General features: G+C 34.6%; 3 protein-coding genes across 3 annotated transcripts; 1 reads left to right on the top strand and 2 right to left on the bottom strand.

The window, feature by feature from the left end:
- Window positions 1-42090: 42090 nt before the first annotated feature.
- On the bottom strand, window positions 42091-43372 carry LOC126681967 (uncharacterized). Its single transcript, XM_050377521.1, has 2 exons — window positions 42819-43372; window positions 42091-42724 (listed from the first exon to the last, which is right to left on the bottom strand). The coding sequence occupies exons 1-2, from the start codon at window positions 43370-43372 to the stop codon at window positions 42091-42093; spliced, it is 1188 nt and encodes a 395-aa protein (XP_050233478.1).
- Window positions 43373-45812: 2440 nt separating this feature from the next.
- Window positions 45813-47120, top strand: LOC126682938 (probable polyamine oxidase 5). Its single transcript, XM_050378714.2, has 2 exons — window positions 45813-46219; window positions 46326-47120. Exons 1-2 carry the CDS (start codon window positions 45904-45906, stop codon window positions 46373-46375), a joined length of 366 nt encoding a protein of 121 aa, XP_050234671.1. The 5' UTR covers window positions 45813-45903; the 3' UTR covers window positions 46376-47120.
- A 3591-nt stretch (window positions 47121-50711) lies between these two features.
- Window positions 50712-51783, bottom strand: LOC126681965 (uncharacterized). Its single transcript, XM_050377520.1, has 4 exons — window positions 51750-51783; window positions 51478-51692; window positions 50998-51356; window positions 50712-50865 (listed from the first exon to the last, which is right to left on the bottom strand). The coding sequence occupies exons 1-4, from the start codon at window positions 51781-51783 to the stop codon at window positions 50712-50714; spliced, it is 762 nt and encodes a 253-aa protein (XP_050233477.1).
- Between the last annotated feature and the right edge of the window lie 20306 nt (window positions 51784-72089).

The following is a 72089-nucleotide window of genomic DNA, read 5'->3' as shown; positions in this document are numbered from 1 at the left end:
ACATGCTTATTCAATTCTGAGTCTAAAATAGGCATAACATAAATAATCCGAAATAACTACAAAACATGCCAGAGCAATATAACCAGTCGAACGAATCCGACAAAACAACTGTAATAATAGTAAAGACGTCTAGTCAACTACTGCGGTCTAAGAATAAAATAGTTTGACAGTATATCAAAATAATGGAACCTCCGAGGAAAAGTAAATGCGGAGATCACCCGACTCTCTCAGATCATAACCCTGGGAAAATTGGGAAAACAACGGGGTCAGATATACTGAGATGAGTTCATACCACTATCTACATTTATTAAGTGGAAAACCTTTAAAACGTTTAAAACATTTAATAACGATATTACGGATAATAGTTGGAACCCTAATCCACAATTCTAAATAATAAACATAATCCAATAGGTCTGGTCCCGAGAGCTGAGCTACACCGAGTTACCACTGACCACACTTATACCAGAGTCCCGAGAGCTGAGCTACACCGAGTTACTCTACCTGGTCCCGAGAGCTATGCTCACACCGAGTTACCACATTTCCATAAATACCTTACCCAGATCAATACCGGTGCGCACGCAGTCCTAATGATGCCCATTAGGTAGCACGTTCCAACTAAGAGCCATAATATAAAAACAGTTCGAAATATACGTACAATATATATATTTAATATTAAAATAACAATTTACTTAATAAAGCGGTAAATAGTAAATATAAACTCACTGCTTGCTAATCCGCGTGAAATACCGGCAAGCAACTAACTCTGGTTCGCCTCTGAAGCACGAACAGTAGACGAGTCTAGACAAATAAAATAATTATTAAAATCAGACCCTAACTCTAGAGAGTACTAGACACCACATAAGACTAGCACAATTAACACGTAGTAAATAAACAATCCAAAATAACACCAATGTATACAAAAGGTAATAAAGCCCAAATAATATAAGTCTATTGAGTTCCCGCTTAAAATCCAATATATAAATATTATTTAAAAACTTTAAATAATAAATAATTTCCAAATAATGGGTTAGCCGAGTTATCATAAACTACCAAGCTAACCTCACTTGTCGAGTGACCCAAGTCTAACCCGACTCAAAACAATTATGAAATATAAACCCAAGTTTATATTTATAAAACAATTTATCAAAAATAATAATCCAATTTAAAAGCGGAACTCAATAACTTCAATTCTAAAAACCCAAGTTACAAATCAAAAACTTAATCATTTTAAGTTAATAAAAGTTTAGGGACTAAATCGTACTTTTGCCGAATAGGGACTAAACTGTACTTTTTCCAATTAGGGACTAAACTGTATTTTAGCCAATTTGATTTCCAAAAATCAATTTAATTACTTTTATTTATAATTAATACAAAATACAAAGTTATTAATCAAAAATCCACTTAATTAAGTTATAACTAAGTTCAGGGACTAAATTGTAATTTAGCCATTTTAAGTTTTTCGGAAACAACATAATTATAAAACATTTATTGTTTTCACTTTACTAATTAAATCGCTCGAGATTCAAAAATTATATTTAAAACAAAATCAGATTTGAAATCGGTTAATAATTAGTTTAAGGAATCAACAAGTTTTGAGTCAATTAATCTAGGGACTAGGAAAGGACTTTGGCCCAAATAAAATTCAAACCCGCCAATCCCCAAGAAACACCCACCACCTTCTTCAAAACCCAAACTTATGTTACAGACCCAAAATCAAACAAAGGATCAAGCTTCCTTCCTTGCCATTTTATCCCGCCAAAATCAATTAACACAGTAACTATCATCAACACCAAACCACAAGCAAATCTTCAACCAAGCTAACATTATACACCCTAACATTCATGAAAGAAAACATCATCAACAATCATGGAGGTTTACGGCATTGACAGGAAGGACGTCGAGCTAATACTCACGGACACGGTGAATTGAGATGACGTCAATCGAAAGCCTAAGCAAAGTTTAATCCATTAACAACTAAGGAATCAAGGTTTAATTATCAATCAAGACACACAAATCATACCCAAGGATAATATAGAATCGGCAGAAACAATAATCAAGAACAAAACATAGACAAAACAGAAACGGAAATCGTACGGCGATTGAAACGAGATCGACGGCGTACCGTTCAGCGAAATTGAGGTAGGGAAACGTAGATACGTGAGTCTAGATCGTCTGGAATCAAACGGTTCTGATTTCGATCTAGAAACGAGAGAGAACGAACCAAATTACGTAATGTCGTTCAAGAACAAAATCTGGAAATCCAAGAAATCAGAAAACTTACCGGACAGCGATCTTTGGCAGACGATAACGGCTTCGATACTCAGCGAAATGACAAGCGGAAAACGGCTAGGGTTTCAGTGATGAGTGGTGAAGATTTTCTGTTTAGAAGTCGACTTTAAATATCGAGAGGAGATGGGTCGAAAACGAGTGCGAACAGGGCCGGGCGAAGGGGTCCAAGAGGAGCAATCATTCACGAACGGGAATGGCCATATTTGGCCTGTTCCCGTTCGAGAATGGGCCTGTTCCCGAACGGGAACAGGCCAGAAAAAGGATTCCCGTTCGGGAATTCCAATTCCCGAACGGGAATGAATAATTTCTATTTATTTTTTTTGTTTTTAATTAAAAAAAAAATAATTGGTTAAACCAATAAATCACACCCAAACCAAACAACTCGAACCAAGTCACTAATATCGAGATTATTTCAAAACGACCGGGAAAAATGTCGGAATTTAAATGAAAAAAAAATATAAAATATTACGGGATATTACATAATTAAAGTTTACACTTCTCATCATTGTCACTTGCACTTTTGACTTACCGCCAAAATTCCGTGTAAGTTCCATGACAATATCTTCATCATCGAGCATTGTCTACCTCTCCGTTCGACGATCGCAACGGTTAAAACTTAGATAACCGTCTTGGGATTGTCATATCCCAATATCAAACCGATCTAACGGTTCGATCATAAGTTATTAGGGTTTTACTACGCCTTACTAGTTTCCAGACAACATCTGAAACTCACTCGTCCAATTCATTATCTCCATTTCCGTAACACCTTGACAACATTTTTATCTAATGTTGGTTCAAGGTTTGATATACTCTTTAAGTATATTATTTATTCATTTTATGATTTGTTAATCATTTTCATTAATGAATATCTGTTAACACGACTTGACAATTCCATCAGTCGTTAGCATATTCATTAATCCCCTTTGCTTATATCAGAACTAGTAGTGTATCCACTTGGTTCTGAGAATACTCATACTTCCTTTCATAATCTTTCTCTTAGATATTTCATTGTTATTTATCATTTAAGTGCTGAGGTTTACTCCTTTCAGACTTATGAATTATGGTTTATCTAACCACTCGTATGGATTTAAGAAATATGTCCATTACTGACATCTGCTCTGTCTGTAAGACTAATCTCCAATCCAATTAATCAAACACGTGTGTATGACTTTGTTCACTTATAGCTACTTGAAGTCAAACAAACCGAGTCGTGTTCAATTAGATCCTACTCTCTTTTCTTAATCGTGACAATCTTCTATGTCTACCCTCGAACTTTTATTTACCATAAAAGTTCATCACTAGACTTATATCAGTCTACACCTGAGTAAGAATATAGATTCTCACTTCCTCTAATCTTCCCATGCTTTCATTAATCTCTAATGTCTCAGTATGAAACATTAGAATTTAGGTCCTTATTATTTATTGTTATAATAAAAACCGTTATTCTTTAACCCCTTTTTCCCACCTACCTTGCAATATCACAGAGTTTTCGTTTGAACAAATACAGTTTTGTCTCGCGTACACTGACGCTCAACAATTTTAAATCAATTTGTTAAGCAAATCAAGTTGTCCCTTCTGAGACAATTATGATTTGCCCCTGCCGGCAGGCCTTTTTAAATCTCACTTTTCAACAAATTGTGAATTCTCAAATTCACGGTTCAAAACATTTTTCATACAATTGTGCTTCAGGGTGATGACATCTCTCATCCCCTAAGAGTTGCTATCTCAATTCACTTTTCTTTGATATACTGATATATCAAGATATATGATGCATGCCCTAATCAAAATCATTTTATGTAATATATATCATGTATATAAAATTCAGGTATGCTTCTTCTATAGTGATTTTCGCAACATGCACCTCTAATGCATCTGAGCACAATTATACGTTCAACTGTTAAACAAAACTTTAACAAGTTTCTTTTCAAACTACTTCTCTATGTCATTTCAAGGTTTCCTAATCCTCACATTAGGATTTATTGTTCTTTATTTAACATTTACCTTTTATGTTATTATTCATTGTCAGGTTGTTTATTAACAGTTATTGTTCATTAGTATGTGTGTTTTGTTTAAGGATATGTTTTATCTCTGTACTTTATGTTTTCTTAGTTTTAGTATCTCATACTAAAACACATAAACGTACTTAACTTAAACATAAGACACATATCTAAATATTACGTGAAGATGATTGTCGAGGCGGTAGTGCCTCTCGAATCATCGGACCTTTCCTCATCTGCGTCGGAGTTTAACTATCCCTTTCTCGATACTTCTCAAATGGTTCACTTCTCCCAAAAAGTGCTCCAGCCTGAACCCTTTATAGGCTGGTATAACAGTAGATTCAGACACTGAATCATAACTGTCGTCAATAACCTCTATGTCTCCCATTGGTCTCTCCAAATCCTCTAATCTGATAACATCAATCTAATTATCCATGTCATAAACAGAAGCAGACACTCCAGCTTCTAATGGATTAGGCAAGTCAGGCATAACTGGCCGACTAGGCAAACCATGTCAATCAGGCACAACATGCGACAAAGCTCGACTAGGCCCAGACATGCTGAAACACATATGGCCATAACGCAAATAGCCGATATAACGGTTATAGAAAACACATTTTCATATAACAGATAACACCTTATAAACACATATAAAATAAAACACATAGTAATCACACATATAGTTCAGAGAAAATCTAACTATTTTCTCGAATAAACGATTCTTCTGGAATCTTCGCCTCGTTCTGTATTCGAACAGAATCAACTTTCTTGAATACTGGTCAATTGATCTGACCATTGCGTACTACTCTAATAAAGCGTCTCGAACACAGGAACATCTCACATGTTCCCTTGTTAGTATCGTGTTTCAAACACAAGAACATCTCACATGTTCCTGATCAAACATCACATATACTCTACAGACGTATACGAGTTGCTACTTATAGCTGAATGTTTTCAACAACTGAAAACTGATCAAGACATGACTCGAATCCTATGTTGCTGCAATAGTCTACTAAGAATCCTTACCAATCCTAACACAACTTACTTATCAGTATCAGCAACAGTACTTTGGATAGTCGAGTACTTAAAACGTTGCTCTGATACCAACTTTGTCACGACCCGAATTCCACCCTAATCCAAGTCACGACCGGCGCTAGGGAATGGGAATGGTTGTTCCGAAACCCGTAGCAAGCCTAGAACCTCTAGAAATTTTTCGCAAATATTATTAAAAGATCGCACCTCGCGTACGATCCGTTTTCAGAAAATACCATTAAAACTTTTCTCTTTTAACGTAACCCGATTTCTGAAAATACACATATAAGCGAAATATGGTTTCAGAAGTACTGGTTGGATAACCTCGTTATCTCAACCCTCGCTTCCTTCTGAAAACCTGGCGTGGTAGGTACTGGAAACCAGGGACTTATCTTTCGCTTGCCTTAACACATTGGCAGCCCCGTTCCAAACCACACGCCACCGTTAATATGTTTAATAAAAATAAGCGGACACCTCTGCGTCTCGCAACGGTGGTATTAAACATATTAAAATACACAGCGGACCGGTTACACATAGCCGGCGTATATAAAACATACTGTTTTTGGCCCTCACAAAAACACACGAGGCCGACTCGGTAACTAGATACAATATGCCACTAAGCAGCCACCCAGAAGGTATACACGCGTGCACTAGATCCTATCAGAGTAACTAAACAAAGGACTAGTGGCACGGCTGCTGGCACATTACACTTATACTATTGCAGCATACTAAGAGTACAAAATCCTATGTACATTACCAAAGAAGAGCTTTTCTGAAGAAGAGATGTGGAAGCTCGACTGACCACAAAGCTCGTTTCCTGAAAAATGGGATAACAACAACGGGGTCAGAAATATAAATATTTCTGAGTGAGTAAACAGTTTACAGATAAATACCAAAATCGCATTATATATATAAAACAGTTATATATAAAATATGACCAATTACGTCGATCCATATGAAACCCTAGTTCACAAATGTCCTAACAGACACACTCATCTTACGAGTTTATGGACAACAGAATAAAGACCGTGAACTGAATCACTGCCGTCCAATTCTGTATCTCTGGTACCTGGACCGTAATCAGAAACTGCCTTCGCGGCTTATCAGCGACCGTAACTGTATTACTGCCGTCTCAGGGTTTACCCGTGAAGTCAGGGCATCTACTTTCCCAATGACTTACACGACATGCATACCTCTATACCTCGACAGAAGTACATCTAAAAATCGGTGTTGGTGATCACGCAACCCTATTGCCGCCCAATAGGTAGCTCGTTCCAATGGACCTCTCTTGGCTAGTTTATACTATTGCGATTATGGATTTAAAATAGTTGAATACTGATATTCAAAAGTAAACACGTAAACTCACAGTTCTGCTAAGTTACTACTTAGCACCGTCGTAGGTGTGACAGACTCCCCTGAGTCCTGGTCTGACTGCTGGACAGCTAGTCGGATCAAACATACAAAACACACAAGACAACATATCAATATCTATTTCTGGTATAAACATCTAGGTCCTGAAACCTAGGTCCAGACAAATCACACAAACATATAACACTTATGGTCTCTTTATTTTTAAAAACCATATAAACTGTTTTCACCTCGAGAAAACGTTTAGACTTCACTCTAGAAGTCATTTTAGGTATAACAATACCTAATTAAAATCATTTACTAGCATCGACTTGATTGCCAAAGCCATTCACAATCGACTACTAATTATTTAGCAACATCGTTTGCTAAATCTTTTAAACCGGTTAAACGTCGACTTTAACTCTTTTAAAGTCCTTTTTAAACGTTTAACTTTACTTTTAAAATCATATTTTAAAAGTCTTTAGCTTAGGTTTAAAAACTCTTTTCACTTTCTTTCAAAAGAAGTTATCGTTTTTAAACGTTTTAGTTCGACGAAATTACGTCAAACGGATAGGGCAAAAGGCCCCAAAAGAATTCCCCCCTTCGGCGTCGGCCTGGTGCACGTCCGTGCACCTTGGGTGCACGTTCGTGCACCCCTGGCTAGTGCACGATCGTGCACCATTGTGCACGGTCGTGCACCCTGGATAGTGCACGTTCGTGCACCTTGGTGCACGTTCGTGCACCTCCAGATTGGTGCACGTTCGTGCACCATATGTGCACGTCCGTGCACCAACGTGCACAGCCCCGGGGAAACTCGATTCCCGGGGCATTCCGACGTGTTTCAACCTCGTTTTTCCGCTCCCAACACATATACACAATTCAATCTATCCATATTCACTTTCGGAACGTAAAAATAATAGGTATACGTTCGATTCGATACGGTAACCGTTTATAAACGTATATATATTCGAAATATATCGAAATATATTAAAATAAATGTTTAATACGGAATTAATACCTCGATTACTTGAGTAATCGTCGAAGAAACGGAGTTAGAATCGAGAAACGGACGAATCGGGTCGAAACCCTAACTCGCCATCTCCTGGAGAGCTAAGCAGCTCATCCATTTCTTTCATTTGAAAGAAATGGCTCTGATGGCCTTAACATTTCAAAGAAATGTTATATATATAAGGTTTGGCTAATTTATCACTTTAACTCAAATTCTTAAATAGTCGTCCGTAACTTAAACGGAAACGATTTTCGAATTTCGTGAAACTTTACCCAAAAATCTAGTAAAATAAAATAAGAATAAAAATATAATTTTTATTTTCATCCGACTTATATTTTATTTTCAATAAATCTCAGAAGATTTATTAGGTCCAAATCAGTCCCATTTGATTAAACTTTTTACGTCCAAATTTCATGAAACTTTGACGATAGCTTCGTCCAATTATTTCGCGAATAATGACACCAAAATTATTCGCTCGGGACTTATAAATTATTTTATTTTAATTTGGACTAACGAACTATACTTAATTAGTTAATAATTGAAAACTAATTGAAGTAAAAGTTTAGGGATTAAAATTGCCCTTTTTCAAACTTGCCCTCCACTTCTCACCGCTCATCCTTCCTCTTATCATCTCATTTTTTTTTCTTTTTAATATATATATATATTTATATATATATATATATATATATATATCTTAACTTATATTCGTTAATAACTCGTCGAAACTTCTGAGTTTCGACATTTTAATTTCGGGGTTTTATCCGAAATATTAAACTCTCCGATAAGAGTGGTATATTGATATATTGATTATCAATATATTTTATCTTACGACTCCAGTCGTATTTCTTATTCAATTAATCCCGTTCATATCCCATTATTAAAATTTAAATCCCCAATTTAAATTTTAAACTTCTATTATTACGATATACTTTTAGGGATACTTATAAATTAAATTTACGCTTAAATTTAATTTACGTATTTCCGACTAATAAAATCCTTACACGTGGCTTATAAGAATACGGGGTATTACATTCTCTCCCCCTTATATAAATTCGTCCTCGAATTTACTTATACTTCTTCTTTTACTTATACAGTCAAATAATACTTTTATACTTCATGTTCTATGCTTCTCACCACATAAACATTACTGCTGTCATTTGTGGCACCAATGTTGTCATCTATGGCACAATTGATGTCGTCTATGGTACAATTGCACAGCTGTGCACTATTGTCAGCTCACTACCTTTCGTTTATCAACTTTTTTATCTCTACTCCATTTGTCCTTATAGACCGTATACATTTCTTTATTAGTACACAAATGCTTATATTAGCATCTTGTAGTTCTCCTCTAACTGCATCTTATATCTCTCAATAACTTCCTATTTCATCTCACTTTTCACATATAGGCTCTCATCTGATAACCTTGACTTCTGTTATCAGAATTCTGGGTACTTATTGACTTCAGATTATTCCCTTATGTTTCTTCTTTTTGAGCCTACTTTGGCTACCCGGATCGCATATTCTGAAGCGTCCGTTTACCAAATAAATTTAATATTTCTATAGTCGACAATACGTTCTACAACTTCCATTTAGACTTCGAGTTAAGATTCTTTCTCGAAGGTATCGGAAATTGACCTCAAAGTTGGCTCTTTAAGCTAATTTTAAAAGTCTACGAAACTGCCGTCATGGCTGTTATTGAAGCCAATGAACTATGCATTTAAACCATTCTTTTTCCAAATATTATTTCATATTCTTATATTTTGACATCCAATCTACAACTTTCATGAAGAGTCGAACTTAATCCGACCTCTTTTCGATTTCCAAAAACGTCCTTAAAGTTGACTACTAGCCAAACTTGTATTCTTATAGCTTTATACCCTTAATACATCTTATTACTTTCTCTCTTCGTTGTACTTCTTTATAGACAGTACAAGCTTTGAACTCATTTCTGGGATATCAGCTTATTACTAAGTCTCATGATATCACCTTTGAATTCACTTTCTTTTTATTCTTTGAACTTTCTAGTTCGCTGTTTATTATTGGTTGTACATTTTTACTGTACCTTTTATCATTAAGATTTTTAATTCTATTATAAATTTTTCATATCTTTTACTCGTTTTAGGGTAATGTTGGTTAAGTATTTTTAATCTCTAACCTTACCCTCCTCATCTGTCTAAACTCTTATTCCACAAACAGACTACTCATCATATATTTCTATCATGATTCTATATCTTGTATAGAATGTATTTTATTTCCTCATCAATCTATAGTAACTTCCTGTTACAGATTGAATTACTGGTTTCCTCTCACTAATGATGTGGTCATTTAGGTGTAGGTGTAAATTATAACCTAACTATCTCCCTGTAGAACATCTTCTAACTTGCTCCACAGTCACCGCAAAACTGTGCTTCGTCACTAGTTTTCGGTATTTCCAAGGCTAATTGTAATTCTTAACCTCTTTTCCCCATACATCTAGCTTCCTTGTTCACAGCTAACAGTTATCAAAACTGTACTATAGCTGCTACTATCGTAATTAACTAACTGACTATCAACTCTAGCTCCGTTTTCAAAACATTTCACTTTAAAAACAAAAATGTTCATTAAACATTTTCCACTTTTAGTCGGCCATACTTAACGTATTTCTGGCCCGATATTGAAAATACATGTACACTACATGTATATTCCGTTACCAGGCAGCCTAGACCTCATAGTCATAAGGCTCGGTTCTCGGAATTTTCATCGTTTGAAACTACCGTCTCATCATAGTTTTCAAATTCATTTACATACATATATGGAGTTTATGTTGATAATTCCAAGTTAGTTTGTCACGACCCATTTTCATGAATCGCGACCGGCGCTAGGGTATGGGTAATGTAGTACCGAAACCCGTAGCTAGCCTTTCATTTAACTCATAAACACATAAACCTGCAGAAAACCAATACTCGGGGGCAACCGAGACTTCAGCCTAAACTAGCAGTTATAATAATCAACAGTTAATATAACATGCTTATTCAATTCTGAGTCTAAAATAGGCATAACATAAATAATCCGAAATAACTACAAAACATGCCAGAGCAATATAACCAGTCGAACGAATCCGACAAAACAACTGTAATAATAGTAAAGACGTCTAGTCAACTACTGCGGTCTAAGAATAAAATAGTTTGACAGTATATCAAAATAATGGAACCTCCGAGGAAAAGTAAATGCGGAGATCACCCGACTCTCTCAGATCATAACCCTGGGAAAATTGGGAAAACAACGGGGTCAGATATACTGAGATGAGTTCATACCACTATCTACATTTATTAAGTGGAAAACCTTTAAAACGTTTAAAACATTTAATAACGATATTACGGATAATAGTTGGAACCCTAATCCACAATTCTAAATAATAAACATAATCCAATAGGTCTGGTCCCGAGAGCTGAGCTACACCGAGTTACCACTGACCACACTTATACCAGAGTCCCGAGAGCTGAGCTACACCGAGTTACTCTACCTGGTCCCGAGAGCTATGCTCACACCGAGTTACCACATTTCCATAAATACCTTACCCAGATCAATACCGGTGCGCACGCAGTCCTAATGATGCCCATTAGGTAGCACGTTCCAACTAAGAGCCATAATATAAAAACAGTTCGAAATATACGTACAATATATATATTTAATATTAAAATAACAATTTACTTAATAAAGCGGTAAATAGTAAATATAAACTCACTGCTTGCTAATCCGCGTGAAATACCGGCAAGCAACTAACTCTGGTTCGCCTCTGAAGCACGAACAGTAGACGAGTCTAGACAAATAAAATAATTATTAAAATCAGACCCTAACTCTAGAGAGTACTAGACACCACATAAGACTAGCACAATTAACACGTAGTAAATAAACAATCCAAAATAACACCAATGTATACAAAAGGTAATAAAGCCCAAATAATATAAGTCTATTGAGTTCCCGCTTAAAATCCAATATATAAATATTATTTAAAAACTTTAAATAATAAATAATTTCCAAATAATGGGTTAGCCGAGTTATCATAAACTACCAAGCTAACCTCACTTGTCGAGTGACCCAAGTCTAACCCGACTCAAAACAATTATGAAATATAAACCCAAGTTTATATTTATAAAACAATTTATCAAAAATAATAATCCAATTTAAAAGCGGAACTCAATAACTTCAATTCTAAAAACCCAAGTTACAAATCAAAAACTTAATCATTTTAAGTTAATAAAAGTTTAGGGACTAAATCGTACTTTTGCCGAATAGGGACTAAACTGTACTTTTTCCAATTAGGGACTAAACTGTATTTTAGCCAATTTGATTTCCAAAAATCAATTTAATTACTTTTATTTATAATTAATACAAAATACAAAGTTATTAATCAAAAATCCACTTAATTAAGTTATAACTAAGTTCAGGGACTAAATTGTAATTTAGCCATTTTAAGTTTTTCGGAAACAACATAATTATAAAACATTTATTGTTTTCACTTTACTAATTAAATCGCTCGAGATTCAAAAATTATATTTAAAACAAAATCAGATTTGAAATCGGTTAATAATTAGTTTAAGGAATCAACAAGTTTTGAGTCAATTAATCTAGGGACTAGGAAAGGACTTTGGCCCAAATAAAATTCAAACCCGCCAATCCCCAAGAAACACCCACCACCTTCTTCAAAACCCAAACTTATGTTACAGACCCAAAATCAAACAAAGGATCAAGCTTCCTTCCTTGCCATTTTATCCCGCCAAAATCAATTAACACAGTAACTATCATCAACACCAAACCACAAGCAAATCTTCAACCAAGCTAACATTATACACCCTAACATTCATGAAAGAAAACATCATCAACAATCATGGAGGTTTACGGCATTGACAGGAAGGACGTCGAGCTAATACTCACGGACACGGTGAATTGAGATGACGTCAATCGAAAGCCTAAGCAAAGTTTAATCCATTAACAACTAAGGAATCAAGGTTTAATTATCAATCAAGACACACAAATCATACCCAAGGATAATATAGAATCGGCAGAAACAATAATCAAGAACAAAACATAGACAAAACAGAAACGGAAATCGTACGGCGATTGAAACGAGATCGACGGCGTACCGTTCAGCGAAATTGAGGTAGGGAAACGTAGATACGTGAGTCTAGATCGTCTGGAATCAAACGGTTCTGATTTCGATCTAGAAACGAGAGAGAACGAACCAAATTACGTAATGTCGTTCAAGAACAAAATCTGGAAATCCAAGAAATCAGAAAACTTACCGGACAGCGATCTTTGGCAGACGATAACGGCTTCGATACTCAGCGAAATGACAAGCGGAAAACGGCTAGGGTTTCAGTGATGAGTGGTGAAGATTTTCTGTTTAGAAGTCGACTTTAAATATCGAGAGGAGATGGGTCGAAAACGAGTGCGAACAGGGCCGGGCGAAGGGGTCCAAGAGGAGCAATCATTCACGAACGGGAATGGCCATATTTGGCCTGTTCCCGTTCGAGAATGGGCCTGTTCCCGAACGGGAACAGGCCAGAAAAAGGATTCCCGTTCGGGAATTCCAATTCCCGAACGGGAATGAATAATTTCTATTTATTTTTTTTGTTTTTAATTAAAAAAAAAATAATTGGTTAAACCAATAAATCACACCCAAACCAAACAACTCGAACCAAGTCACTAATATCGAGATTATTTCAAAACGACCGGGAAAAATGTCGGAATTTAAATGAAAAAAAAATATAAAATATTACGGGATATTACATAATTAAAGTTTACACTTCTCATCATTGTCACTTGCACTTTTGACTTACCGCCAAAATTCCGTGTAAGTTCCATGACAATATCTTCATCATCGAGCATTGTCTACCTCTCCGTTCGACGATCGCAACGGTTAAAACTTAGATAACCGTCTTGGGATTGTCATATCCCAATATCAAACCGATCTAACGGTTCGATCATAAGTTATTAGGGTTTTACTACGCCTTACTAGTTTCCAGACAACATCTGAAACTCACTCGTCCAATTCATTATCTCCATTTCCGTAACACCTTGACAACATTTTTATCTAATGTTGGTTCAAGGTTTGATATACTCTTTAAGTATATTATTTATTCATTTTATGATTTGTTAATCATTTTCATTAATGAATATCTGTTAACACGACTTGACAATTCCATCAGTCGTTAGCATATTCATTAATCCCCTTTGCTTATATCAGAACTAGTAGTGTATCCACTTGGTTCTGAGAATACTCATACTTCCTTTCATAATCTTTCTCTTAGATATTTCATTGTTATTTATCATTTAAGTGCTGAGGTTTACTCCTTTCAGACTTATGAATTATGGTTTATCTAACCACTCGTATGGATTTAAGAAATATGTCCATTACTGACATCTGCTCTGTCTGTAAGACTAATCTCCAATCCAATTAATCAAACACGTGTGTATGACTTTGTTCACTTATAGCTACTTGAAGTCAAACAAACCGAGTCGTGTTCAATTAGATCCTACTCTCTTTTCTTAATCGTGACAATCTTCTATGTCTACCCTCGAACTTTTATTTACCATAAAAGTTCATCACTAGACTTATATCAGTCTACACCTGAGTAAGAATATAGATTCTCACTTCCTCTAATCTTCCCATGCTTTCATTAATCTCTAATGTCTCAGTATGAAACATTAGAATTTAGGTCCTTATTATTTATTGTTATAATAAAAACCGTTATTCTTTAACCCCTTTTTCCCACCTACCTTGCAATATCACAGAGTTTTCGTTTGAACAAATACAGTTTTGTCTCGCGTACACTGACGCTCAACAATTTTAAATCAATTTGTTAAGCAAATCAAGTTGTCCCTTCTGAGACAATTATGATTTGCCCCTGCCGGCAGGCCTTTTTAAATCTCACTTTTCAACAAATTGTGAATTCTCAAATTCACGGTTCAAAACATTTTTCATACAATTGTGCTTCAGGGTGATGACATCTCTCATCCCCTAAGAGTTGCTATCTCAATTCACTTTTCTTTGATATACTGATATATCAAGATATATGATGCATGCCCTAATCAAAATCATTTTATGTAATATATATCATGTATATAAAATTCAGGTATGCTTCTTCTATAGTGATTTTCGCAACATGCACCTCTAATGCATCTGAGCACAATTATACGTTCAACTGTTAAACAAAACTTTAACAAGTTTCTTTTCAAACTACTTCTCTATGTCATTTCAAGGTTTCCTAATCCTCACATTAGGATTTATTGTTCTTTATTTAACATTTACCTTTTATGTTATTATTCATTGTCAGGTTGTTTATTAACAGTTATTGTTCATTAGTATGTGTGTTTTGTTTAAGGATATGTTTTATCTCTGTACTTTATGTTTTCTTAGTTTTAGTATCTCATACTAAAACACATAAACGTACTTAACTTAAACATAAGACACATATCTAAATATTACGTGAAGATGATTGTCGAGGCGGTAGTGCCTCTCGAATCATCGGACCTTTCCTCATCTGCGTCGGAGTTTAACTATCCCTTTCTCGATACTTCTCAAATGGTTCACTTCTCCCAAAAAGTGCTCCAGCCTGAACCCTTTATAGGCTGGTATAACAGTAGATTCAGACACTGAATCATAACTGTCGTCAATAACCTCTATGTCTCCCATTGGTCTCTCCAAATCCTCTAATCTGATAACATCAATCTAATTATCCATGTCATAAACAGAAGCAGACACTCCAGCTTCTAATGGATTAGGCAAGTCAGGCATAACTGGCCGACTAGGCAAACCATGTCAATCAGGCACAACATGCGACAAAGCTCGACTAGGCCCAGACATGCTGAAACACATATGGCCATAACGCAAATAGCCGATATAACGGTTATAGAAAACACATTTTCATATAACAGATAACACCTTATAAACACATATAAAATAAAACACATAGTAATCACACATATAGTTCAGAGAAAATCTAACTATTTTCTCGAATAAACGATTCTTCTGGAATCTTCGCCTCGTTCTGTATTCGAACAGAATCAACTTTCTTGAATACTGGTCAATTGATCTGACCATTGCGTACTACTCTAATAAAGCGTCTCGAACACAGGAACATCTCACATGTTCCCTTGTTAGTATCGTGTTTCAAACACAAGAACATCTCACATGTTCCTGATCAAACATCACATATACTCTACAGACGTATACGAGTTGCTACTTATAGCTGAATGTTTTCAACAACTGAAAACTGATCAAGACATGACTCGAATCCTATGTTGCTGCAATAGTCTACTAAGAATCCTTACCAATCCTAACACAACTTACTTATCAGTATCAGCAACAGTACTTTGGATAGTCGAGTACTTAAAACGTTGCTCTGATACCAACTTTGTCACGACCCGAATTCCACCCTAATCCAAGTCACGACCGGCGCTAGGGAATGGGAATGGTTGTTCCGAAACCCGTAGCAAGCCTAGAACCTCTAGAAATTTTTCGCAAATATTATTAAAAGATCGCACCTCGCGTACGATCCGTTTTCAGAAAATACCATTAAAACTTTTCTCTTTTAACGTAACCCGATTTCTGAAAATACACATATAAGCGAAATATGGTTTCAGAAGTACTGGTTGGATAACCTCGTTATCTCAACCCTCGCTTCCTTCTGAAAACCTGGCGTGGTAGGTACTGGAAACCAGGGACTTATCTTTCGCTTGCCTTAACACATTGGCAGCCCCGTTCCAAACCACACGCCACCGTTAATATGTTTAATAAAAATAAGCGGACACCTCTGCGTCTCGCAACGGTGGTATTAAACATATTAAAATACACAGCGGACCGGTTACACATAGCCGGCGTATATAAAACATACTGTTTTTGGCCCTCACAAAAACACACGAGGCCGACTCGGTAACTAGATACAATATGCCACTAAGCAGCCACCCAGAAGGTATACACGCGTGCACTAGATCCTATCAGAGTAACTAAACAAAGGACTAGTGGCACGGCTGCTGGCACATTACACTTATACTATTGCAGCATACTAAGAGTACAAAATCCTATGTACATTACCAAAGAAGAGCTTTCCTGAAGAAGAGATGTGGAAGCTCGACTGACCACAAAGCTCGTTTCCTGAAAAATGGGATAACAACAACGGGGTCAGAAATATAAATATTTCTGAGTGAGTAAACAGTTTACAGATAAATACCAAAATCGCATTATATATATAAAACAGTTATATATAAAATATGACCAATTACGTCGATCCATATGAAACCCTAGTTCACAAATGTCCTAACAGACACACTCATCTTACGAGTTTATGGACAACAGAATAAAGACCGTGAACTGAATCACTGCCGTCCAATTCTGTATCTCTGGTACCTGGACCGTAATCAGAAACTGCCTTCGCGGCTTATCAGCGACCGTAACTGTATTACTGCCGTCTCAGGGTTTACCCGTGAAGTCAGGGCATCTACTTTCCCAATGACTTACACGACATGCATACCTCTATACCTCGACAGAAGTACATCTAAAAATCGGTGTTGGTGATCACGCAACCCTATTGCCGTCCAATAGGTAGCTCGTTCCAATGGACCTCTCTTGGCTAGTTTATACTATTGCGATTATGGATTTAAAATAGTTGAATACTGATATTCAAAAGTAAACACGTAAACTCACAGTTCTGCTAAGTTACTACTTAGCACCGTCGTAGGTGTGACAGACTCCCCTGAGTCCTGGTCTGACTGCTGGACAGCTAGTCGGATCAAACATACAAAACACACAAGACAACATATCAATATCTATTTCTGGTATAAACATCTAGGTCCTGAAACCTAGGTCCAGACAAATCACACAAACATATAACACTTATGGTCTCTTTATTTTTAAAAACCATATAAACCGTTTTCACCTCGAGAAAACGTTTAGACTTCACTCTAGAAGTCATTTTAGGTATAACAATACCTAATTAAAATCATTTACTAGCATCGACTTGATTGCCAAAGCCATTCACAGTCGACTACTAATTATTTAGCAACATCGTTTGCTAAATCTTTTAAACCGGTTAAACGTCGACTTTAACTCTTTTAAAGTCCTTTTTAAACGTTTAACTTTACTTTTAAAATCATATTTTAAAAGTCTTTAGCTTAGGTTTAAAAACTCTTTTCACTTTCTTTCAAAAGAAGTTATCGTTTTTAAACGTTTTAGTTCGACGAAATTACGTCAAACGGATAGGTCAAAAGGCCCCAAAAGAATTCCCCCCTTCGGCGTCGGCCTGGTGCACGTCCGTGCACCTTGGGTGCACGTTCGTGCACCCCTGGCTAGTGCACGATCGTGCACCATTGTGCACGGTCGTGCACCCTGGATAGTGCACGTTCGTGCACCTTGGTGCACGTTCGTGCACCTCCAGATTGGTGCACGTTCGTGCACCATATGTGCACGTCCGTGCACCAACGTGCACAGCCCCGGGGAAACTCGATTCCCGGGGCATTCCGACGTGTTTCAACCTCGTTTTTCCGCTCCCAACACATATACACAATCCAATCTATCCATATTCACTTTCGGAACGTAAAAATAATAGGTATACGTTCGATTCGATACGGTAACCGTTTATAAACGTATATATATTCGAAATATATCGAAATATATTAAAATAAATGTTTAATACGGAATTAATACCTCGATTACTTGAGTAATCGTCGAAGAAACAGAGTTAGAATCGAGAAACGGACGAATCGGGTCGAAACCCTAACTCGCCATCTCCTGGAGAGCTAAGCAGCTCATCCATTTCTTTCATTTGAAAGAAATGGCTCTGATGGCCTTAACATTTCAAAGAAATGTTATATATATAAGGTTTGGCTAATTTATCACTTTAACTCAAATTCTTAAATAGTCGTCCGTAACTTAAACGGAAACGACTTTCGAATTTCGTGAAACTTTACCCAAAAATCTAGTAAAATAAAATAAGAATAAAAATATAATTTTTATTTTCATCCGACTTATATTTTATTTTCAATAAATCTCAGAAGATTTATTAGGTCCGAATCAGTCCCATTTGATTAAACTTTTTACGTCCAAATTTCATGAAACTTTGACGATAGCTTCGTCCAATTATTTCGCGAATAATGACACCAAAATTATTCGCTCGGGACTTATAAATTATTTTATTTTAATTTGGACTAACGAACTATACTTAATTAATTAATAATTGAAAACTAATTGAAGTAAAAGTTTAGGGATTAAAATTGCCCTTTTTCAAACTTGCCCTCCACTTCTCACCGCTCATCCTTCCTCTTATCATCTCATTTTTTTTTCTTTTTAATATATATATATATATATATATCTTAACTTATATTCGTTAATAACTCGTCGAAACTTCTGAGTTTCGACATTTTAATTTCGGGGTTTTATCCGAAATATTAAACTCTCCGATAAGAGTGGTATATTGATATATTGATTATCAATATATTTTATCTTACGACTCCAGTCGTATTTCTTATTCAATTAATCCCGTTCATATCCCATTATTAAAATTTAAATCCCCAATTTAAATTTTAAACTTCTATTATTACGATATACTTTTAGGGATACTTATAAATTAAATTTACGCTTAAATTTAATTTACGTATTTCCGACTAATAAAATCCTTACACGTGGCTTATAAGAATACGGGGTATTACAAAGTTGCATACTCACTCAGTATTTTCCCAAATACTGACCCCTCACTCTGATGTTTGCAGGTATTAGAAGTCGGATCAGACAAACCATCTCCATTGTGCTAGAAGTCATTGGACTTGCATAAGTATGAGTTCTTAGAGCTGCAATAGTCAGTAGGTGTCAGACTAAGATTGGTGAATTGATTTCCAATAGTTGTTTTTTTGAATGTAAACTCTAACATAATATTTCAATATCTATAAGTATATTATTCAAAAGAGTTTTTCCGAAAATGTTTTATATATTATATTATGTTTTAATTGCGAAAAATTATTAGTGGTTTTAGGCTTGCTACGGGTTTCGGAGCTACCACTCCCATTCCCTAGCGCCGGTCTCGGCTCAATAATTTGGGTCGTGACAGTTAAGAATTTTTGTAAAAGTAAATATAATATATTCGGCTATTTTTTTTACATACTGAATTTATTCTTCTTTTGGTTTTATAAATAACCATAATTAAATAATTAACTTAATTATTAATAATATTTTTAAAAATAATAAGATAGAAATTTAAATAATATTATATTGACTAAATAAAGTATTTTAATTTTGTAGTTCAATCAAACTAAAAGATAGGTATTCCTATTAATTTGGAGACAATTTAGTTATTTTTTACATACTAAAAACTAAATTGGAGATAATTTATCTACCTATTCTAATTAGGACTTTAATTACACTAGTGATTAATTAAATAATTAAATAACTAGTTAGTTAATGACTATAAAACCTTTATTTAGTAGTAAACTGAAAAGGATTATTCATTAAATTTGCATGTTGCCCCATCCGGGTTTTTATATATAGTACTAGTTTTTCGCCACGCGCTACGCACGTGAGCTATATTTATATTACCCGTTGTATATGTTCAATATTAATAAAACTGTTAAATATTATAATTTAGTTTTTAAAATTATTACAATTTTTTGTATTAAATTGAAACGCGTGAGTTATAATTTTAACCCGTTAATATATTAAATATAATTTTATTTTAGCTTTCAATATGATATATATTTTAGTATTTGATCACATGAAATATACACGAGTGGCATGTATGTGACCCGTTATATATAGTATATATCAATTAAACTATAAATTTAATATTAATTTTCAATAAGTTATTATAAAATTTTTATTGGTTGATTTTTTTAAAAAGAAATCAATAAATAAGTATTATTTATTTATTATTGTAATTTATTTTATAAAATTAATTTTATTTTTGATATTGTCAATAGTGGATATGTCTTGTTGGTATGGATTAAATGAATAAAAGTCTAATTAAAATCATTAGAATTAAACTTATCCAAATTCACCGTGGTGTGCCCTATATTATTGTTATAATGTTAACTTTTTCATATAATAATTAACACATTAATTATTTATATGCTTAAAAGTAAAACCAACTCAAATTTATTTTCCTTGTATGACTGAAACACCGAAATGCGGAAACATGGATAATTATAAAACTAAACATTTTCCTTATAGTACTGAAACTTGTTTTTTAATTCAACTCAAACTCATGATTAATTTTTATTAGCTTTACATTTACATTTTTAATAGTACTAGTGTCGCTATACGTGTTTCACACGTGGCTCGTAGTGTGACTCGTAAAATAATAATAATAATAATTATATTTATTATGAATTAGAAAAATTATATTTATATTTAATTAATAATTATTTCTATAATTATCAATTGTATTTAAGTATAAAAAATCAAATAATTATTGAAATAGTCGTTAATTAGGAAAATAGTTTATCTAATTATAGATAATATGGATAGAAACTATCAAATTATAATTATATAATTAAATTAATATTTTATAAAAATAATTTATTTTAATTATAATTATAGATAATTAAATAATAATTAAAATAACAATTATTAAATATTTAAAGTCTAACCACATTTCATTTAATAAAAGATTGTCTATTTAAATGATTTGGATCAGTGCTTAATATTTTGAGTATATATTGGCTAATAATTCAAGTGTATATTTAAATGATAAGAGTTTTTATAGTTTTAATAAATATTTTATATAGCAATTTGTTTTAATTTTGAAATTTATAACTTTAATAATAATAAAGTTGCTAAATTCTCAAGTAAATGAAATGCGGCAAGACTTATGTTTTACACATAAATTATTCAAGTAAATATTTAAATGGTAAGAGTTTTAATAGTTATAATAAATAATCTTTACGTAACAATTTATTTATACTTTTAAAATTTATATTTTTCTAATGACAATAAAGATGTCAAACTGTTAGGTAAATGAAATGAAGATACACTTAGTTTTACCCATGAGTTAGTTATATAACATTATCTTTAGAAAGTTTGGTGAATGAAAGTTTTGGTTTGCGGCAATATGTCAGTAGGAGGTTTTTAAATGTAATTGGGAGTTTTGGAAAATTTGTAGGCAATATGTAATAGGAATTTGAAATTGACTTTTATCTTGATTTACGAATTGAGAGAATTTTTAGATGGATTATTAATAATTAAACAGTACGAAGGGTATTAACGTAAAAGTGCCTGTCCCCCCCCCCCCCCATCCGTGCTTTTATATATAGTATAGATAGATTAAAATTTTAACTGACCCTATGCTAATTCTAATATATTAATGACGATTAATATTATGCATTTAGTTTATTAATTAATTTAAGTAATTTTAAATAAATACATAATTGCAGCATCAAGGATTGAATTTAATCGATTTACACTTTAACAATATAAAAATTCCTTCATAAAAAATTTAAGTGTATATATACTCTTTGTATCATCTTACTGATTTTCTTTTTCGATTTCATAAATTTAAAAACTGAATTTAATCGATTTACACTTTAACAATATAAAAATTCTTTCATAAGAAGTTGAAGGGTGCATATATATTCTTTGCCATCATCTTGTTGATTTTTGTACGAAAAGGCAGTAGCTCATGTTTTGCTATAGGGCTTGCACAAAGGTCATTGAAATTTTTTTAATCCCTCCCCCTTTCCACATATAAAATAGTTATAGATAGATAGATAGATAGATATATAGATTAAGTTTACCGTAATAACTAATGAGAAAATTATAAATTATTGAGTTAGTCATGCACACATTTTCTAACCTTACTAGTAGTTTAGACTAATTCAAATTCAATATTAGGCTTTGTTATAAGATAGTGGAGTCAATTCCATGATTTTTATTATCGAATTAACCTAAAATATCCTAAATTGCAGACTGTTTGTTTGTTATTATATTTTGCAAATTTGATTAAGTCTAATGAGTTAATCTATTGGTCTATGTAATAAATCTCTTTTAAGTGAGATAGGGCGCAGACCCTGCCTGTCCTTACCTGGCCCTACCTTACCTCCATCCCTGTATAAAATCTAATGCGAGATTGTAATTTTTTTTTACTTGTATTCCTAACTAACTCGTTCACAATTCATTCACAGAAATAATGATAAAATGAAAAAAAATAGATAATTAATGTATTAATGTTATTCGGAGGCGGTTTTTTTGGATAATTTTATATTTTAAGCTTGGTAGCAAAGAATCATAGAAGATTTTTGTTTACAACAATTTGATGCCTCTAATGTTTTTTTTTTAAAAAAAAAATTTACAAAAGAATCCTAAACACGGCTAGTCTTTTTAATAATGCTAACCTTATCTCATCTTTTCACTAATGCTTATTTTTCTATTACAATTAACAGCTAAATTGATTCATTTATTATATAAAATACACTTTCTTTCTAAACCACCACCTGGAAGAGAAACACAACCAAAAATAGAAAAAAAGAAAGGCATGCAACCCAAACTTGTAACAAGTTTTTTTTTTTTGGAAAATACTTGGAACAAGTTCTTCACCGTTTTTATCTCCTTTAATTTCTTTCTATTATTTTTATTCTTTTCACTTGAAATCGAAGTCCCGCTTTGAATTTCAATTTTCCTAGGGGCTTCATGTACCTTTGATTTGAATTTTAAATTTCTTTGGGGCTTCATGGACCTTTAATTTGGTGGTGTTGTCGTTGTTGTGAGTCGGTGTCTTGTATCCCAACGTGGAGGCCGAAGCACTATTCGGCCGCCGCTGCTGTTTATTTATATACAATTTTTTTTTTTGAAGAAATATAAAACATTTATGTATAGTCTGGGCTGCGATGAAAAAAACGAGGGCTTTTTATCCAATATACTGAAAATTGGCCCAAGTTTACTTTTATACAGTCTAAAGCCAAAGTTTACATTTCATACCATCCAAAATTAAAATTGTAATCTAATTTCTTTAAATTTTTACTTTTCTACTGTTTCTTCTTTTTCTCTTGAATTTTGGCGGCTCCTTCTTCTTTTCTATGAGTCCAGCAGAGTTTCTCTACGTTCTTATTCCTTCGCTTCCGCCGTTTCACTTCCGCCATTCCGCCTCCGCCGTTCCGTTTTTGCTGTTCCATCTCCGTCGTTTCGCCTCCGTCGTTTCGCCTTTGTCGCCGCGCCATCTTTCTTTACTCTTTTTGATTTTAGATCTGAAATTTTTTGTTCTTTATGTTTTCATTTTCAGATCTGTAATTTGTTTATCTTTTACTGTTTATTCACCATTAAACATGTATAAAGAGTATTTTTAAAGAAATTCATACTTATTTCATGATATGTAGAATAATTTTGTGATTTTATGTAATAAAATTCTGTTAACTCTGCATTTTTTTGTGTTTTGTTGTATTTCTGCGTTTTTTTATTCTGCAGAACGATTTGTAGATGATGATTGATTGCTGAATTACTGTAATGTTACAGTGTTGTTGATTTTATGTTGACTTTATGTTGATATTATGTTGATATCAACTAATTTTTTTATTTTAACATTGACAAATAAGATAATATTGTCTATGAAATAAATGCCTCCTGTAAGTTTGCGGAATAGATGTTTATTTGAAAAGCAGCAGGATGGAATGTGGAGTGCACATATTTGTTTGAATGATTGATCTCTTTGTGTTTTTTTCTCGATAAACGTTCTGAAATTCCCTACATAAACATATGTTATTGGTATTCAGCCATTTTTATATAACTTTCATTTTCTAGAGTGTTATTTTATTAGAATATACTAAATTCATTTCGGCATTTTTGAAATTTGGTTGGTTTTTTTGCTCCTTATATTATGTTCTACGTACAAACTTTATTATAAAATCAATGTTGAATTTTATTGATGTACAATTATTTAAGCTATATTAATCAAAATCAACGCAAAATCAACTCGATGTCAACCTAAAATCAACCTAAAATTAACATGCACATATCCCTAAAATTAATTGAAGATCAACACAAAATCAATATAAAATCAACATGTGTATACTATTTGTCATTAAAATTAATCAAATATCAACTCAAAATCAACACAAAATCAATATAAAATCAACATGTGTACATTATTTATTGTTGACATTTTTGTCAGTTTTAATATCAACACAATATCAACATAATATCAACAACATTTAATAAACTGGATAGTATTAATTTTGTAAATCTTTTTTAACACTAATTTTTATTTTTAATATTTATTTACCTTTATTTTTGCTAATAATTAATCAAAATTTATTATTTATCATATATTTTATTTTTTATATATATCAATATAAAATCAACATATAATTAATCAAAGATTAATAAATTATTTTTTCAATCTAAAATACCAACACAAAATCAACATAATATCAACATAAATTCAAATTTGTAATATTATAATAATTCAGAATCATTATTTATATTTTTTACCTATACCAAAATCAACACCATGTCAACACTATATCAACATAAGATCAACATTGTAACATTACAATAATTTAACATCATTATTGTCTTCTTCACCGATGCTAAAATCAACAAAATATCAACCGAAAATCAACACCATATCAACATTGTAACATTACAATAATGCAACATCATCATATGTCTTCTTCCCCGATACTACCATATCATTATCTAGTCTCAATTTAATTTAATTTAATTTTTTTAGTTTATTTCACAGACAATGTTATCTTAGTTGTCAATGTAAAAATAAAAAAAAAATCAGTTGATATCAACATAAAGTCAATATAAAATCAACAAAACTGTAACATTACAATAATTCAGCAATCAATAATCATCAATAAATCGTTCTGCAGAATAAAAAAAACGCGGAAACACAAAAAAAATGCAGAAATAACAGAATTTTATTCCATAAAATCACAAAATTATTCTACATTACATGAAATGAGTATTAGATTCTTTAAAGATAATCTTTATACATGTTTAATGGTGAAAACAACAGTAAAAATAAACAAATTATAAATCTGAAAATGAAAAAAAAAAAGAATTAAAAACTTCAGATCTGAAATCAAAATGATAAAAGAAAGATGGTGGAACGGCGGAGGCAAAACGACGGAGGCGAAACGACGGAGGCAAAACGGCAAAAATGAAACGGCGGAGGCGGATTGGTGCGAAGAACAAATCTGAAATTTGTGTGAAAGATGAATTGAAAGAGAAAGGAGAGAGAAATTTGAGGAGAGAGAAAATAATTGTAATTATGAAGATTTGTGTTATTAGGGTTCTATTTATATGGATGGTATAAAAGTAATAATTTCTCCCTTGCATGGTAGTTTTGAAACGTCAAATATGTGTTGGTATAGAAGTAGAGGAAATTACACCATTTACCAAAAAAAAATGAAAATAATTACAAAACTATATGTTGACTTTTTTCATTTACAAAAATATTAATAATATTTATAAAAGTACAAAAAAATAAAAAATAATATCAAACATACGGTGTATACTGTGGGTATAATGTCAGTATACTAAAAACTAACATTATATCAACATTATATTAATATTATACCCAAATTATACCAACATTATACATACTGAAATTTTATTAATATTAAATAAAAATTTACCAAAATTACATCAAATCGTTTACTAAAAATTATATTAATAATATACCAAAATTATACCAACAGTATACCAAGAGTGTACACATCAAAATATACTGAAATTATATTATTACATCAACATTACAGCACATCACATGCTAAATATTAACCTAACAATATACTAAAATTACACCAACAATATACAAATTCTCTAGTTCACTACCAACTATAGTGAAAAGTACATATAAAAAAAATATACATGTTATCAACTAGAAAATATATATAAAAATTTATAATCGATATACCGAAAATATACTGAAATTATACCAATAATAAACGAAAAATTATTTTTAAATTATCTGATTTATAGTTTTAATATTCTAAAATTATACCATAATTATACCAATAATAAACGAAAAATTATTTTTAAATTATCCGATTTATAGTTTTAATATTCTAAAATTATACCATAATTATACCGATATTATACAAATCGTACTTTTGTAATTAATTTTTATTTTTTGGTACTTTTGTAATTAATTTTAAGTCAGTCGTATTTTTGTAAATAAAAAAAATTTACAGGTATTTTTGTAAATATTTTTAAAATTTTAGGTACTTTTGTTATCGTCACCATTTACCAAAAAAAATAAAAATAATTACAAAATTATATGTTGACTTTTTTCATTTACAAAAATATTAATAATATTTACAAAAGTACAAAAAAATAAAATATAATATCAAACATACGGTGTATAATGTGGGTATAATGTGAGTATACTAATAAACTAACATTATATTAACATTTTATCAACATTATACCAAAATTATACCGACATTATACATACTAAGATTTCATTAATATTAAATGAAAATTTACCAAAATTTCATTAAATCGTATACTAAAAATTAAATTAATAATATACTAAAATTATACCAACAGTATACCGAAAGTGTACATATCAAAATATACTGAAATTATTACTCCACATCGCATACTAAATATTAACCTAACAATATACTAAAATTATACCAACAATATACAAATTCTATAGTTCATTACCAACTATAGTAAAAAGTACATATATATTTTAATATATATATTATCAACTAGAAAATATATATAAAAATTTATAATCGATATACCGAAAATATACTGAAATTATACTAATAATAAACCAAATATTATTTTTAAATTATTTGATTTATAGTTTTAGTATTCCAAAATTATACCATAATTATACCAACATTATACAAATCGTACTTTTGTAATTAATTTTCATTTTTTGATACTTTTGTTATTAATTTTAAATCAGTCGTATTTTTGTAAATAAAAAAAGTTTACAGGTATTTTTATAAATATTTTTAAAATTTTAGGTAGTTTTGTAATACCCCAAAATATTTAAGTATTTAGTTAGACCATGTGTCCAGTTCTGATTCGCTAGGGTGGCGATATCGGAAATAAGTTCCAAGAAATTAAAGTACTTATGCGGAATTTAATATCATATTCCAATTCTAAAGTTGGAATTTTAATTAAAAGGAAAAATGTCAAGAAAAGTCCCAAACTAGAGTTTAGGGACTAAAGTGGTACTTTAACCAATTGAGTTCCAAAAAGGGAAATTATTTCTCCAAGGTCCGCGAAATGTTTCATAGTATATGTGGTAAAAGTCTCGGGTCAATCGGAGACCTTTTAAAATTTGGACGCGGATGCGTTTTGGACTAAATTGTAACTTTTTAAAAGTACAAGGACCAAAGTGCAAACTATCCAATTAAATCTTGAGAATAGTAATTAAAAGATTATGGACGGAAAAATATTAATATTGGGATTCGTATTATTTATCGGATATAAATAATACGTATAAGTTATGATTAAAGAGTTAATCGATTTAGTTATGGACTAAATTGAACGAAAGAAAAGTTTAAAAGAGAAATGGTTTAAGTTAAAGAAATGAGGAACTAAAACGGCTAATTAACCAAACAATATAAGATAACATTAAAGGAATCAGATGATTCCAGAGAAAGAAAGAAGAGCAGAAGAAGAAAAGCTTCAGTGAAGGGGAAAATTGACGATCATTTCGATCCGCCGCCGTTTCGCCGTTTCTCGTCCAAATCGTGCGTTCTTTATATCGATTTGTTCGGAATTGGAAGCTCTATCAATCTTAAGCTTCATTTCAAGGTAAGATTTCGGATTTGAGTGTTAAAATCGGAGGTTACGGGCTGTTTCGATGAAAAACGCTATGTTTAAATCGAAACGCCAAAAACACGTCGTTTTCCACTATTTCCGTATAGATTCTTGATAAGTTTTGAGCCTAGATGATTTAGGTATGCATTGGTATGAATTTTGAGGTATTTGGAGCTTCGGAAATGGTCCAGAAGCATCAAAAAACGCTGCCCCCGAAGTGCGCACGACGTGCTGCACTTCAGCACGTCGTGCTGGTGCGCGACGTGCACCAGAAGGGTGCACGACGTGCACCAGTGAAGGGCACGTCGTGCCCTTCATGAAAAATGAAGGGCACGATGTGCCAAGCTGGCACGACGTGCCCTACTTCAATCGTGACCTCCGGGGGACTTCCGGGAGCGAAAATTGGCTTCCGATGACATGATACGGGCGTAGAACTCTGACAAATGTCTTAAAATGAATATTAATAAGACATTATAGCAATGAGCATTAACATGATGAATAATCAAAATATGAATAGAGATCTATAGAGAAAGATACGTTTAGAACACGACGGTTATGTTTCGTATTTTTGTCGTGTTAGGTACCTAGTGCAGTTTTTAAGAACAGGATTCTCTAAGTATATGTTTTAACGATAGAATCCTGTGATAGATGTGATAGACTATCGATCTACGAGTATGACGAAGCAAGAAGCTCGACGAGGATTGACGGACCAGTCTCCTGGAGCTTACGTTTGGATATAAGGGATAGCAGTCACTGTGAGTGGCAAATTACTTTCGCGTATTATTATTATTATAAAAGTTATTTTCATATATTATGAATGTTGTTATCAATACATCGCATTTATATGATTTGTTTGTATGGGACTTTGTTATGTTTGATTGCTTTGATACATCAACCTTGTGGTGATGTTTATGGTCTGCATGATATATTAGATTGGTTTGTGTGAATTGAATCAGATACATCGGTTGGCTTTGCTATCGATGTCAGACATATCAGATACATCGGTTGGCTTCGCTATCGATGTCAGACGTATGAGATACATCGGTTGGCTTCGCTATCGATGTCAGGCATATAGGATACATCGGTTGGCTTCGCTATCGATGTCAGGCATGCAGGATACATCGGTTGGCTTAGCTATCGATGTCAGGAGGATGAGGTTAAGTACGATAGTTATGAAATGAAAAGCCATGAATTATATTCTGAGTATGCGATGTTATAAATTTAATAATACCGTTAATAATTTGCATACTCACTCAGTATTTTCCCAAATACTGACCCCTCACTCTGATGTTTGCAGGTAGTAGAAGTCGGATCAGACAAACCATATTCATTGTGCCAGAAGTCGTTGGACTTGCACAAGTATGAGGTCCTAGAGCTGCAGTAGTCAATAGGAGTCAATAGCAGATTTGTGAATTGACTTCAAATGATTCATTTTAATGTAAACTCTGATATGATATTTTAATATCTATAATTATATTATTTAAAAGAGTTTTCTGAAAATGTTTTATATACAGTATTATACTTTTAAATGCAAAAATTTATTAGTGGTTTTAGGCTTGCTACGGGTTTTGGAGCTACCACTCCCATTCCCTAGCGCCGGTCTCGACTCAATAATTTGGGTCGTGACAATTGTGGTATCAGAGCAGTTGGTCCAGTTACCTCTGCTAAGATGCGTTTGTCGGTCAAGTAACCTAGGAACTACTGCAGCTATAGAGTGAAGGTTTGTCTGATCCAGGTCGTTAGTGTGATTTGCTTTGTGATCTGTATGACAGATTGATTTGTGAAATATGTGTTTGCTTCTTATGACACGTGTATATGAGATACATACACGTATTTTCTTTTCGATTGGATAGGCACGCATGATATGCCTATTGGAATGAAACTTCTAGGAGATGTATTGCCTCCTATGGAAAGAATATAAATGATATGATTTTGATTTGATGTCATATATATGTGTGCTTAGCATCAGATAACGTGATAGATGCTATAGAATTTGATCGATCGAAATTTCAGAAAGAGTGAGAAGAAGGAATGCAAAGTTGTAGAAGTTGAGGAACTTTCCAGAAGCAGAGTTTAAAGGTCTAGAGAACTTACAAAACTCGAAGTTTATAACTTTTAAAAGTTATTTATTTAACGATTCTGAAAGCATAATTGTGCCTAGACCCCGATACAGAGATACATGATTGCCACGACATTGATAGAAATGCATCACTACATACATCAATACATGCATTAATAGGACATGCATCATATGCATTATGTTCAGACGAAGAGGTGAGATGTGGCAACTCTTTGGGGATGAGAGACGTCATCACCCTAGTGCACGATTTTGCTAAGATTTAAATGAAATTTTCAAATGAATCGTTTTATTTGAAAGAGTTTTCAAGAAGTTTTTTTTTATGTAAGTATACCTAGACCAGAACTCTGTGATGAAAGTGAGATGCTCGCGAGCAAGCTGTGATCTAGGCTATGAGATGAATGAATACGTATAGTTGTGAGAACATAGGATTTGTGCCTCTAGCTAATGAATTTAGCCTGGATAGTAGATATGTGTTCGGATAATAAAACATATCCGATTAATGACGTATGATATGTATGTTATATTTTAATACTCTTGATGTTTGATTAAGTCCATGTGAGCAGAATGCTCACAAGACTTAAGTTACAATACGTAATCAAGGAAATCTAGGGGACACTGATTTTCTTGAATCCGGTCAACATAGATGCTTATAGCTACGATAGTAATATGTGTGTGACATATACAACGCGAGTATATGTTTTGATAATTTGCTAAGTCTACAATGAGTCAGAACACTCATAAGACTTGCAATAAGAGACGTAACCCTAAAAGGTCTAAAGGAAGGAGACGTTCCTAACGTCCAACTTACGTGAAAAGCGATTAGTTGTGATGACTAATAAGCGTTATATTTTAAGGAATTTATCAGTATTCCTTTAAATAATCGCTATACTATGAACAAAGAACTGCGCGAACGTGTGCTGTTGCACAACAAGTATATGAGGCGCGAGAAGAAGGTCGAAGTAACCAAAGTGAATGCAATCTACTCCAATTGGCCAGTAAAGGCCAGAGATGAGATAAAGGTCAACGGGAAATTAGCAAAGTAAAGTGTGAACATACAGGCATCGAAAGTGCCGCAGTAGCTCAACGTCATTCAGAATCAGTTAGCCGTAAAAGCAACTGATAAAAAGGAACTGTGTACCAATAATAAGACGATGGATACAAAGACAATATTAGCGTGAAGAAAGAGATACCTATAAAGGTTTGGTAAAACTATGATGACTTTAAATTGAGCCGTTGGATCAAGTTGATATCGGGATATGATGTTTTTAAGACGAGTACCTAAGTATTAATCACTGCGATCGTTGAAATAGGAGCTTGAAATAGTTTAATAAGAGTATCAATGGCAATGGCAGATGTATATGGATAAAGATGACGAGCCAAGAGGGCGTGTGACAAGAATACAAAAGATAGAGCATAGAATGTGATTAACTAGGTACAGATAACGTCAGAGTTACATGAGATTGAATAGTTTGAAGTGTAAGATTTGGCTTGCTGAGTACAGCCAACACCAACCCTGTATGAGAATGAATAGTTGGAGGTACACGATAAGAAAGATCAAGAGATGGACGACAAGTGAACTAGAAGTTAGAATCCCCACCACGGGTTGTGATTATAAAGCAAATGAAAGAGTAGAATAAATATAAGTATGATAGATGTACGCGAAGCACGAAATACTAAGTTCGAGTTTAACTAATAAGGAGTAAAGTGAATAGTGCAATTGATCTAAAAGGTTAATAGTAACCCTAATGAGAAGATGTAGATATAATATATGAACGGTTAAGAGATGGTATATGACATCGAACGTGTCAGATATACGATTAAAGTTTAGTATGTTGAAATAAGTGATAGAATGTAAAGCAGAGACTCAATATTGGAATTGAGCCATACGAAAGAAAGTAATATCAGATAAATCGAACGAGAAATTAAGATGTGAAAATAAGGTATGCTAAAGGTATAAGATATACATTCGATGAGAATTAAGAAGGGATTAAGGATATTAAGAAATCATTCAAGATGATAAGCATTAAGAAAGTGTGAATAGCTTGCGTATGTCGCAAGGAACTCCATAAGAGAGATTGAGGTAAGGAAAATAGGAGTTACATGGGGAAACAGTCAAGGAGATTAGAGAAATGGAACTCTATGTAGTCGCGGACACATAGGAACAAGAAAATTAAATATGATAGAGAGATATAGGATTGGATTCACTGACAGTTAAGACGTCAATAATAGTACAATAGTAGAATAAGTAAGTGATCGAAAGCGCACTATGTCGATAATTCAGACAAAATAAAATGTGATCCATTATTTAGTTGGTGATCGACGTTAGAGTGCTGAAACAAGAAATATCAGCAGTGCAAAATGTAATAGAGATGATACCAACATATAATTGGCATTATGGACAGCCATAATGTTAGTACGAATACGATAAGACAATACATATACGATTAAGAACGTACTACATCGGGAAATTTAGACGAAAAGACCATGATTCCCTATTAATGATCGATGTTGTGGATATTAAAAGCAAGTAGTACACGATGTACAAAAGACGCTGAGGAGGAAAGCAAAGAATGCAATAGAAGATAATCAAGAAACACGATAAGAACGTGAATTAGGAACGCAAGAAGAATACCAGAGGATCATATCATTTAGACTATTGATCTTATTGGTTAACTAAGGACAAGAAATCAAAGAAAGTTACAAAGAAGTACGTCTGCAATATGGACGAAAGTAGGAATAATAAGTAGAATAGCAAGATTATGGATAGTAAGGAGAAGTAAGTTTAACGCTACATGATAGTAAAGAGGAATGAATTGGAAGTTAGGAGCCAAACTAAGATTGAGAATTGAAAGGAAGATATAGATAAGAAAGAGTTGGATTATGACGATAAATGCTAAAAGCATTTTTGAAAGTCAAAAGACGAACAATGTCTAAAAGATGACAGAGAAAAGAAAAGCGTAGACAAAATGAGAAAGGATAATGAATAAAAGATCAAGCATAGAGTGAGCCATGATGTCATCAAGGAACATTCAGATGTAAGTATATGAGTGGGAAAAGGATTAAGATCTTCACTTAAAGATTAGAAGCAAAGAAAGCTTACATGAGCATTGATCACACGTTGTCTTATTAAGATAAGATGTCAGCGACAAATATGAAATATCCAGATGCAATAAGAGAATTAAGTAAGTTTTGCAAGAAAAGTAAAGACCTTATAAGGGTACGTCCTGAGGATTCACCTCATAGATAATCATGATTAGTGATGATAGCGAAAGAATCTTCATACGAGAAGTGAAGCAACGGGATAAAAGGAGATAACAGATAGTGGGATAAAATCCTAGTACTATTATGAATAACAATGGGACGACAGCAACAGCAATATAAACGAAACTACATAAGTAAAGAAGCATGAACTAATTGAGTATTCACATTACTCAATGAGGAATGATGGTAAGATCAGACGTATTGAACAAAAGTAAGGAATCAAGAACAGAGAACCGTAAGCATAGATGAATATGACTAGTATCATCATAAAGGAAGATGTCGAATGACAAAGATTGTCATCTTTAGTGATAAGACGTCATTAAGACGAACTACCATTTGGTATCAGCAAGGAACTTAAAGTTCAAAGAGAAGAATCAAAAGTAAGGTTGTCAGTGATAACTGACATCAAAGTGCAAGAAGTACCAAAATTGGAATGACGATTCCTTGCGCTGACCAGTATAGTAAAATGAACACGGTATCCCTACTATGAATAAAATTCTAGATGTAAAGGGAATTAAAAAGTAAGAAAAGTATATGAAAATTCGAGGACGAATTTTTATAAGGGGGGAAGAATGTAATACCCCAAAATATTTAAGTATTTAGTTAGACCATGTGTCCAGTTCTGATTCGCTAGGGTGGCGATATCGGAAATAAGTTCCAAGAAATTAAAGTACTTATGCGGAATTTAATATCATATTCCAATTCTAAAGTTGGAATTTTAATTAAAAGGAAAAATGTCAAGAAAAGTCCCAAACTAGAGTTCAGGGACTAAAGTGGTACTTTAACCAGTTAAGTTCCAAAAAGGGAAATTATTTCTCCAAGGTCCGCGAAATGTTTCATAGTATATGTGGTAAAAGTCTCGGGTCAATCGGAGACCTTTTAAAATTTGGACGCGGATGCGTTTTGGACTAAATTGTAACTTTTTAAAAGTACAAGGACCAAAGTGCAAACTATCCAATTAAATCTTGAGAATAGTAATTAAAAGATTATGGACGGAAAAATATTAATATTGGGATTCGTATTATTTATCGGATATAAATAATACGTATAAGTTATGATTAAAGAGTTAATCGATTTAGTTATGGACTAAATTGAACGAAAGAAAAGTTTAAAAGAGAAATGGTTTAAGTTAAAGAAATGAGGAACTAAAACGGCTAATTAACCAAACAATATAAGATAACATTAAAGGAATCAGATGATTCCAGAGAAAGAAAGAAGAGCAGAAGAAGAAAAGTTTCAGTGAAGGGGAAAATTGACGATCATTTCGATCCGCCGCCGTTTCGCCGTTTCTCGTCCAAATCGTGCGTTCTTTATATCGATTTGTTCGGAATTGGAAGCTCTATCAATCTTAAGCTTCATTTCAAGGTAAGATTTCGGATTTGAGTGTTAAAATCGGAGGTTACGGGCTGTTTCGATGAAAAACGCTATGTTTGAATCGAAACGCCAAAAACACGTCGTTTTCCACTATTTTCGTATAGATTCTTGATAAGTTTTGAGCCTAGATGATTTAGGTATGCATTGGTATGAATTTTGAGGTATTTGGAGCTTCGGAAATGGTCCAGAAGCATCAAAAAACGCTGCCCCCGAAGTGCGCACGACGTGCTGCACTTCAGCACGTCGTGCTGGTGCGCGACGTGCACCAGAAGGGTGCACGACGTGCACCACAAGGGTGCACTTCGTGCACCAGTGAAGGGCACGTCGTGCCCTTCATGAAAAATGAAGGGCACGATGTGCCAAGCTGGCACGACGTGCCCTACTTCAATCGTGACCTCCGGGGGACTTCCGGGAGCGAAAATTGGCTTCCGATGACATGATACGGGCGTAGAACTCTGACAAATGTCTTAAAATGAATATTAATAAGACATTATAGAAATGAGCATTAACATGATGAATAATCAAAATATGAATAGAGATCTATAGAGAAAGATACGTTTAGAACACGACGGTTATGTTTCGTATTTTTGTCGTGTTAGGTACCTAGTGCAGTTTTTAAGAACAGGATTCTCTAAGTATATGTTTTAACGATAGAATCCTGTGATAGATGTGACGGACTATCGATCTACGAGTATGACGAAGCAAGAAGCTCGACGAGGATTGACGGACCAGTCTCCTGGAGCTTACGTTTGGATATAAGGGATAGCAGTCACTGTGAGTGGCAAATTACTTTCGCGTATTATTATTATTATAAAAGTTATTTTCATATATTATGAATGTTGTTATCAATACATCGCATTTATATGATTTGTTTGTATGGGACTTTGTTATGTTTGATTGCTTTGATACATCAACCTTGTGGTGATGTTTATGGTCTGCATGATATATTAGATTGGTTTGTGTGAATTGAATCAGATACATCGGTTGGCTTTGCTATCGATGTCAGACATATCAGATACATCGGTTGGCTTCGCTATCGATGTCAGACGTATGAGATACATCGGTTGGCTTCGCTATCGATGTCAGGCATATAGGATACATCGGTTGGCTTCGCTATCGATGTCAGGCATGCAGGATACATCGGTTGGCTTAGCTATCGATGTCAGGAGGATGAGGTTAAGTACGATAGTTATGAAATGAAAAGCCATGAATTATATTCTGAGTATGCGATGTTATAAATTTAATAATACCGTTAATAATTTGCATACTCACTCAGTATTTTCCCAAATACTGACCCCTCACTCTGATGTTTGCAGGTAGTAGAAGTCGGATCAGACAAACCATATTCATTGTGCCAGAAGTCGTTGGACTTGCACAAGTATGAGGTCCTAGAGCTGCAGTAGTCAATAGGAGTCAATAGCAGATTTGTGAATTGACTTCAAATGATTCATTTTAATGTAAACTCTGATATGATATTTTAATATCTATAATTATATTATTTAAAAGAGTTTTCTGAAAATGTTTTATATACAGTATTATACTTTTAAATGCAAAAATTTATTAGTGGTTTTAGGCTTGCTACGGGTTTTGGAGCTACCACTCCCATTCCCTAGCGCCGGTCTCGACTCAATAATTTGGGTCGTGACAACTACTAATAAAATAAATAAAGTTTTTAAATTAATTTAAAAAATTTATATGTTAATTTGTAAAAATTGAAAATTTTAAGCACCATTGTGCGCGGAGCGGGGTTCGGGGGACGCTCGCCCAAGACTTATGGCTGACTTCTCAAACTGGAAATATTTTGAAGAATGTAGTCGCCACCTAGTTCAACTAGGAAATGCCTTTTAACCGACTAAATAACTTTACTCGCCTCCGGTAAGATTATCGTGCATCGAATCAAAGACTAGGATTCGTGGACTTTCCCGAAACTCTTGCGTGGCTTATCTGTTACCGGCTTTATTTATTGGACGCATTCATCTCATCTCAACAGTATATACAGTTCACAGGATATGAAAGTTATAGATAAACATGTATGAAAACGTGTAAACTGGTTTGACCCGCATATGACTATCTGGACTAGCATTTGAGGCAAGTAGCAAGTACTCTTAGGTATACATCTAACCTTATAGGTTTCTAGCAAACAACATAATTATGCCTGGTCTAGATTAATTACATGCACAAAGCCTAAAACGGATGTAAACGTTTGATTGATTGATTTTATTAGGTGATCTTGAAAAAATTATACACCCGTTACTACTTTTTCGTATTTGTCCTACGATGTCTAAATGATGGGTTGAAATTGCATTATTGGGCTAATTTATGTGATTAGTCCTTTAGCCGGTTATTATTTGATTTGGAATGTTTTTGGAAAGTGGTAAATAATGTTGACATGCTCAGGGGCCGTTTCATTTTATGAAGATTTCCATAAAAATGGTGCGTTTAAGGGTAATGCCTCGCTAGCCATGACATGGCTCTTCGGCAGTCCATGTTGGCAAGAAAAGGCCAGAAATCGAACTGAGGCTACAAATTATAAAAAATATAAAGGTTAGAAATCGTTTCGAAACGTTTTAAACGTTAGAATTAAATTGCTATAAAAATGATATTATGAGATTTGTTTTACAAATACCCTATTTTTTAATTTATGTATGGTTCCAATTTTTTTAAACAAATCACGTGTTACTGTAATTAATTTAGAAATATAAGTGTTAATCCCAAAAAAAAAAGTCGTAGATTTGGTATTATTTTAACAAAATCAGATACTTTTCAACTTTTCCCTTATTTTTTATGTTATTAAATTTAATATTTTTATATCAAGGATTAATGTTACCATATATCACCATTTTTAGCATTTTTTTTCTTTCAATTTAAGCACAATTTACAAAACGTTTCATCCTGCATTTCGACTTTCCCAACTTTTTCACGCTATATTTCAATGCCGGTTTTTGGCAATTTGATTCTTACGTGGCCAAACAGAGCGCTATGTCATTGACATCATGCCCAACTCCCAAAACAACATTGAGAATGAAAAAGAAAGTGAGGACGCTAGTGAGACATTTTGTAGATTGTGCTTATATTAAAAAAATTGATAAAATGGTGATATAGGAAAACATTAACCCAAAATAATGACATTGCGTATCAATTTAGTACGGATGAGACATACGCTTAACCATTAGAATAACTAATTAGATGCAAATATTATGCTAAAAAATTTAATTAAACTTTGGCTTAATTCCTTAAAAAACCCCACCTTGTATGTTGTTTTTCATTTATATGACCTTGTAAAAACACTATTTGTACCCAATTTTGAGATTTTATGTTTCATCTCTACCCAAAAGTATTAAATTGTGCTTTTTTCATTTGAAAAAGAGTTTAAAACAATCCTTCATTTTTAACTTATATAATAAATAGATATTAATGTTATTAATAGTACAAAAATACAATCTTCTTTAAAAAGTACAAAAATAGATATTAATGTTATTAATTTTTTTTTTAATTTTTTTAAAAAATATTTCCGACAAAAAAATTAAAAATAATAATAATTTTTTTTTAATTTTTTTATTAATTTTATAAAATTAAAAAAATTAATTAATTATTTGGATGTATTTGATTATTTTTTAAGTTTAAGGATTTATTTGTATATTTTAAAATAAAAAAAAGAATGTTTTAAACTCTTTTCCAAATAAAAAGAGTACAATTTAATGTTTTTGGGTAGGGATGAAACATAAAAACCCAAAATTGGGTACAAATTGTGTTTTTACAAGGTGAGGGTATAAACGAAGAAAAAGTACAAGGTGGGGTTTTTTTAAGGAATTAAGCCTCAAACTTTTTAAGAGAAATGTAAATATCAATTTTTTTAGATGGGACATAAAAGGCATATATTTTTTTTACTTAATTTATTTTTAGGCTGCTAAGTGTATATTATAATTATATTTTTGAAATTCACAAACAAAATTATCAAAATAACACATGTCACAAATTTGTAGTTTCTTTAAAGTCGTTAAGGATTGTCTTTTTCTAATGACTCTATTGACAACCAAAATCCAAAAAATTATCTTTTCAAGGCGTCTACCACCATAGCTACCACTCCATCTGCAAACACTTCTTTATCAATTTCATTTTTTATTGGAGTGTGAGCTATTAATGATTCCCAGTATTTTTGAGCATTGCCAACCATGGTGGCTTTGCACTATTCGTAGGCACCTTCCAGAATGTGATCACCTGATTTGACTTTCAATCTAATCATAGTACTAATCCACTTATCTATTTTTTCGGACGCATATTTTTCACAATATAAGTTGAGAAATGCCGTCGGGCTAATTACCGGTCTCAAAGGGTTATCCCTAAGTACAAATTCTTCTTTTGTCATATGTGGATAATTAGATTTGTACATTGTTATTTTTGTAGAGACTAGCTCATTAAAAGTTATGTCATCTATACGCAGAGGAACTTCTTCTACCAAACTTAAGGATTCTCTCAGATCTTGTGTCAAATTATTATTATTCATGTTGGCTGCTTTAATTGACTGTAAATCTAATTATAGTAATTCACTCATCTATTTTTTCGGACGCATGTTTTTCACAATATAAGTTGAGAAATGTCACTGCGGTAATTACCGGTCTCTAAGGGTTATCTGTAGGACAAATTTTTCTTTTATCCTATCATTTGGTTTATACATAGTTCTTTTTGTAGAGACTATCTCATTAAAAGTTCTGTAATCTATATGCAGAGGAGCTTCTTCTACCAAAACTAAGGACTAAGATCTTGTGCCAAATTATTATTATTCATGTTGGCTGCTTTAGTTGCAAGATCTGCAATAAAAGGAGCAATTTTCTGTTTTCTTAATTGAAGTATTTTTTTTTCAGTTATTGGTCCTTTTACCTTTTTCAAACATTTTTCCGTTTCAATTGCATCTAATTTTCATTTATCAGTTTTCCTATTTCATTTGTTAAAGTAGATCTTTCTTCTGTCGAATCACCTCAAATTCCTTTTGCGTGAAAATGTTCAAGGAGTTGGTGTGCTTCACTTTACACGTTGTGTAGCAAAGTCAATCCAAATGGATTACTAGAGTCTGAATTCTCGGCTGGACTATCCATTAAACTAGCTTAATTAAGCCTAATTTAATTAACAGTGTTAATTATACTATTTCAGAAATTTATTTTCTTCTTAATTTACAATATGGACTATATTGAAGCGCACCATGGAAACCAACTTGCCTTTTTTTTATAATTAAAAATCTGGTTGGTAACCTGCAACCTGATGGTGGCCTGCTAAATACACAATTTCGTAACTTTTTAACAAGTTTATACACTAACTTGCAATCAAATTTTATTTAAACACTATTTTGTTATTTTTAAACAAGTTCACACACCAAAATTATAATAAACTCTTAGAATTTCAAGGGTTTGTTAAGGGTTTGATTCAAACCGGTGCTGTTTCATTTGATGAACATTTCCATCAAAACGGTGCGTTTTAGGGTAATGCCATGCTAGCCATGACATGGCTCTTCGGCAGTCCACGTTGGCATAAAAAGGTCGGAAATCGAATTGAGGCTATAAATTATAAAAAAAGTAAAGGTTAGAATTTGTTTCGTAGCGTTTTAAACGTTAGAATTAAATCGCTATAAAAGTGATATTGTGGGATCTGATTTGCAAATACTCCTTTTTAAAATTTATATATTGTCCTAATTTTTTTTAAATAAATCACGTGTTACTGTAATTAATTTAGAAATGTAAGTGTTAATCCCAAAAAAAATCAGCCGTATATTTGGTATTATTTTACATAAGTCTGATACTTTTCAACTTTTTCCTTATTTTTTTATGTTATTAAATTTAAGGCTTAATCACCAAAAAAAAACCCCACCTTTTAGCCCCTTTTCAAATGCACCCTGACGTTGCAATTTTGTCAGTTGCACCCTAATTCGCACCTTTGTTTTTCAATTTCACCCTCAAGTACTAAATTGATCTCTTTTTCATTTGAAAAAAGTTAAAATAGATCATCCATTTCAAACTTTTTATGTGGAAAAGAATTCAAACGACTACTTTATATGGTTTTTATGAATTTTTCCCGAGTGACAAAAAGTCCAATTTGATTTTCAGGGTGAAATTGAAACCCAAAGGTGCGAATTAGGGTGCAACTGATAAAATTACAACGTTAGGGTGCAACTGAAAAGGGGCTAAAAGGTGAGGATTGTTTTGGTGATTACGCCTTAAATTTAATATTTTTACATTAAGGGTTAATGTTACCATATATCACCATTTTTAGCGTTTTCTTCTTTCAATTTAAGCTCAGTTTACAAAACGTTTCACCCTGCATTTAGACTTTCCCAGCTTTTTCATGCTATATTTCAATGCCGGTTTTTGGTAATTTGATTCTTACATTGCCAAACGGAGCGCTATGTCACTAATAGCATGTCCAACTGCCAAAACAGCATTGAGAATGAAAAGTTTTAAAAAAATGAGGACGTTGGTGAAACATTTTGTAGATTGTACTTAAATTAAAAAAAGATAAAAATGATGATATACGGAAATATTAACTCAAAATAATAACATTGCATATCAATTTAGAATGGAAGAGATATACTCTTAACCATTAGAATAAATAATTACATGCAAATATTATGCTAAAAAATTTAACTATATTTTTTAAGAGAAATGTAAATGTCAACTTTTTTAGATGGGACAGAAAAGGCAAATTTTTTTTTGCTTGATTTATTTTTATATACCACTTTTTGGAAATTTGATGGTGTATTTTTGTTTGATTAGAAAATAAAATTCATTAAAAATATATAGATGATTAAGGTTTACTTAATTAATTAAATAGATATTAAAAATAATATAAATATTTTTATATTCAAGTATTTTAATTACTTAATAAAAATAATATAATTTTTTTTGCCAAAAGATCAGTAGATTAGATAGAATAAAACGAAAACCAAACAACAGTAAAATTACAAGGCCTGTATATAGCAACGCTTAACTTTAGCAGCCAAGTCGTGCGTCAAGCCATTAAACTGTCGACTAACATATTGAACTAAACATTGAGCAAACTTATTCTGTAAACACCATACATCTTGACAAATCCCCCAAGTACGATAATCAATAATTTTGCGTGAATTAATAACCTGTGAGACTTGCAGTGCGTCACCTTCCATTATAACATAATGCCATGAACGAGATGCAGCCCAATTCAGAGACTCCCTCAGTGCCAATAACTCCAAAATACCGGGATCCCATATATGTCTGAAATAAGTATGAAACCTACCAATAACCACTCCATCTGAATCCCTTGCAATAGAAGCCACAAAACCACAATGATGATCGCGAGACGTAGCTGCATCATAATTAACTTTAATGACCCCTTCCATCGGAGGAATCCAATCTGTTTGAATTGTTGCATTAGTTAAGTTTGAATGAGCAAGCATATGGTCTCGAATAATACCTGTATATTCATAATAGGCATCCAAAGCATTATGCATAATGCAACTCAGATTGATGTTTTTGTTCAAATAACAACTTATTTCTGCTCTTCCAAATAAACCAGCAAATAAAACAGCAGATTTGTAAAGATGACTTTGATGGATCCTGAGTTATCAATATAGCCGTAATCTCACGCCAAAACAGATGAAATGGCAGGATTGGTAATCTCAACGGACATAACCCCAAAGGAGAAGCAAACCATACTCTTAGAGCAAATGGACAAAGAAACAATAGATGGGTAATTGATTCCATACCTCCACAATGAACACATTTAAGAGTAATATGACACCGCGGAAATAATTGATCCCCAATTGGTAAAGCCTCATGAGGAGCTCGCCAGAGAAAAACCTTAATACGAGGATATATATTTAACAACCAGAGATTTTGCCAATCAAATTTGGAATATTGCAGTGTCACAATAGAAATGGGAGGATGAATAACTTTAGATGCCTGAAAATAACCTGATTTGGAAGTGTAATTACCAGATATATGATGCTTCCAAATTAATCTATCTGGCTGATCACAATATGGAACGGGCAATGACAATATACTCTGAACATGTGCTGGTATAAATAAATGCTTTATCAAAGCTTCATTCCAATTTGATTTAGAAAGAGTAAGAAGGCCAGAAATGAAATTTGGAACCTCTTCCTTTTGAACACCTTGATTTAACCTAGGGAGTGAATCACAAATATCAGGTAACCAAGGACTAGAAAGAGGATTTAGATGCATACCAGAATTAATTTGCCACATAACACCCGGTTTAAGCAGCTCCAAACCAAAATAAAGACTTCTCCAGCCCTATGAAGAATTATGGTGTAAAGTAGCCTCTAAAATAGTTGTAGTATGAAAATACCGACCCTGCAATAGTCAATATAATAATCCCTTAGGATTGTTCATTATTCGCCATATTTGTTTTGCAAGAAGAGATTGATTAAACAATAACAAATCCTTAAAACCTAATCCTCCACACCATTTACTGACACAAAGTTTATCCCAAGATAACCAGTGGTATTTGAAGCTATCTTTATTTGAACCCCACCAGAAATTAGCAATCAGCTAATTAATCTGTTTGCATAATGTAACCGGCAACTTGAAACAAGACATATAATAAATGGGAATTGCATAAACCACTGCCTTTAAAAGAATTTCTTTCCCACTCATCGATAGAAAATTTTCTTGCCAACCCATCAATTTTGATTTGATCTTTGCGAGTACTGAAGCAAATGTAGACGTTTTAGATCGATAAAACACCGGGCAAAGTCCTAAATACGGCTTGGATGTATCCATAGGAGCCATATGTAATAAGGATAGAATAGATTGTTGCAATAATAAATCCACATTTTTACCAAAATATACTGAAGATTTCTCATAATTAATCATTTGACCACTAGCAGTTGCATAATTATTGAGAATCTGCAGAATATTATTGGCATAACCTAATGATACCCGGTTGAAAAGGATAACATCATCAGCAAAGAACAAGTGAGAAATAATAGGGCAAAACCTGTTAATTTGTAAGCCATTTAGAGCACCACCTGCAACTGCATTGTGAAGCATGAAAGATAATCCCTGAGCACATAGAACAAATAGCAGTGGAGACAGTGGATCTCCTTGACGAATGCCTCGCGATGGTTGAATAAAGCCGTAGGAATTACCATTCAGAGTAAACGAATAAGACACAGTGGTGATGCATTCCATTACCCATTTAACAAAAACGATATCAAAACCCCAGCGATAAAGGATGGCTTCTATATATTTCCACTCAAGTCGGTCGTAAGCTTTGCTGATGTCTAATTTTAATGCCATATAAGGATTCCTTTTTGACTTCTGATGTTGCATATAATGAAACAATTCATGAACCACCAGAATATTATCCGTAATAGATCGACCCTTAATAAAGGCATTCTATGTTTCTGGAAGCAGTGTGGGTAACAACCTTTTTAGTCTATTGGTGATAATTTTGAAATTATTTTATAAAAGATAGAACATAGACTAATAGGTCGTAAATCAGAAACACAAAGAGGAGTAGGGATTTTTGGTATAAGAGTGATAGATGTATGATTGAAACTCTTTAATAACCTTCCAGAATTGAAGAAATCCTGAACTGCCGAAGTAATAGAAGGCCCAACAATATCCCAGTAACGTTGATAGAAAAATGCAGTGAAACCATCTGATCCCGGGGATTTGTATGGATGTAATGAAAAAACAACATTTTTAATTTCCAATATCTCAATAGGAGCAATCAAGGATCTATTCATATTAGAAGTAACTTGAGAAGGAAATGATGAAAGAACCTGTTCTATGTTCGAAGGAAAGGACGTCTGATAGAGATCCTCAAAATATTTGGTAATAAGCGTAGCCAGCTCCGATTCCTTTGTATGCCAATGACCTGCTGCATCTTGTAATGCTGAAATTATATTACGGCTGCGACGTTGTTTAGTTTTTGAATGGAAAAAACTTGTATTCTGATCTCCCCATGTAAGCCATGATATTCTTGATTTTTGAGCCCAGTATGCTTCCTCCTGAATCCGAGCTTGAACAAGTTTTGCTTCTAAACCCTTAATATACGGCCATTGCATATTTGTTTGAATCTGTGAATTTGCTATTTGCAGTTCCTGGAACATCCAACTTCCAAGCAGACATAACAATATCCTGAATTTCTTCCACTGAACCCCAACATTGATCAAATCTCCAGATGTGCCGATCGGTTCAACCACAAAAAGATCATCATATGCTAACCGATTTTCTTTCATTATGTCCACTACAAATTTAGCAAAGCAATTTGTCCAACTATTGTATAAGGATTTCTATATTATGATGATATTCATCAAACACGGTCTACAAAATGTCTCAGCATCCCCACTTTTTCGGTATTTTTCAATCTTTTCAAGTTTTAGTTCAGCGCTCTATTTGGCCATGTAGGAGTCGAATTGCCAGAAATCAGGGCTATTAATCACCCATGTAGGAGTATAAAATCCCCTAATAATTAAAAACGGGCACAAAAACCTCCTGATTTTGTGGCGGCGGTTTTCACGACCCTTATGAACGAAAATACCTATGGCGCCGTTTTTTTTTGGCGGCTGTCTAAAAAAATTGACAGCACCATGTATCAGTTGACACGTCATCAAAAAACAAAAATTTAAAAATACCCAGACTACCCTTAAATATAATATCTGATTAAATCAAAAAACTCAATCCAAAATCCAATTCCCGTTCAAATCCAAACCATCCCCATCCAACCACCGCCGGAAAATTTTCCAATCATCTTCTCCGATTGAAAGATGACCGGAAAATTTTCCGGTCATCCCCAAGCTATGGGTTTGTTCTTGGAACAGATCCTCGCCGACAGAATCAACACGTCGGAATTCGGCGGCGACAGAACAGAGATGGGCGCTACGTGGATCCACGGCATTGGCGACAATCCAGTTCATAAAATTGCTAATGAAATCAATTATTTAGAGTCTGACCAGCCGTGGGAGTGTATGGATGGGTTTTTAGAGGAATCAAGAACCGTAGCTGAAGGTGGGTTCGAGCTTAACCCGTCTCTTGGTGACTCCATTTTGAATCTTTTCAAGAATCTCATGGATTTTGCTCAAGGTAAATTTGTTCAATCTAGTGAAAATCATGAACTAATTGATTTCTTTAAGGTAGTAGCTTCATAGATTAATGCTAATAATAAGCTTAGTGTCGGTTCTTTTCTCAGATAAGGTCTTGAAGTTTACTGGGATTCTGTTCAGGAAGGGCAGAATGTAATTGTTCCAAGAAATTACTTGAAGAAGCTGTGTTTGCTGTTCATGAAAATATTCAAAGAACTTTCACTTCTGCAGGTGATCTCTTAACACTAGATTTTGATGCTGAGAGTGAATACAAAATGTTTCAAGAACAAACCCGCAACTTAGGGATGACCGGATAATTTTCCGGTCATCATTCATTTGGAGAAGATGACTGAAAAAAATTTCCGGCGGTGGTTGGGTTGGGATGGTGGTTGGGCTGGTTGTTGTGGTTAATCAAATGGTTTAGATTAGATTGGGTTGATTTGTTCTCATTTTGTCTTTTTTTCTAAATTAAATTAGGGATATTTTGGGTGTTTTGAATTTTTAAGGTATTTTTCTGACGTGTCAGCTGATGTGGCGCCGTCAATTTTTTTTAAAAACTAACAGCTGACTGAAAAAGACGGCGTCAGGAGTATTTTGGTCATATTTGGAGTTTAGGGAGTTTTGTGCGCGCCACACAAATATCAGAGGGTTTTGTTCCCGTTTTTAAACATCAGGGGGTTTTGTGTACACACTCTCAAAGGTTAGGGGGTCACAGGTGATTAATAGCCAGAAATCAGCTACAACATGAAAAGATTGGGAATGTGCGGATGCAGGATGAGACGTTTTATAGATTACACTTAAATTGAAAGAAAAAAACACCAAAAATATTAAACTTAATACCTCAAAACACTCCGACCTTTTAGCCCTTTTTTAATTCTACCCTGACGTTGAAAACTGGTCAATTTTACCCTATTTTGCATTTTCTCGTTTCTATTGTATCCTATTTTTTTTTAATTTTTCATAAATTTTTATTTAAATGATGAAATTATTTAATTAACTAAGTTTAAAGATAAAATTAAATTTATTTCTACTCAAATAATTACAAATAAGTCTTTTATTTTTAAAACTAACTAAAAACCATAATCAGATTAAAACTAATTTAATTTTTTAATTAATTTAACTAATTCTAAATAAATTTTCAGCATATACAATTAATGTATGCTAGACATGAAGAACGTTTTTTAATTTTTCCAAACAAAAGAAAACGTCAATTTTATATTTCGGAGTATAATTGAAACATAAAAATACAAAATAGGGTAACATTAACCAGTTTCCAACATCAGAATAGGATCGAAAAAAGATTAAAAAGTCGAATTTTTTCGAGGCATTAGACCAAAATATTAATGATATATGGTAACATTAACTCTTATATTAATATATAGCCTTTTGATTTAACAAAATATCTGTAAATTAATTTGCTTTTAAATTTTGGTAGAACATTTCTTCCATTTATAGAATCTTATAGATTGGTTTGACACATTATAAAAATATCAGAAAAACAAATCACACTAAGGAAATGAATACGGGATGAGGTGCAACTGAAATTGTTAAATTTATCACAAATATTATATCATTTTAATCCTACAGAAACAAGTTGGGCTGTAAACAACTTTATAGCATCGCATCAGGGATTTGGGATAGTAAAAGATTTTAAAGGGCACCAACTGCAGATACACTAATTTTGAGATCTTTAGATGTGCAAATATGAAAAATTGATTAAGCTTTTATACTACCGATCAAAGGATCAGTGAGAAATTGATTAAGCTTTTACAAAACCTATTCAGTAAACAAAGCATTTAAAACACAATCTTCAATAAAAAAAAAACTATGTAGTACAAGAGTGAAAAAGCCTTATGATAGTTAAAAATGCAACTCCTGCAAGTATATATAATGTAATCGTAGCAAATAAGGTCGTATCCAAAGAGATAACGAATCAACTATTATTTGTATTAATTATAACTAAGAGAATTATAAATTTGAATTGAATTTGTTTAAGCTAATTAATTAAAGTAAATAGAACGACAGAAATTAAGATGTGAAGATAAATAAATGGCGAAGAACACTAGAGTTTCGGGATTTCACTTAATCATAAGATACATTGTCATCTATGGAATTGATGTGATTCAATGACGATATTCAAAAGTGCTTTAGTATTCTCTCAAATCAAGAAAGCCTATTCAATTAAAGTGAGTTCAATTTCTCAATCCAAACTCTAATTTAATCGAATGATGAAGGATTACAACCTATATGTCATACACAAATCCGTAGGTATATCTCTATCCTACGATAGTTATGCGAATTAATTCTAGATCAGAATTGATGTTTCATCTCTCAATACTTCACATAAATTCTAGATAAACTTCAATTGATGGCCAAACAATCAAACAACGATGAACACGAGAATTAATTACTAAAACACGATATGAAACAATCTCTTGCTAATATAAAACTTCAATCCATAAAATAACAATGAATCCCACAATTAAACTACATCCCTAACTTTAATGTAAAAGTTTAGCTACACATAATCTGAGATTGAAAAGTAAAAACAGAATTAAAAGAGTTCATTGAGAAGAGAATAAGGAAAAACTCTTTAAATTTCAGGTTAGATCAATTGTCAGTTGATTTCTTCCTTCAATCTTCAAGAATCCTTGTTTCAATCTTCAATTCGGTCTTTTCCTCCTTGTAGCTGCTGAAAGGTCTCTGAGTTGTGTAAAAATCGAACCCTCGGTCAGCTCTTCTTATTACCTTTTATAGTTCCCAAGTTTAAAGGAAAAAAACTTTAAAAAACGGACTGATTTTCGCTCTTGACCGGACCTACTGACTGGTTCTACTGGGTAGGTAAAGCCGGAGGTCCGGTTGACTAAAAAATGCTGGCAGAAGGTGGACCTTACCTCCAGCCTTTTCTACTGGGCAGGTCCGGCCAGAGGTAAGGTCGTTGACCTTACCTCCAACCTTTTCTACTGGGCAGGTCCGGCTGAAGATAAGGTCGACTCCGAAATAGCAAATTTTGTTGCAATCTTCGGTCCATTCGGCTCTTTATTACGCATTTGCTTAATCCTAAAGAAAGTTAGCAAATTCCACGAATCAGGGCAATAATCAAACCATAATTTACATAATCTCATAACAATTAAATCACAATATTCTCAACAAAATACGTAAAACTATGGTTTATCAAATTCCCCCACACTTGAGCTTTTGCTTGTCTTCAAGCAAACTGAATTCAGCCCGTATTATAATGCATCAATACACCCATGAATCATATCAAGAGATTTAGTAATCAAAAATCACTTAAAGAAAAGTTAATCAACACCAACCAAATTTTGAACGAAAATCATTCACTACATACGATGATTATATGACCCAAGAAACTCAAGTCCAATCTCAAACCTTCATTTATTCAAATGATTAAACTAAGCAAATCTAATGGACTAAAATACGAACCAAAATCGAATAATTATAAGTAGGAGCATGAAGAAAGTTGATTGCTTTATTTTTTTCTTTGAGTGCGTTTTACGCTCCATCTCTTTAGTGGGTGCGTTTTGGGTGCGTTTTACGCTCCATCCCACTCTTATTTTCTTTTGAATTGAACACTCCATCTACTTGAAATGTCATCTAGCTTTTTCCACCAAAAGTAAACCATGTAAAAAACTCAAATATCATTTGTGAACTTTGCTAAATCACAATTTCAAGTGGCTAATAGCCCTATTCATAACTTTGACCAATAAAAGTCTAAACATTTATGTTCCTAGGTCAAAATCAGCGGAATAGCAATTCCTTTTATGTCCGAGTGATTCAAAATCAATGGTTTTCTGGTGAGTGCGTTTTACGCTCCATCTCACCTTTTTGAAGCAACTAAATTCATACCAACACTCATTCTCATCTATTTTCGATTCAGATTAGAGTCTAAGAGATTTACAAAGGTTCGTTAGTTAAATAAAGTTTTAGAAATCAACCAATTTCAATAAAAACAACAATTTCAAGTCATTAAACCATCGCACTAGCTATTAATCAAAGATAACCTAAGTTGGTAATTGCAAAACAATTCAATAAGTGATAATTGATCACTTGACTCTAGTGATAATTTAAGGGTAATCGACTCATCAAAGAACGTACAACTAAAAACAATTTGAAGGACAAGCTAAAAACTATCTTAAAAATCAAACAAAAGCATAATGCCAAATTGACTCTTCCCCCACAATTAATTCACAGATTGCCCTCAAGATGCAGAATAAATGAAAATAAATGCAAGCAATTAGAAAACATAAAACTCCCCTGACTTGTGACGTATTAACTGCGAGAGTTCCTTTATGCTACTGATGTATTGCTGCCACTAAATAAAAGGAGAAAGAGTATTGTAACCCGCTACGACACTGCAAAAAAAATAACTAAACAACGACAATCATTAAACAAAAGATAAAGAAAATAAAATTGCAAAAGAAAATATTGGGTTGCCTCCCAATTAGCGTTTTGTTTAACGTCTTTAGCTAGACTCATTGATATGCTTCTAATGGCTCCTTGAACGATTCCTGTTCAACAATATGTGAAACAACATGGTCAATAATATCGACATTAAAACAAGAATCATCAAATGATGGGTGTTTCATGGCTTTAAGAATATTAAATTCTTCTTTTTCACTCCCCATCCTAAAGGTAAGCTTACCATTAACAGCATCAATCAACACACCTCATGTAGCTAAAAATGGTCTACCTAAAATCATAAATAAATCATTTTCATCCTCTATTTCTAAGACAAGAAAATATGCAGGAAAATAAAACTTCCCCACTTGCACAAATAAGTCTTCTACAATGCCTAAATGGTATTTAATTAATCGATCAACCAATTGTAGAGACACAGTCGTGGGTTTCATTTCTTTTATACCAAGTTTCTTATAAAGGGATGCAGGCATAATATTCACACTAGCACCAAGATCACACAAACATTTAGAGATAGTAGTATCACTAATAACACAAGGGATAGAAAAACTCCATGGGTCCTTAAGTTTATGTGGTAGCTTCTTTTGAAGTATGGCACTACATTCTTCGGTTAAAGCTACAGTGGCGTACTCCTCTAGCTTGCTCTTGTTGGAAACTAGTTCTTTTAAGAACTTGGCATAGGAAGGCATCTTAGCAAGGGCCTGTAAAATAGGAATGTTAAGCTCAATCTTTTTAAAGGCATTAAGAAAGTGCTGAAAATTATTGTTAGTAGTTTTCTTCTTAAGACTTTGTGGATATGGAATAGGTGGAACATAAGGTGACTGAAGGATCAGCCACCACTTCCTTATCAAGATCATTCCCTTGCTTTGCATTGTGCTCACTCTCTTCCTTGTTGTCTCCGTCGTCGACAATCTCAATTACTTTCCTGCCTTTGCTTCCATCTCCCACCTGAGTTCCGCTCCTTAGACTAATGGCCATAACCCCCTCTCTTGGATTATTCTCAGTATTACTAGGGAGTTTGCCTTGTTCACGTTCAGCTGCAGTTCGTGCCAATTAGCCCAGCTGCAACTCTAATTTGTGAATTGATGCTTGACTTGACTGTGCCAACTGGTCAATTTTCGCATCCATCTTCTTAATAGTGGTATCTTGAGTCGCTAAAAACTGAGATAACATCTCTTCCGCCGAAGGTTTCCTGTCTGGATTATTCTGCTATTGAAATCTCGGAGGTGGTGCTTGCTTATTCGCTCCTTGATCCCTCCATGACAAATTTGGGTGGTTGCGCCATCCAGGATTATAAGTGTTTGAGAAAGGATCATTCTTGACTTGTCTCCCCTGGAAGGCTCCCATAAAATTTGCTTCCTCACAGTTTGGTGGTGTAGATCCAACGTTTGCGCACACATTTGCATTGTGTCCAAACATCCCACAAAAGGCACATGACTCTTGATTAGAAGTATCTCTGTCCACAAGCATCTTGACTTGCTTGGTTAAATCAACCATTTGTGCTGACAGATCAGAATGAGAATTGATTTCATATACTTCTGCCATTTTTCCTCTGATTGCCTTCTGCCTTGAATTCATTGCTAACTTCTCATAGATTTTCATGAGATCTGCATCTGTAGTATCTCCATAATAACCTCCAGAAGCTGTGTCAACTAGCGTTTGACAAGTAACGTTTAGGCCATCATAGAAAAACTGAGTCAGCAAATTTTCTGGCACTTGGTGATTAGGGCATTGAGTCAAGAGCAGCTTAAACCTTTCCCATGCTTCATGAAACAATTCTGGATCTCGTTGCACAAAGTTGCAAATTTTTGCCCTCAGATCCATGGTCTTTTGAGGTGAGTAGAACCTCAGCATAAATTCATTATACACATCCTCCCATGTGCGAAAAACGCCTTATGGATGGTTCAATAGCCACTATCTCGCATCTCCTTTCAAACAATGAGGGAAACACCTCGTCCTTAGCTCATCCTCATTGAGATTGTTCAGCGGTAAAGTTTGCACAATACCATAGAAATCTCTGATAAAGGCGACTGAGTCTTCAGTAGCCGTTCCATTAAACTGAGGCAGCATATTGAGATGGAAAGTTTTGAACTCAAAGTTCCTTGCTGCTTCACTCAAACGGATACATGACGGGTTTGCGGTAACCGTTGGCCGTTGAATATCAGGTAGCCTTTGCGCTTGATTGGGATTAACTAGTCTGTTCATGTTTTCAGCTGTTTCTTGTCTTCTTCCTGCTTTATTTGCACGGCACGTTCGTTCAATCTCTGGGTTCAGCTCAAGTATTTCTTCGTTATTTAGACTTTTTTATCGTCTCAATAGCATTCAAATCCTGAAGATGACTGATAGGAGTAAAATACTCCTATATCTAGAGTCGTTTCCATTACGTTTTGACATATTTTAGCACGTTTTTTAAGGAATTTTGGCGTCTTATCGCATGAGTATGCATTTCGGGAGGATTAGAGCATAATGGAGACTATTTGGCCTAAAAAGCGGAAAGAACCGGCAAATAATCGATTTGGCAAAGTCTTGGAGCAAGAAAGCGGCGAAGAGGCTTTTTAAAGGAGGTCACGATCTGGACCTTGAGGGTCACGATCTAAACCAGGCATGAAAAATGTACCGAGAGAAATGCTCTAAGGAAGGTCACGATCTGGACCTGAGGGTCACGATCTGGACCAGTTCCCTATTTGGCCAAACACTCTTGTATTAGGTGTCTTTTTATTTCCTTTTTGAGATGTACTATATAAACATCTTTATCTCTCTTTTAGGTTATCAATCATTCTCTACAACAATTTGAGGAAGTTAGTTTTTATGATTCTCTCTGTCTAGCATTTTTAGGGCTTTGAGCCATCTTCTTTATAGTTCATTACTCCATTGTTGACATTAAATTGAATCTTTTTAATTGAAGATTTGAGTTTTATTTTATTACCATTGAAGTGTTATCTTTATATTGAATGTTATTTACTTGGGTTACTACAAAGGTAACTAATTCTCTACACTTAATGTTTGATTGTTTTTATTTAATGCTTGTGGTTATTGCTTTAGTTATGAGTAGCTAAAACCCCTTGTTTGGGGGTTGACATGAATCCTATTTAATGAATGATTGGGTTAGGGTTTGGGTGTGTATTGATGTTCTAATTAATGCTTCTAAGGCTTACTTAAACTAGCTACCTAAGTATTGTTATTAGATTAAGATTCATCTTGAGAGAGAGTTTGTTAATTGGAAAGAGTTAATTTGATGCTTAATTAGTGACACCATGAGAGTGAGTTAGTAATTAAGGGGCCTTTGAATTGTGTTTATTGCAATTGCTCTAATTGTGTTTAGTGCTACGAGAGTAGGTTAAGCTTAAAATTGTTGCAGTTTTGTAGCTCTTTGAGACTCAAGAGAGCGGGAGTTGCGATTTAGAAACACTCGGTCCTCGTTTTATGACCCTAGACCCGAATCCCGAGATTGCATGACCTAGGTGGATTGTCGACCTTCAAACCCCTTTTATCATTTGAATTCCCGTTAATTGGTGATCGTTTAGTCTTTTATAATTGTTAAATTAGTTGTTAGTTAATTAGTGTTGTGATCTAAATAATTTGATTCCTAAAAAAACTCTCTTTTATCGCTTTCCAAATTAAAAATCAAGACCATATCTCATTCACTTTAAACCTTTTGTCCTCGTGGTACGACATCCGACTTCCGGATTTACTACGAGTTGGCGAGTAAAATTGCCAACAATGACAAAGAGAATTGAAAGAATAAGACTAAAATTAAAGACTAGAATTAATAAAATAATAGTTAAAAACAACGTTGTCCCCGGCAACGGCGCCAAAAACTTGATAGCTAAAAATGCAACTCCTGCAAGTATACAGAATGTAATCGTAGCAAACAAGGTCGTATCCACAGAGACAACAAATAAACGATTATTTGTATTAATTATAGCTAAGAGAATTATAAATTTGAATTGAATTTGTTTAAGCTAATTAACTAAAGTAAATAGAACGACATAAATTAAGATGTAAAGATAAATTAATGGCGAAGAACACTAGAGTTTCGGGATTTCACTTAATCATAAGATACATTGTCATCTATGGAATTGATGTGATTCAATGACGGTATTCAAAAGTGCTTTAGTATTCTCTCGAATCAAGAAAGCCTATTCAATTAAAGTGAGTTTAATTTCTCAATCCAAACCCTAATTTAATCGAATGATGAAGGATTACAACCTATATGTCATACACAAATCCGTAGGTATATCTCTATCCTACTATAGTTATGCGCATTAATTCTAGATCAGAATTGATGTTTCATCTCTCAATACTTCAAATAAATTCTAGATCGAGTTCAATTGATGTCCAAACAATCAAACAACGATGAACATGAGAATTAATTACTGAAACACAATATTAAACAATCTCTTGCTAATATAAAACTCCAATCCATAAAATAACAATGAATCCCACAATTAAACTACATCCCTAGCTCTAATGTAAAAGTTTAGCTACACATAATCTGAGATTGAAAAGCAAAAACGGAATTAAAAGAGTTCATTGAGAAGAGAATAAGGAAAAACTCTTTAGATTCCAGATTAGATCAATTGTCAGTTGATTTCTTCCTTCAATCTTCAAGAATCCTTGATTCAATCCTCAATTCGGTCTTTTTCCTCCTTGTAGCTTCTCAAAGGTCTTTGAGTTGTGTAAAAATCGAACCCTCAGTCAGCTCTTCTTATTACCTTTTACAGTCCTCAAGTTTAAAGGAAAAAACCCTAACAAAATGGACCGATTTTCGCTCTTGACCGGACCTACTGACCGGTTCTACTGGGTAGGTAAAGCAGCAGGTCCGGTTGGCTAAAAAATGCTGGCAGAAGGTGGACCTTACCTCCAGTCTTTTCTAATGGGCAGGTCCGGTCAGAGGTAAGGTTGTTGACCTTACCTCCAGCCTTTTCTATTGGGCAGGTCCGACTGAATATAAGGTCGACTCCGAAATAGCGAATTTTGTTGCAAGTTTCGGTCCATTCGGCTCTTTATTACGCATTTGCTTAATCCTAAAGAAAGTTAGCAAATTCCACGAATCAGGGCAATAATCAAACCATAATTTACATAATCTCATAACAATTAAATCATAATATTCTCAACAAAAGACGTAAAATTATGGTTTATCACCTTAGTTGGAAGCATGATACTATGAGCGAGATAGCAGAATATAAAATTGACATAAACACATAAATACCTTTCACACAAAACTTAAACCAAAAAACTACTACTAAACAGTCTTAAATCTCATAATTATTATGCAATTCTAAATGCCAGAACAGTTAGCATGAAGTTTTTTAAGTAAAACTTGTCGAACCCTACTCTTTGAATTTTTTCAGCCAAACCTTGAAAGCAAAGCAGATGAGCATCAACAAAACAAATCATAATTTATAGCATATATATTAAGATCACGCACAACAAACTTGTTAACCGCGTGCATAGGTCGAAGAGCTCAATACGTATTTACATTTAAAAAAACGAGCATAGACCGACTCTAAAGCAACCGACTATAAATGTTGTATCAGAATTTATGGCTAACCTTTTAAGGCGAGATAGTAGACAGGAATGAAGCAAAGGTGACGCACCATTCCACTTTCAATATATCAAAAGTTGTTCTGCAGGCAGGGATGGATGTAAGGTAGGGCCAGGCAGGGCATGGGCCCTACCTCACATAATTAAATTTTTTTTAATCTAAACTAATGCCCCAATTCTTAGGTTAGTTTAAATCTTTTCGAATAGAATTAACCATGTATAATTTCGCCTGATTAAAAATATTATGACGTAAATTTTGTTTTATAGCAAAGCTTAATGTACTATTTGGTCGAAACTTTGCACAAAACAGTCTTGAAAATACTGTTAGTCTCTTTCAGTGCAGTCAAAGGCACTCGCCTGGTGTGCCTAAGCGCTTAGGCAAGGCGCCAAAGACTGATGGCGCCTTTAGACCATACAGTCGAGGCGCCTTCCATCAGGCGTTCTTTACCTTTATTTTTGCAATCGGAAATTAACAGACTAAAAATCAGATGAAGAGGAAGAAGAGCGGCGATGTTGTGTTAGGAGGGCTTCCCGTGATGTCTTAATGGGCCTCCTTTAGCCAGCCCAGGATAAATCTTATACATTTATAATGGTTTAATCTATTCATAAATATTTTTTTTTATTTTAAAATATTTTTTTTTATATTATAACTTATGAAAAAGTTCAATTATACCATATTTTGAGTTTTTATATTTCATCTCTACCCTAAAAAATTAAATTGACATCTTTTTATTAAAAAAAATTAAAATAATTCTTTATTTTTAATTTATATTCTAATTCAATGTTAATGTTATTTATAGTACAAAAACACCTTTTTAAACTGAACGATGCTTTTGTGATAATGACAACAACGGTACATCTGTTTCAGGTTCTTCTTTTAGAAATTTGCTATTTTTTAAATTAAAGCTTAATTATCATCACTTTTGCATATTTGTGTAATTGTTAATTTACCTTAGTGAAACCGAAAACTGTTGTATGAATTCATCATCAAATTTCAGCGGAATTAATAATTATATAAATTGAATATGGGTAAAGAATTTTGATTTGAATATGAAATTCATTATGAAAAAAAATTGTTTTATATGCTAATTTTTCTGTAAACGGTAAACCCAATGTTTTTTTTTGTGAAAGATACTTTTTGTAATGAAGGAATTAGCAAAATTGCTTTGAAGAACTTCTCACTTATTTGAATGAGTGTATTCACTTCAAATAAAAGTTGCTCTCGAAATATAATTTTGTTTGGAGTTACTTATTTGAGTTAAAATATTCAAAATAAAATGATGTGTTCTGATGATGTTGTAATTTCCTTTTAAATCAATCACTAAAAGATCTTCTCTTTTATTCTTCTATTTTCATTAAAATGGAGATACCAAATGATAAACATGAACAAACCGTCACCGTATTGTCAACTTTTGCATGTTGGTGAATTTGATAATTTTATCAAAATTAATCCATTTTCCCAAAGTCACAATCAGCTTTTCTTAATTAAAGTTAATGTTTATTTAATTTTTAATTCATAAAATATGATTTTTATAGTCACTGCTGACTTTCACTAATAAGGTAACATTTTTTTCCATTAATTACGGTCATATTTTTCAAAATATGTTTTACAAGATATGACAGTAATGATTATGAATGTTTTACCTACATATTAGTCTAAATTATAATTTTCAATTCTAAGTTAGAAGTATCCAATTTAGTGTTATTTTTCTTCCAATGAAAATAACAATTTATTCTAAAACTCAACGCATTTCGGGGAGAACCAGCTAGCTCTGGTAGAAACTCCAGCTATGTATCAAACTCCTGTGCGAGATGAAAATCTCATGCACGGTTTTGAATGAGAGAAAGAAGTGAGGAATCCTCTTTTCGACTCTGACTCTCCCACTCCAGTCGTTGCTTTTCTTTCTGTTACTTCGAAAATAGCTGCTTCAGCTTCAGCCACTCGAATTTTTGACTTTATTATCAAACAAAACCTTACTATATACTATATTTAATATATATAAATTTCCCACTATTTTGAAGATTAACCGTAATTTGTTTTATCATCCGATTGATTTTTATTTTTATTATTTTATTTCTAGGATTCGTGTAGTATTTTATGCGCATATTACATCGCTAAATCAAAAATATATTTCTATTTTTCACATGCAAACACTTTTCTTGATTTTGATTAATTTCACAAATATATTGTATTTGCATTTTATTTTCTTTAGTTTTGGTGGTCAAATTCTAAAAATATGCAATGGCATTACAAAGATTTTGTTTTTTTATTTTATTTTTTCACTCGTTGAATTCTTTTCAATTACTCAAGATTTAGTCGACCTTAATCAAACCAAAAAAGATTTAAAAATCAAAACTTATTTATATTTATTCTGTGTTAATTTTAGTTTTTGTCCATCAAACTCTATATATTTTAACTATTGGTTTTAGTTTTCTCACTCTATTATATATAACATCTAAAACCAAAAGATTTTTATGATAAATTTCAAAAATAATAAAACTGAACCTTTTAAAATATATTTGTTTGGCGTGATTTTATATCACAAATCTTGGCGTGATCTTGTATCACAAGTCTGGCGTGATCTTGTCTCACAAATTTGGCGTGATCTTATATCACAAATCTTGGCGTGGTCTTATATCATAATTTTCAGTGTTTCTTATGATTATTATAAATTTAACTATTATATTATATATATTTTTAAAGTGGCTAAACATTCCGAGCTATTGATAATGATAAGTTCGAGTACTTTTGTCTTATAATATATAGATTTAACGTGTTTGATCTGTATGGATAATTTGAAAATATTTTCTTTAAATGAAATTTTTAATGTTGTTTAGATGGTTAAATAAAAAATTAATGTTTTATCAATAAAAATAGTGAAAATATTCGTTGATGCCTTATTAATAGAGATAGTGATTCTTTTGTAATAATAAAATATGTTATTAATAGTTGTATATAAATTATGGAGATAATAGGTTATGATTAAGTAATATGTACTAATGTTAATTGTGTTGCAAATTCTAGAAAAATTAATATATCTAGTGTTATTATTTTATAGTACAATGACGTTAACCGTAAGAAGTAGTTGTTATATTTTTTGATATATATATTTATTTATTAATTTGGCGATAGTAAATTTTTGGGTTAATTACATATAAAATCACCACTTTTACATGAATTTTCAAAAATAACACGACCTTTAAAACGTGTCAATTCAGGGCATCACCTTTCATTTTTTATCAAAAACAACATGGGCACGTTTTTAGATATAACGTTGCTGACTTGGACAGCCAATGGGAGCGCCACGTGTCATGCCACGTCAGCAAAAACGCCACTATGAATGTGCTCATGTTGTTTTTAAAAAGAAATAAAAGGTGGTGCCCTGAATTTCCACGTTTTAAAATTCGTGTTATTTTTGCAATTTCGTGTAAAGTTGGTGATTTCATTTTACCATTATATGAAATTATTTCATCTAATGGTGAACAATGGATAAAATGAAGGGGATATGTCATAAAAATTCACAAACTTTACATGTTTTCTCAATTTATTCACATTTTTAAAAAAACTTCTCAGAAAAATACACCAACTTTTATTTATTTTTTTCCCAAATTCATACATGGTGCTGACGTGACACTCATTCATTGGTGCAATTTGTTGAGATGTTAGTCATTTTTAACCAATGAACGAGTGACACATCAGCACCGTGTATGAATTTGGAAAAAAATAAATAAAAGTTGGCGTATTTTTATGAGAAGTTTAAAAGAATGTGATCAAATTGAAAAAACGTGTAAAGTTTGTGAATTTTTATGACATTAACCCTAAAATAAATCTATTTTGTTAAAATTTATAAAGTAAATATAGAAAATATATACATTTGATGGCAACATAATTCAATTTTGGCTAAAATTTGGCGTTTCTTTTAAATGTGATTGTCGTACTATGACGTTGGGCGTTGATGAAAGAGTTATTATTCACAAGACTATCATCATTTGACTATGCAGGAATTTATTCTTTTAGTGATGACTAAATTATTTACAACAATTATATTGTTAACTTATTTAGGTGGCTCATTGGTAGTCGAATAAATCCTCCTAAATTACTACTTTTTGCAGTATCATCATTTACTTTTAGAATGACTCACTCGGGTTTTTTGAAGAGTCATTTATTCTTATACATTTGATTACTCTATAAATGATATTAACCTTTGTTAAAGAAAAATTAAAAATAATAATAAACCTTTATTTAATTTCTAAAATTATTATTTTTCCGAAAAAATAAAAGTCGGGATCGGAACAGCTCCTTCTCCAACGGCTTCTCCGGAGAAGGGGCGAGCTGCTGCAACTTGCTCTTTTTCTAATGGTTATGTTTAGATTTTAAAGTAAGAGTTTTAGATTTATATTTTATGACTTTTTATGAAATACACATATAAATATTAATATTTTTTAGATATACGCACTTTACTTCGCTCGGGTGAGTGCTTTTTTGCGCTTTTCCCCTCGAGCGATATTTGACAACTTGCTCTTTCTCTAGTGGAGTAGAATACGTAACAATAGCATCAAGGGCTGATTTTCTTTTAAAAAAAAAACAGCCATAGAACGTATGACACTTTGTTGAAAACTACCAGAGGTTGCAGAACCTTCTATTTGTCGGCATCATGAGAATAATAGAATACATTAAACTAACCTATATACGCACAAAAAAATAAAGCAAATCAAAAGAATAAGCCATTAAGTTGCTTTACATGCTCATTACAATCAATCTTTGTCCAAAAAAAATGATAAAATAAAGGAACTAAAATGCATTTGAATTCTAAAGCAAGGCTGCAACCTTTCTTGCAGTTCTAATGGAAGTGAATGAATTGTTACATTGCAATCATGTATCTATACATCCTAAACTTTCGGAGATGCAAAAGCCGCGAGTCAATCATAGAGGCATACAACGAAATTGACATTGACAGTGCAATGCCAAGGAGAAACAGCTTGTCCTTCAACCTGGGTTTCAAACTCCTCTTTCCCCCTTTTTAGCGGAGTGGGGTTCGGCGGCCGCTCGCCTCAGTCTAACTGCGTTTTAATCCTCCAATTTAGCAATTGTGCATAGATTACGCCTGCTTAAATTCCTATAAGCAAATTGATAGCTCGTCACCTGGACAGATTTCTCTGGAAATCATCATTGGACGTTTTAATCACTTATCACTTTTTACTTGTCCAAAAAGCAGGTGTCTACACCCCCTTTCTTGTTCTTCTCCTCCTTGAGCTTTTTCCTTTTCGCCTGGTAGGCTTGTAGTACCTTCCTTTTGCCAACATTGGCAACAACGTTTGGCTTGTACTCGAGAAAATTAATCAAAATATGTAAAAAAAATTAATCAGAATATGTAAAGAAAATTTAATTTTATCAATCAAAATAAAGAAAATTTCAAAACAAATTACCAGCATTCTTCTTCTGCACCACAACAACAAATCCAATCAGCAAATTGTCCATGGCAGCAATAGTTACTTTATTCCTGAAGAACAAGAAAAAAAAAATCATTAAACCTAATCTTAACCCTAACTCTTAAAATTAAACAAATAATCAATATATTATCTGCAATTTCAACATGATTCTATCTTGATAAAACCCTAATCAAACCTGATCGTTTTCTTGATTTTTTCTTTTCTCTTTTGGGTTTTATGAAATCTATGTTTTAAAAACAATTATATACGTGTAACAAAAACGACATAGAATATAAACGAAAAAACAATAGGGCAAACCACATTTGATTGAGTATAAAACGATTGGTTAAAGGGAAAAAAATTAAAACAACACAAAACAACAATATTAACTATTAAGGTATGCTATTGCCAATAAAGTCAAAATAAGATTAAAAGCCTACTCTTAAGCCCTAAAATGCCCTTTCAGCTGTTTGTAAGAATATGGCGTGAGATGGCTCTCCTTTTCTTTTTTTCCTTACAAGGAGAGGCCAAGGCCAAGAACTAAAAATCTCTACACATTCTAGGAAGAGAGACACCTATAATATCATCCAAAATGAGACGACAGATACTATCTTGCATATGTTCATAAATAGTCAAACCGAGAGGATCGGAGAAGCCGTGGTTAGCATCCAATCCGCATAACGATTACCTTCTCTATAAGTATGTCGAACACAAACGTTCCAATTCCTCTTCAAGACATTCCTGATACCATTATAAAGGCTAGCGTTTGCATTGATCCCAAAATCGTTTTTAAGGAGAGCCTCAATCGCAATTTTACTATCCATCTCGAGAATCACATTCTTGTAGCCTTTGTTCCAAGCAACTTCGAGACCATCGAGAGCACCCCAAAGCTCCGCTTGCAAAACTGAACATCTTTCTAAGTGTCTACTGTATCTGAAAATCCAGCCACCATTGTTATTTCTGCCAACGCCGCTAGAAGCTGCATTGTTCATCGGCGAGCAAACAGCGCCATCCGAGTTAACCTTGATCCAGTTTGCCGGAGGATGGTCCCATCCAATGAGGGAAACCGTTTTGGGCCTGAGACCGGGGTTAGAAAGCTTGAGGAATAGATGGCTCTCCTTTTTTTTTATATATAACTTCAGCATTATTCATTATATTTTCATTTTTATATTGTTTTTACTGTTTTTTTCAATTTTATATGAGAAAAAAATATTATTACCAAAATAAACTTAAATTATATTATCATGCCCTTTTCAGACACAATCAATAATATTTTACATATAATTACATGTACAAAATCTAATGCGAAATTTTTCTTTTACTTGCACTTCTAACTAACTCGTTCACAATCACCACCACATAAGTCACTTTCAGCAACACCGGATAAGTGTTGTTGTATGTATAAAAACCATTGCCTTAGGCTTATTGCAACGCTTTTCAATCAGCTACATTTGCGGCCGTTGTAGTAGGCTTTAATAGCTATTACAACAGTTTTTTTATACTATTGTAATAGAAATAAAACTGTTGCAATTAGTAGCAAAAACAACGGTTTCAAACATCTACTATAACGATTTTATAATGTATTTTAGGCAACATCTATTTTTATTAGGCAACGATTTTTATAGTACTTTACGCAACATTTATTTTTATAAAGGCAACATTTATTTTTATGAGGCAACGATTTGGATAGTACTTTAGGCAACGTTTTTTTTCGTAAGGCAAGGATTTGGATAGTACTATATGCAATGGTTTATAGAAAACGCAACAATTTATATTTGAGGAACAAAAATTAAAAGCAGAAATTAGAATTATTCGCAAAATTTAGAAACGGAAAACATTCACTAAATTGGAATAACATAAAATATTCACCAAAATTAGAAAATGGAAATTATTCATAAAATCCATATTCCATCCATCCATTACATTACAAACAGAAAATGTTCACCAAAGTATTCATCAAAAATAACTAAACGTTGAACGCCTTCTGCTACGGAACCATTTTCCACAAATATTTTCCTGAAATCCTGTAAAACCACAAACAATAATGATAAAATAAAAAAAATGGATAACTAATGAATTAATGTTATTTTGAGGCTGTTTTGTTTAAATAATTTTATATTTTAAGCATGGAATAGTAAAACAAATATGAAATATTTTTGTTTACAACAATTTGATGCCTCTAATTTTTATTTTTATTTTTGAGAATTCATCAAACTTCATTAATCGAATATAAAACAGTTACATTTGTAAGAAATTTGAAAGAATTCAAAAACTAAACCCGGTGACCTTACATGAAACAGAAAATATGCTGGCTAATTTGCAGAACTACTTACAAAAATAAAAAATAAATTATCTAACTGTTTCGCTAATAAAGTGTCGTCTTCGCTCAATCTTCACCATCACCCACAAATTGATTTATGAAATCAGAAACTACAACTGTGACATCGGATACAACCAACACATGAAAACCCTTCATAAAAAAGGGACAACAACATTTCACATAGAAATGACATCAAACCTTTCTTATGGAAGGGATAAAATTAAATTCTCAAAAAAAACCAAACAAAATACAATATTAAGAAAAATAAAAAAACTAATATAGTCCATGAACGATTTCATTTTTATTATTGAAAGATCTCTAATCTATCTTCGATTCTTGATTTATGAAAATTTTAATTGGATTTGCGCTTTATCGATAAATGTTAATCCATCAAGAAAAAATGAAAAAAAATTGGCTACTTAATATACTATATGAAATTAAAAAATGATGGATAAAGGACCAGAACAAGGGACAAGACTCACTACAACGGCCCTGAATATGGACCCAGAGACTGATCTATTCAGGTCCCTGACCCAGTACGCAGCTATAACAGCTGAAGATATCAAGATAACACCGAAATCCCTTAAGATCAGGGATAGAGGCGAATCTCAAAGAGATAACTGAGATAAATAGAGAAACAATCCTATTACGATACAAAGACTATACAATATATATATAGACGAAGCCTAAGCCAGGTAACTGATATATTCACTTCTCATCATTACTTTCACTGATACCTCACCAGAGACTGACTTAGGCATCGGAGGGTGTTCGAGCCAACACCGGCTCGAATCCTTCTAACCTGTTGATCTTAGCAGGTGGGAGCTCAGCGACAATAGTGACAAAGACGATCATCAAAACCATCATTTGGCGCCGTCTGTGGGAACGACATTCGTTTCTAATATAAGTTTTAATCTTGGTTTTGAAGACGGAATGGAGGGAAGAGAAGAACCACCACCGCCGGGAGTGGTCGTGACAACAACAGGCTTACCAGCAAGCAGTGGTCCGATCATCCCACCCCTGATACCCGAAGGAGGAATCAGAATTAGCGTTCCGATCTCCAGTGGGACCATACCAGCAACCACGGGGGTCGCGTACGACATCACACCACCACCCATGATGAGAAACGTTCAGGGCATACACCCACTGAGGAACACAACCTCGCCGTGGGGATATTATACTCCGCAATACCAGCCACCTATGACCTATCAGCAACAGGCAGGAGGATGGTATCCAGGTTACTATCCGTGGAGTCAACCTAACCAACCAGGGTATCCGCGACCCGTCCAGCCTATTCCTTTCCCGTCTCTGGACACAGAAGGGACAGTGACGTCAGCGGCGCAGATACCCCCATACGTACCCCAGGGGGTGCCTATGCCACCCCTCTATCATGAGGCAGTAATGAAGAGCATCAACGACTTCCAGGACCACCTGATAGGACTAGCAAGAGATCAGGAGAAATTCGCAGAAAAGCAGTCCCAGGGAGTTGACGTAGGGACCAGACGTGGAAAGGACCCCCCAGTCACCAAGGAAAAAGAAAGAGGAAGCGCACCGAGAAGAGGACAATCGGAGCCCATACTACAAAAGGAGAAGGAGCAGCTAGACAAGGGACCAGGAGCAGTCCCACTCCTGGGAGATAAGACGGACCAGGAGAAGGTCGCAGAAGCAGCGGTGCGGAATAGCGGTCGAATTCATGTAATCGAAGACGACAAATCAAAAGGAACCAAGATGCCAGGGAAGCACAGCAAAGACGCAGAAAGCCATTCATCCAACAAGAGGAGGGGAGCAGACGAAAGGAGCAACATTGACGAGAAAATTAAGAACGCCATGAAGAAATATCAGAAAGAAGGCAAGGGAGCAGAGGAAGAGCGAGAGGACGAAGATTCCCCACTTAACTCAGAGATACAGTCGGTAAGGTTCCCTTCGAGGTTTAAACTGCCAATTTTTGAGCCCTTTGATGGAACAGGAGATCCGAAAAGCCACATCTCGAAGTTCAAAACGATCATGATGCTACAAGATGTGACTGATCCCATGCTCTGTAGAGTGTTCCCTGCGACGTTAAAAGCATCGGCGCAAAAATGGTACTCATGTCTTAAGGCAGGGTCAATAAGTTCCTTCTCCGACTTAGCATCGGCATTCAAAGCAAGGTTCAGGACAAATATCCCCATGCAGAAGAGTTCCAGCGACTTGAGGAAGTGCAAGCAAGGAGAGCAGGAGACCCTCAAAAATTTCGTAGAAAGATTCAACAAGGAAGCAGTGCAAATCGAAAACCTGAACCATGACACAGCCATCGAAGCAATGAAGATGGGAACAAAGTTTGAAGAACTCCGTGACAAGATCCTGATGAAAAAGCCAACCACTTTTCAAGACTTAATGTTGATCGCTCATAAATATGTGGAACTAGACGAAGCCAGACGAACCCTCACAAAACAACATGAGCACACCAAGCAGGATAGTTCCAGATATCGAGGGAAGAAGGAGGAAGAACGGCCACGGACTCAGCGATACGGCGCAGGGCACAGACCCTACGACTTCACCCCGTTGAATAAAGCCCCAGTGTACATACTCAGCTGGATGAAACAGAATCGAGTGATGTTCAACACACCCCGGAAGATGGACCCGGACATCCAGAGAGACAAGAGCAAATACTGTCGCTTCCATGAGGGCTATGGCCACGACACGGACAGATGTTGGGACCTCAAAAGAGAAATAGAGCAGCTAATCCAATCTGGACTCTTGAAGAAGTTTGTCAACGACAGACCAGGAGACAAAAGAAAAGGGGAGTTAACAGAAAAGGAGGAACAAAACAAGAAGCAGAAAGAGGTCGCAGGCGTAGTAAACGTGATAGAAGGAGGAGAGCCCTACAGCAATAATCAAAAAAAGAAAAGAAACAGAAGAGGGGCGGCCACGGTGTTCACAATTGAAAGAGAAGTAATCCCAGAGATATCGTTCGGACCAGACGATGGACATCACGTGAAGGGACCACACAATGACGCGTTGGTGATAGAAGCCATAATCAGGAATCACCTAGTAAAACGGATACTAGTAGATGAAGGCAGTTCCGTGAACTTATTAACCTTGGAGGCATTCAAAGAGATGAAAGGCTCAACAACAGACCTGCGGAAGTCCTCAGTCCCACTAGTAGGCCTGGGAGGAGCACCAATACGTCCAGAAGGGACAGTAAGTTTATATGTAGAATTGGGAAATAGAAGTGAAGGGCCAGTCAAAAAGATGCATGCTCAGTTTAATGTGGTAGACCTTCCACTGGCCTACAACAGCATACTGGGCAGACCATTCTTGTACCAGACAGGAGCAGTAACTAGCATCAGGCTGCTAACCCTGAAAATGCCAACACCATCTGGGATAGTAGTGGTCAGAGGAGACCAGGAGATGGCCAAGGAATGCTGCTTGGTAACAACAAAGGAAGATGAAAGTTTGACTATTGAGGCGTTCCCAGGAGACGTAGTAGAAGAGGAGGAGTCACAAGGAGCAGAACCAGTAGGCGTCATGAAAGAGCTTCACCTAACTGAGACCAAGATGGTCAAAGTAGGCACAGAAGTACCAGAAAAGGTAGCACATGAAATAACAGAGATACTGAAAAAGAACGTGGAATCTTTCGCTACGGAACCAACGGAGATCGTGGGAATCAATCCCAAAGTAGCGTCGCACAAACTGAACGTGATCCCAGGCAGTGTACCCAAAGTCCAGAAGAAGAGGAGGTTCACTGAGGAGAGGCAGAAGATAATCGCAGACGAAGTAAACATTTTGGAGGCAGCAGATTTTATCCGCGAAGTTTTCTACCCTGAATGGGTGGCAAACGTCGTCCTAGTAAAGAAGGCAAACGGAAAGTACAGGATGTGTGTCGATTTCACAGACTTGAACAAGGCCTGCCCAAAGGACAGCTATCCGCTCCCCAACATAGACCAGTTAGTGGACTCAACAGCTTGTTATCTCCTATACAGCTTCATAGACGCAGCGCAGGGGTATCATCAAATACCGATGGAGGAGAAGGATCAAGAGAAAACATCATTCGTCACAGACCGAGGGACATACTGTTACAAAGTCATGCCGTTTGGATTAAAGAACGCAGGAGCCACCTATCAACGTCTGGTCAACTTCATGTTCCAAGACCAGCTGGGGAGGAATGTAGAAGCCTACGTGGACGACATAATTGTGAAGAGCCTAACAGCAGAGGAACACGCCCAAGACTTAGAAGAAACCTTCAAAGTCCTGAACAAGTTCGGAATGAAACTCAACCCGGCAAAATGTGCTTTCGGGGTTAAAGCAGGAAAATTCCTAGGCTATCTGATCAGCCAACGAGGAATAGAAGCAAACCCAGAAAAGATCCAAGCAGTGATAGATATGAAGGCCCCCCAGAGTGTGAGGGACGTACAGAAGTTGAATGGCAGAGTCACGGCACTGGGCCGTTTCATTTCTTCCTCAGCCAAAAAATGCCTGCCGTTTTTCAAACAACTCCGGAACATGAAAAAATTCAAATGGGATGAAGACTGTCAAGTCGCATTCGAAGAATTAAAGGCATTCTTGACCAACCCGCCCCTACTGAGTAGGCCCGTAGCCGGGGAGACCCTGTACCTGTACTTATCGGTAGGGAGAGAGACCATCGCCTCAGTACTGGTACGGGAGGAAGAGGAGGAGCAGTGGCCGATATACTATATAAGCCGAACGCTAAAAGGGGCAGAGCTCAATTACCCAACCATAGACAAACTGGCACTTGCCGTCGTCGTAACCACCAAAAAGCTCAAGCCGTATTTCCAAGGACACACAGTCATAGTGCGCACAAACCAGCCTTTGAGGAAAGCATTGCACCGACCTGAGACTTCAGGACGATTGGTCAGTTGGTCAGTACAACTAGGAGAGCACGACATCAGGTACGAGCCAAGGACAACTTTGAAAGCCCAGGCACTTGCGGACTTCGTGGCAGAGATGACAGAGAAACCATGTGACTCAGCAACCGAGGAGTTGACATGGAACCTATTCGTAGACGGAGCCTCCAGTGACCAAGGAGCAGGAGCAGGTGTAGTCCTATTAGGACCTCACAAAATCGCAATTGAGTATGCAGTACACCTAAGCTTCAAGGCTACCAACAATGTGGCAGGTACAAATATGTTTTATTCATTTCTCAGACAAATATTTTTGCCATATGCTAACAATGTAGCAGAATATGAGGCCCTCTTAACAGGACTCGAAATTGCGACTGAAGTAAAGGCAGAAAAGCTAAAAATCCATAGTGATTCCCAACTAGTCACTAGCCAGGTGCTGGGACAATTCCAAACCAAGGACCAAAACATGGCGAAATACATGGCAAGAGCAAAGGAACAACTCAAGAAGATCGAAAAAAACGGAGGACAGTGGGAAATCATACCCATCCCCAAAGAAGAGAACACTAGAGCAGACGCAATAGCCAAGGCAGCCGCAGTGAAAAGCCAGCTATATGTATCACTCCAAATGAAGGAGGAGCGGTTAACACCAACGGTGGAGGAGCAGCAGGTGTTACCAGTCGCAGTCCTATATCCATGGATGCAACCCATAGTGGCATATTTAGCGGACAGAGTCCTGCCTGAAGGACGTACCGAAGCGGCTAAGCTAGTTCGAATTTCCTCCGCCTATTCACTAATAGAAGGAGCACTGTACCGGACCTCAGCCACACACCCATGGTCTAAGTGCATATCACTAGAAGAAGGAAGCTACGTCCTTCGGGAAATCCATGAAGGAGAATGCGGAGCTCACGAGGGCGCAGTAACCTTATACAGAAAAGCGATGTTACAGGGATTTTATTGGCCCACGATGAAAAAAGACGCTGAAGAAATGGTCAAGAAGTGCGATAAATGCCAGAGATTTGGGTCGCTCATCAGAACCCCAGCCGCTCACCAGTCAACTATTGGAAGCCCTTGGCCCTTCATGATCTGGGGAGTAGACATACTGGGACCTTTTGTCCCAGCGAGAGGACAAGTAAAGTTTATAGTAGTCGCAGTCGACCATTTCACCAAGTGGATAGAGGTACAACCCATGAGCACCATAACGAGTAAGAAAATCCAGAAGTGGTTATCAAACGAAGTCATGAGCAGGTATTGGGTATTTTTCATTTTTTCCTTTAAGTCAAAAGCAAAACAGAACCACACATTAACATGTCACAGGTTCGGCACTCCACATGCCCTAGTCACAGACAACGGGAAGCAATTCGACTGCGCCAGCTTCAGAGATTTTTGCGCTGAGCTAGGAATTCTCTTAAAATTCTCCTCAGTGGCTCACCCGCAAACCAACGGACTAACAGAGGTCACCAACCGCACCATCCTTTCTGGAATAAAGAAGAGGCTAGGAGATTTAAAAGGGAGATGGGTTGATGAGCTTTATCATGTGGTCTGGGCCTATCGAACTACCCCCAGAAAAGCAACAGGGGAAACCCCATTTCGCCTCACATATGGCACCGAAGCCGTTCTCCCAGTAGAACTGGGAATGCCAACCTTACGAGTCCAGGTCTTAGACGAAGATCGCAATGAGGAGTCCCTAAGGCTTTGCCTGGACCTCCTCGAAGAGAGAAGACAGCAGGTAGCAATCCGAGCTGAGGCATATCGCAGACAGATGACCAAGTATCACAACGCCCGAGTCAAAGAAAGAAAATTCGAAGAAGGAGACTTAGTCCTGAAAAAGGCAGAAATTGGAAGAGGAGCCGCCGGAGTTGGAAAGTTAGAGGCCAACTGGGACGGTCCATATCGCGTAGTAGCAGTAGTCGGCAAGGGCGCATACAAAATAGCTCACCTAGAGGGGACTCCATTACCTCGCACTTGGAATATTGAAAATCTGAAGCTATACCTTCAGTAAAAGATGTAACCACCATTCATTAATAAAGTTACTTCTTTTCTTCTCACTTTATTTAAATTTATTCATTTATGTCAGCCATGTGAGTATAACCAGTAGTATGACGAAGACACAGGACGCAGCCACACGTGTATATATAAAAAAAAAAAGACGAAAAGAGAGAGAGGAACGCAATCGAAGCATATGACACAACAAGACGACTCTGCAACCAGTCGCCAACACTTGAAATACGAAAATACAAATTGTTCAGTTAACCAAAAGAAGGGAGTCTACTATAAAGACTCCCCAACTACGTACAAAAGCTACCTAACAAGTAGCAAGAAAAACGAAACGGCCAAACACACGGCCTACACATCTTCCTCTGGCAGGGTCGCTCCCTCCTTTGGACCAACCGCATCTCCTACGGGAAGCAAAATGTCAATTGGGTCCACGTCACCCAGCCCCTGGTCTGAGGCACTAACTTCAGCTTCAGGGGTCAACTCAGTAGATGGCGCAATCACCTCAGTCCCAGCAAGAATTTCAGAAGAAGGCGTCACTTCCTTCTTCTCAGCACCCGTGACATTCTCCTCGGACCCAATCGCATCAATAGCCCCATCATTAACTGCATCCGACGGAAGAATAGGAGAAACACTACGCCCGGCTTTCTTCGCAGCCACCTTGGCCGCAACACGCTGACCCAGCGCGCGGAGATCAATGGACAGAAACTTACTTATATCATACTCGGGGTAGTCTGCACGAACAATCTTAATAACGGTAGAGCAGAAATCAGTCAAACACCCACTTACGTACACATTAGCATCCTGTTTGCTACTTCTCTGCTCCTGCAACAACCTGTCATAGGAGAGCCTCAATTCCATCAGAGCATTCTCACGATCAGAGACCTTTTTCTCCATAATTTTCAGGCGATCAGCAGCTGTCTGACTCAGCTTGGATAACCTGACCTTCTCCGCAGCCGCAGTAGCCCGAAGGGAAGCCATTTCCTTTTCATGCTTGTGGCTCAAGGACACCATCTCATCCCGGTGACGACGCATCAAAGCATTCCCTTGCAAAAGCTAACAGAACACGAAACAAATAAACAAAAACAAGAAGAAAAGAAGAAAGAAAAGACAAGGAGGGGAGCATTATTTCAAACCTGAAGTAAAGCGATGTCAACCCGGTCGCAGGCATCATTCTCCGAGAGATTGGTCCAGGACTCCATATCTTGAGGGAATTGGACAAACTGCGAGAAAAGAGACGCAATACCAGGAGAGGTCACAGTCACACTGTCCACGTTTCGCTCCAACCACTCCCTGGGACTGGG

Source organism: Mercurialis annua, linkage group LG5 (genome assembly GCF_937616625.2).
Source record: "Mercurialis annua linkage group LG5, ddMerAnnu1.2, whole genome shotgun sequence".
NCBI lineage: Eukaryota > Viridiplantae > Streptophyta > Magnoliopsida > Malpighiales > Euphorbiaceae > Mercurialis > Mercurialis annua.
This window is presented reverse-complemented; position numbering and strand designations above follow the sequence as displayed.

Bases quoted from the DNA above. Each gene is read 5' to 3' on its own strand.
- LOC126681967 (XM_050377521.1), bottom strand. From the start codon at position 43,372: ATGTGGCAAATTAATTCTGGTATGCATCTAAATCCTCTTTCTAGTCCT. The intron at 42,725-42,818 runs GTTTGCTTCTCC...TTGATAACTCAG, and splicing joins CCATTTGCTCTAAGAGTATG to GATCCATCAAAGTCATCTTT.
- LOC126682938 (XM_050378714.2), top strand. From the start codon at position 45,904: ATGACCGGAAAATTTTCCGGTCATCCCCAAGCTATGGGTTTGTTCTTG. The intron at 46,220-46,325 runs GTAAATTTGTTC...TTCTTTTCTCAG, and splicing joins TCTCATGGATTTTGCTCAAG to ATAAGGTCTTGAAGTTTACT.
- LOC126681965 (XM_050377520.1), bottom strand. From the start codon at position 51,783: ATGGATGCGAAAATTGACCAGTTGGCACAGTCAA. The intron at 51,693-51,749 runs GTCAAGCATCAA...CACGAACTGCAG, and splicing joins TGACCAGTTGGCACAGTCAA to CTGAACGTGAACAAGGCAAA. The intron at 51,357-51,477 runs GTCACCTTATGT...CCTATTTTACAG, and splicing joins AAGTGGTGGCTGATCCTTCA to GCCCTTGCTAAGATGCCTTC.